Raw genomic sequence first — 66,978 nt, forward strand, 5'->3', positions numbered from 1 at the left:
ATTATAATTAATCTACATTTAACATTGATCAATTGGTTATAATATCAACTGTTGAAAATGATAACATTACTTATTATTAACAAATTCAAAGTGAACTTGGAACGTTTACATCCATATTAATAAGATGATTTTACTTTTGTTTACATTTAATGATGAAATAATATTGAAAAAGTTATATTATAATCAAAGTACATTTAACAATGTACAATTTGTTATAATTTCAACTGTTAATAATAAAAATTTAATTTGGTATAAGCAAATATAAAGTGAATTTGGAAGTTTTACATACATAATTATAAGAAGATTTAAAATTTTTACAATTAATGATAAAATAATGTTGAAAAGTTATATTATAATAAAACTACATTTAACAATGATCAATTGGTTATAATTTCAACTGTTAATAATAATAATTTAATTTGGTTTAAGCAAATATAAAGTGAATTTTGAATGTTACATACATAATAATGATATGATATAACTTTTTTATACATTTAATGATATAATAATGTTAAAATTTATATTATAATCAAACTACATTTACAATGTTCCATTGGTAATAATAATTTATAAAAAAAACAAAAACTAATTTTCAAGTTCTTATATGTGTGTAAATATGCCTTTATAAATATATTGTTAGTTTAAATATAAGATGTCATTTTGCTCATATAATATTATACCTATAACATTTATTTTTAAATTTAAAGAAAATAGAATATAATTTATTGAATCAAAGTATAATACTAAATAGATTACAAAATGATTTCTTGTTTTCAATTTTTAATTATAAATGTGTGTTCGGGGAACTATTGCACACATAAGTATTAAAAATATTATAGATTATTGCCTATATCCAACCCCTTGAAAACAGCCACACTCAACAGCCTTTATAATTAATATTTAAGTAAATATGCCTAATATTTTAATAATGAGCTAATTCAATATAATACAATTCTTGTCTCACATATGAACTCCTAACCATCAGACTCATTTTTAAATTTATTGAAAGTATACTTTAACCAATTGAATTAAGTGATAATTCTTAATCTATAAAAAACAAAAACTAATACTTAATTTTTTTTATGTGTGTAAATATGCCTTTTTTATAAATAACATGTTAGTTTAAAACATAAGTTGTCATTTTGCTCATATAATATTATACCTATAACATTTATTTTTAAATTTAAATTAAAAAATAGAATATAATTTATTGAATTAAAGTATAATACTAAATAGATTACAAAATGATTTCTTGTTTTCAATTTTTAATTATAAATGTGTGTTCGGGGAACTATTGCACACATAAGTATTAAAAATATTATAGATTATTGCCTATATCCAACCCCTTGAAAACAGCCACACTCAACAGCCTTTATAATTAATATTTAAGTAAATATGCCTAATATTTTAATAATGAGCTAATTCAAAATATAACAATTCTTGTCTCACATATGAACTCCTAACCATCAGACTCATTTTTAAATATATTGAAAGTATACTTTAACCAATTGAATTAAGTGATAATTCTTAATCTAAAGAAACAAAAACTAATACTTAATTTTTTTTATGTGTGTAAATATGCCTTTTTTATAAATATATTGTTAGTTTAAATATAAGTTGTCATTTCGCTCATATAATATTATACCTATAACATTTATTTTTAAATTTAAAGAAAATAAAATATAATTTATTGAATTAAAGTATAATACTAAATAGATTACAAAATGATTTCTTGTTTTCAATTTTTAATTATAAATGTGTGTTCGGGGAACTATTGCACACATAAGTATTAAAAATATTATAGATTATTGCCTATATCCAACCCCTTGAAAACAGCCACACTCAACAGCCTTTATAATTAATATTTAAGTAAATATGCCTAATATTTTAATAATGAGCTAATTCAAAATATAACAATTCTTGTCTCACATATGAACTCCTAACCATCAGACTCATTTTTAAATTTATTGAAAGTATACTTTAACCAATTGAATTAAGTGATAATTCTTAATCTATAAAAAACAAAAACTAATACTTAATTTTTTTTATGTGTGTAAATATGCCTTTTTTATAAATAACATGTTAGTTTAAAACATAAGTTGTCATTTTGCTCATATAATATTATACCTATAACATTTATTTTTAAATTTAAAGAAAATAGAATATAATTTATTGAATTAAAGTATAATACTAAATAGATTAAAAATGATTTCTTGTTTTGTTTCATTTTTAATTATAAATGTGTGTTCGGGGAACTATTGCACACATAAGTATTAAAAATATTATAGATTATTGCCTATATCCAACCCCTTGAAAACAGCCACACTCAACAGCCTTTATAATTAATATTTAAGTAAATATGCCTAATATTTTAATAATGAGCTAATTCAAAATATAACAATTCTTGTCTCACATATGAACTCCTAACCATCAGACTCATTTTTAAATATATTGAAAGTATACTTTAACCAATTGAATTAAGTGATAATTCTTAATCTAAAGAAACAAAAACTAATACTTAATTTTTTTTATGTGTGTAAATATGCCTTTTTTATAAATAACATGTTAGTTTAAAACATAAGTTGTCATTTTGCTCATATAATATTATACCTATAACATTTATTTTTAAATTTAAAGAAAATAGAATATAATTTATTGAATTAAAGTATAATACTAAATAGATTACAAAATGATTTCTTGTTTTCAATTTTTAATTATAAATGTGTGTTCGGGGAACTATTGCACACATAAGTATTAAAAATATTATAGATTATTGCCTATATCCAACCCCTTGAAAACAGCCACACTCAACAGCCTTTATAATTAATATTTAAGTAAATATGCCTATATTTTAATAATGAGCTAATTCAAAATAAACAATTCTTGTCTCACATATGAACTCCTAACCATCAGACTCATTTTTAAATTTTTTGAAAGTATACTTTAACCAATTGAATTAATGATAATTCTTAATCTATAAAAAACAAAAACTAATACTTAATTTTTTTATGTGTGTAAATATGCTTTTTTATAAATAACATGTTAGTTTAAAACATAAGTTGTCATTTTGCTCATATAATATTATACCTAAACATTTATTTTTAAATTTAAAGAAAATAGAATATAATTTATTGAATTAAAGTATAATACTAAATAGATTACAATGATTTCTTGTTTTCAATTTTTAATTATAAATGTGTGTTCGGGGAACTATTGCACACATAAGTATTAAAAATATTATAGATTATTGCCTATATCCAACCCCTTGAAAACAGCCACACTCACAGCCTTTATAATTAATATTTAAGTAAATATGCCTAATATTTTAATAATGAGCTAATTCAAATATAACAATTCTTGTCTCACATATGAACTCCTAACCATCAGACTCATTTTTAATTTATTGAAAGTATACTTTAACCAATTGAATTAAGTGATAATTCTTAATCTAATAAAAACAAAAACTAATACTTAATTTTTTTTATGTGTGTATATGCTTTTTTATAAATAACATGTTAGTTTAAACATAAGTTGTCATTTTGCTCATATAATATTATACCTATAACATTTATTTTTAAATTTAAAGAAAATAGAATATAATTTATTGAATTAAAGTATAATACTAAATAGATTACAAAATGATTTCTTGTTTTCAATTTTTAATTATAAATGTGTGTTCGGGGACTATTGCACACATAAGTATTAAAAATATTAAAATTATATTATTGCCTATATCCAACCCCTTGAAAACAGCCACACTCAACAGCCTTTATAATTAATATTTAAGTAAATATGCCTAATATTTTAATAATGAGCTAATTCAAAATATAACAATTCTTGTCTCACATATGAACTCCTAACCATCAGACTCATTTTTAAATTTATTGAAAGTATACTTTAACCAATTGAATTAAGTGATAATTCTTAATCTAAAAAAACAAAAACTAATACTTAATTTTTTTTATGTGTAAATATGCTTTTTTATAAATAACATGTTAGTTTAAAACATAAGTTGTCATTTTGCTCATATAATATTATACCTATAACATTTATTTTAAATTTAAAGAAAATAGAATATAATTTATTGAATTAAAGTATAATACTAAATAGATTACAAAATGATTTCTTGTTTTCAATTTTTTATAAATGTGTGTTCGGGGAACTATTGCACACATAAGTATTAAAAATATTTAGATTATTGCCTATATCCAACCCCTTGAAAACAGCCACACTCAACAGCCTTTATAATTAATATTTAAGTAAATATGCCTAATATTTTAATAATGAGCTAATTCAAAATATAACAATTCTTGTCTCACATATGAACTCCAAACCATCAGACTCATTTTTAAATTTATTGAAAGTATACTTTAACCAATTGAATTAAGTGATAATTCTTAATCTATAAAAAACAAAAACTAATACTTAATTTTTTTTATGTGTGTAAATATGCCTTTTTTATAAATATATTGTTAGTTTAAATATAAGATGTCATTTTGCTCATATAGTATTATACCTATAACATTTATTTTTAAATTTAAAGAAAATAGAATATAATTTATTGAATTAAAGTATAATACTAAATAGATTACAAAATGATTTCTTGTTTTCAATTTTTAATTATAAATGTGTGTTCGGAGAACTATTGCTTACATAAGTATTAAAAATATTATAGATTATCGCCTATATCCAACCCCTTGAAAACAGCCACACTCAACAGCATTTATAATTAATATTTAAGTAAATATGCCCAATATTTTAATAATGAGCTAATTCAAAATATAACAATTCTTGTCTCACATATGAACTCCTAACCATCAGACTCATTTTTAATATTAATGAAAGTATACTTTATCCAATTGAATTAAGTGATAATTCTTAATCTATAAAAAACAAAAACTAATACTTAATTTTTTTTATGTGTGTAAATATGCCTTTTTTATAAATAACATGTTAGTTTAAAACATAAGTTGTCATTTTGCTCATATAATATTATACCTATAACATTTATTTTTAAATTTAAAGAAAATAGAATATAATTTATTGAATTAAAGTATAATACTAAATAGATTACAAAATGATTTCTTGTTTTCAATTTTTAATTATAAATGTGTGTTCGGGGAACTATTGCTTACATAAGTATTAAAAATATTATAGATTATCGCCTATATCCAACCCCTTGAAAACAGCCACACTCAACAGCCTTTATAATTAATATTTAAGTAAATATGCCTAATATTTTAATAATGAGCTAATTCAAAATATAACAATTCTTGTCTCACATATGAACTCCTAACCATCAGACTCATTTTTAAATTTATTGAAAGTATACTTTAACCAATTGAATTAAGTGATAATTCTTAATCTATAAAAAACAAAAACTAATACTTAATTTTTTTTATGTGTGTAAATATGCCTTTTTTATAAATAACATGTTAGTTTAAAACATAAGTTGTCATTTTGCTCATATAATATTATACCTATAACATTTATTTTTAAATTTAAAGAAAATAGAATATAATTTATTGAATTAAAGTATAATACTAAATAGATTACAAAATGATTTCTTGTTTTCAATTTTTAATTATAAATGTGTGTTCGGGGAACTATTGCACACATAAGTATTAAAAATATTATAGATTATCGCCTATATCCAACCCCTTGAAAACAGCCACACTCAACAGCCTTTATAATTAATATTTAAGTAAATATGCCTAATATTTTAATAATGAGCTAATTCAAAATATAACAATTCTTGTCTCACATATGAACTCCTAACCATCAGACTCATTTTTATATTATTGAAAGTACACTTAACCAATTGAATTAAGTGATAATTTAATCTATAAAAAACAAAAACTAATTACTTAATTTTTTTATGTGTGTAAATATCCTTTTTATAAATAACATATAGTTTAAAACATAAGTTGTCATTTTGCTCATATAATATTACCAATACATTTATTTTTAAATTTAAAGAAAATAGAATAATTTATTGAATAAAAGTATAATACTAAATAGAATACAAATGATTTTCTTTTTCAATTTTAATTATAAATGTGTGTTCGGGGAACTATTGCACACATAAGTATTAAAAATATTATAGATTATTGCCTATATCCAACCCCTTGAAAACAGCCACACTCAACAGCCTTTATAATTAATATTTAAGTAAATATGCCTAATATTTTAATAATGAGCTAATTCAATATAATAAAATTCTTGTCTCACATATGAACTCCTAACCATCAGACTCATTTTTAATATTAATGAAAGTACACTTTAACCAATTGAATTAAGTGATAATTCTTAATCTATAAAAAACAAAAACTAATTTTCAAGTTATTATATGTGTGTAAATACTCATTTTTTATAAATAATATGGTAGTTTAAAACATAAGATGTCATTTTGCTCATATGATATGATAACAACTACATTTATTTTAAAATTTAAAGAAAATAGAATAAAATTTATTGAATAAAAGTATAGACTTCATCAAAAATAAAAATGTATTTCTTGTTCAATTTTTAAGTTAATATTTGTTTGTTGTGTCATTGATCTCACATCAGTCATTACATTATTATAGATTATTTTCCTATAACCAACCCCTTCAAACAATCCACAAACGCAACAGCCTTTATAAATAATATTTAAGTAAAATTGCCTAATTTTAATAATGAGCTAATTCAATAGAATAAAATTCTACTCACTATGAAATTATAATAATAAATTGAGACTCTTTTTAATATTAATGAAATCCATTTCCATAAACCTTTTCCGCAATGAGCTTCTTAATTTTAAAAATAAAAATAAATTTTCAAGTTGTTATATGTGTGTAAATACTCATTTTTTATAAATAATTGGTATTTTAATAAAATGGAAGATGTCATTTTTAGCATATGATTATAACAACTATTTATTTTTAAATTTAAAGAAAATAGAATAAAATTTAATTGAATAACATATGACTTCATCAAAAATAAAATATATTCTTATTTTCACTTTTACATATATTATATTTGTGTCTGATTGTGAGTCAGTTTAGTCATTACATTTATTCATCACATTTACATAAGCATCTTCTCCTGCGAACAATAAGAGCGAATCATCAGTATAAATGTTACAAATACGGGGAATAGAAATAATAATAATAAATTGTTACTATGGTTACCAAAATTAAAATATTAATACGAATAATAGTCTACGTAATAGGCCATTATTTATAATAATAATTGATAACTCTTAGTCACAATAGACCAAAATTTAAAATGGAAAGACAAAAAATTCATAGATAGACTTTTCATTATTGGAAAAAAAAAAATATATTAAAAACCTTATTAGAATTACATACTTTGCAATTCCGCAATCAATAATCAAATACGGTTTAATAGCTCGGGGATGATGCAATGCCAGTTTTAAAAACAAGTTACCATTTGTCAATACCAAAAATGCATCAAAATCTTTCTTACAGATTGGATTAAGGTCTCTTAATACAATTAAAAAGAAATTACTATTTTGTTATAATTATACAAATTTTAAATAAAAATTAAAAAATTGGTTCTACAATATTCTGCAAGTATCTATAATTCTAAAATGTGATTTTTTTCTTTATCTAATATATTAATGTGAAAATGAATATCTTTGAGTGATATATGTTCTCGGAAACTACTGAGCCGATTGTTATAATTTTTTTTTTTTTAATTGAAGAGCTCATTGCGGAGAAGGTTTATGGCATTTGATAGATCTTCTAACTTGATAAACAAAGGGATTATCAATTATTTTAAATAATGGCCAGTTACGTAGACTATTATTAGTATTATTATTTTATTTTCGGTAACCATAGTAACTGATGATTCGCTCCTATTGGTCGCAGGAGAAGATACTTATGTAAATACAATGAATGTAATGTAATGACGTTACTGTCCAGCAAGAAAATAAACTATATTAAGGTCGTTATTGGTTATGATTGAATATAATAGTTGTAAACCTGTTGTTATATTTTGTCAAAACCATAACAACAAAAATAAGAATTAGCGAAATAAGTTAATGTTCACAGTAAAATATCTCAAAATCACAGCAATAGTCTAACATGACAATATGAAAACCATGAGATGGTACATTATTGTATTTTATCCACTGTAGTAAAATAAAAATTGATATAATTTTGAAACTTAGGGTTAGATATTATAAACTTATGTATACATCTCGTGGAGTCCGCAATCAACCACGGGTGGATTGCCTACATACTTGAAATTTTCACCAAATGTTTATATTAGCGCTCTCCGTACACAGTTAAATTTTTAAAGAATTTTGAGTTTTTTTTTAACTATTTATAGACAATTGAAATTTTCAATTTTTCAAAGTATTTTTTTTTTAAATAACGATAAAAATTTTTTGCCTGACCAGAAAATCTTGAAAGTTACAAGGTTTCTTATGAGTTGTTCTTAAAGTGATAAAAAAAAATCCTAAATCGTTAGGCACAATTTTTTTTTATAAGTTCTTAAAGTTCGACTTTATACAAAATATGTCAAAATTGCGAAAATTTGCAAGTAATTTTGTGGTTGGAAAATTGTAAAAATGTTTACTTTTATAACTAAGTTTTGAAAATTTGGTACAAGGTTCTCCATAAATTTTTCTTCAAATATCTGTAAAAAAACTCTACAGGATTCAGACAAAAAATTTTTATGAGTGTTTGAAATTTAAATTTTTACAAAACCGCGTTAAATAACGGTTTAGCCTCAAACGGTTTTTGATATTTGTTGTTATTCAAATAGTATAAGTCGTAAATACTTGAAAATTTTACCAGTTATTTAGATTGTCATTTTCTTTACGTGATTTGATTTTCAAAATATTTTGACTTTTTTTGAGTTATTTATAGATAAATGAAATTTTCAATTTTCCTAAGAATTTTTTTTTTTGAAGTGTCGATAAAATGTTCTTGGTGGAGTCAAAATATTTGAAAAATTAATACAAAGTTCCTCATAAGCTATTCTAATAGCGATAAAAAAATTATAAGAATACTAAGGCACAATTTTTTTTTATTAGCATTTGAAGTTCAAATTTTGACAAAAACTTGTCAAAATCATGAATATTTGCAAATTATTTTGTAGTTCAAAATTCATAAATTTGTTTATATTTATATCTAACGTTAAATATTCTAGACTGACAAATCATCTCCGTTCAGAATCGTTTTTCGTATACAATGATACCTATCATTGCATTCAAATTTAACCTACCCTAGTCCGAGGTCCACCCCACCCCCTAATGTACAGCAGAGCGGTACCCACTTGCCGACTTTTTTTTCTTATTATTATTATTAATGGACTGTATTTGACACGAGGTTTTTACCTCAAATTTCTTATATACTGTACACTATATCTTCTTGTTACTCGAATAAAATATATTATTATTACTAAGAGAAATTGATCGTTAAAAAATTTAAAAAAATTTATCACAAGTTCAAAAAAAAAATTCACGCTTATAATGACTATCTTAAACATACACAAAATGCCAAACCTAACGATTATCTTTAATAAAATACTAAATTTTATCTAAAATGCTACGTTATACAAAATAACGGTTACACTAATTAGACGATTGACATTTTATACTTATAATTATTTAATCAATTACCAAGTAAATTTATATTTTTATCAGCATACGTAAAATCGATGTCAGATTTAATGAATTTGACGTATATGATTTGTGATTATTATTGTGTGCCATTATAGTAAAACGATTTATAAAGTTCATCGCGGACCGATTATCAAATTAAAATTTTGTATATAAATGTGACATTTCGACACGGTTATTGTTCATTTGAATTTTGAATTACTAGTGCGTCGGTCGTCGATAGTTGGGTATAGCACCTATACGGAAGGTAAATAAATATTCAAGAAGTTATTTGGTCAGACGGCATTTTTATTGTGAGTATAATAACAGTGCATAATATTATATTAATTGATGTAGGTATGGCAGATGTATTCAAACTTTGCGTTGCGGCAATCGGGGCCTCGGGTGCGTCGCGGGAGTTTTCGAAGGAAGCCGTGTTCTATAATTGAAAACTTATGTAAAATGTATTAATTTATTAAAAATCTTTACTATTGACATTTTACGTAAAACCTTTATTATTGATGATTAGTGATGCACAATGATATATTTTCCGTTATCGATATCATATTGTGATACCGAATATTAAACGATATTGATAGATGTCGACAAAATCATGATGTTTCGCGGTACACCGGTTGAGAAACGCTAAACTGTGATTTATAATCATTTGCTAAATCAAACTTTAATTTGTCATTATTATTTCCATAATGTAATAGCGATAAATATAATTTACATATAAAAATAATTATTAACATTAAAGACACTAAGGAGCCACGGGATGAAAAAGTTAAACGATTCGCACACAAAATTGCTTTATTAAAAAATATTTTAATTTGTTAAATAAGTTGCCTACTTATCATTTAACAATATATTATACTGTTATGTTTACGTCTACTACTTAGTTTTTACCAATATGTCTTAGGTAATATTCAGTTTCAAACATAACGAGTCGACTTAATTTACTTTATATATATTTAAATGTGGCTATTATTTTTCGTAGTTTCAGTATTAACAATATGTCTTGGAAACAAATCCCGCCTTCATCGTCAAAAAACCCACAACCGTCATCTGGACTCAAGCCTAAAGAGCAGCCACCAAAAATATATGTGGATTTGCGAAACGAAAGATTCGCTGAAAACAAGCAAATACTCAAAGATGGTCTGCCACCGGCGGAAAGAGTCAGATCGAAACAGCAGTATGGAATAAAACAAAAATTGGATCCAATAAATCCGTCGAACAAGCCATGATAACATTAAAAAAAATGTGCATCATCTTGCCGATAATAAATTTAACACGACAATCGCTTTTTGTTTCTCAATAGTCTATTGTATTGTAGAATATAGTAATACTACATAAACAATTTATTTAATAGATATTTCAACGCTTTAAAAAATAATTTAATATATACATACATTTTAATGTGTATTAAAAATTTCTATGTGACAAAATAAATAAATAAATAAATACATTAAAAATATCAACTTACCATAAATATTTTTTTTTAAGTAGCCACCATTATTCTATGTGTAAATATATAATTTACATTTCGTCAACAATTCAACTTAAAATGTCAATACAAAGTTCATATTATAGATATATTTTTAAAATTATTTGGTTCCATTTTATACTACTAATAAAAGGCTGAACCTTGTATTACATTTCCAGGCTTTACATATACAAATTGATCATTTTATAAATTTGAACTTAAAAATTAAAGTGATTTAAAAAATAATAACTTTTTAATGGCTATACATTTTAAATGATTTAAATTATTAAAGAACCACTTATATTGGATCTTGGATCATGTACCAATTAACGATTAACATTGTCAACCAAATTCTATACTACCATAATTTATATAGGTAGTATGTATTAAATGAAAAACATATAAGATCTGGTTTATTAGATAATAAAAAGTATTATTTATTTTAGTTTAATATTATTAAACCATGAATGTATACAATTATAACAAAACAAAAATTGAACTATATATAGCATATTTAAATATTTATAATATGTCGAAAATGCAATGATAATTTATTATACATGGAGATTATAAGAAAATAGGAAGGGCGGTATCGGAAATCCTTAAAAAAAACTTGTTAGCCCATTTCATCCACCAAGAAGTTAAAAAAAGAAACATAAAACAAATATCACCAAACAGAATACATATCAAAAATGAAAAAATTCTTTTAGACAAATGTTTAGCATGTATATTTAATACTAAAGTTACATTTAAAATTAATTTTGTAAATTTTCAATAATGTTGGAGATCCACTAGAGACCTACTGTACAGGCGTACAGTGGGTAGAGGTTTACCCACTTCATCACCCTTTTCTACAAATAAATACTTGAAAATAAAACAAGATATCACATGACGCGCGGATCGCATATCAGTCTGTGTGTGGAAATATTGTGTAACCCCGGAAATTTATCAAACTTCCCCATAACAAGTAACTTAGTAATATTAAATATACCAATATTTATAAGGCGTACTCTCGAAAATTAATGCAAATCATGTATTTGACAATACAAAGCATTTAGATAAAATAAGCATAGATCATATATCAACAATGATCGATATTATCTAATCGGCAGAATGGACTTTTATAGCAGACATTAACTTGGATCATAATTTGTCCGTAATATAGAATATTATTTATTTATATTAGATTATTTTAAATTGTATTTAAATAACAGATTTATATTTTATTTTAGTCTGCAGGTCATAGGATCAAATTAATATGGTTGATACTATATTATTTTATATGATATTTTAATGTCAGAGTACAGTTTAAAGGACCACACATTGTCTATATAACTCAAACCCATCGACAGAAAACAGTGCTTAGAAGTAATCTCAAGTATTATATATAATTAATATTTATATTACATGGTCGTATCTTATTATTATTAATAAATACAATTATATCATTATATCTCTTTTACTTATTCTTATATGATAATCACTTAAAATATCTGTAACATACAAAATATATTTAATATTTCTACGAATTAAAATATACGGCAATTTAAATATATTTAAAATGTCTACATGACATTTTGTAAATCAATAAAAAAAAATAAGTACATTATAAGTTTCAAATTATAATAGTTCAAAGCAATCATCTAAATGTCGATTGAATAATGGGTACTTTTTTAAAGTTCTAATCGATATTACGTATTATCAATATTTAACTATTTATCTTAAAATGGTATGGATTTCACAATTATCAATTCACATAATTCAATTAATTATGAGGATTTGAAAAAAGCCTCATAATTAATTCAAATGCAAACCCTACGAACATGTTTAATAAAATATAAAATGTTATCAAAAATGCTAAGTTATAGGTACGTCATAGTAATGCGAGTACTTATTGGACGTTTGATATTTTTTACTTATAGGTACTCATTTTATCAATTACCAAGTAAATTTATATTTTTATCACATGATATTAATGTCAAATTTAATGAATCTAACATATATGATTTGTAATTACAAATAGTGTTCCGTTATAGTAAAACTGTTTATAATGTTCATCGCGGTACGATTGACAACTTAAAATCTTGTATATAAATGTGACATTCCAGCACGGTTACAGTTCATCAACTTAGCATCTTAGGAGTATTTTGAAAGGAGAAAACTAACAGCGTTTGACATCTGTTTGAAAAAACATTATACTTCATGTTTGATCTAATCAAACTGGCCTTTAATTATAACTTATTATAGACATTTTAAGTTCAAATGTTGACAAAATTTAATTTAGTTATTTAAATAGGTTTAGTTATTTTGATGTACTTCAAAAATATGATTTGTGGTAAGTTAATACTTTTAATGTATTTATTTATTTATTTTTTTTTTTTACACAATATGTCACAGAAATTTTTAATACACATTAAAATGTACGTATATTTTAAATTATTTTTTAAAGCATTAAAATATAAAATAAATTGTTTATGTAGTATTACTATATTCTGTAATACAATAAAGAAACAAAAAACGATTGTCGTGTTAAATTAATTTTTGGCAAAATGATGCACATTTTTTTTATTATTATGGCTTGTTCGACGGGTTTATTGGGTCCAATTTTTGTTCTTTTCCATACTGCTGTTTCGAATGACTCTTTCTGCCGGTGGCAGACCATCTTTGATATTTGCTTGTTTTCAGAGAATCTTTCGTTTCGCAAATACTCATATACGGCTTCATATGGTTGCTCTTCTTTAGGCTTGAGCCCAGACTTCGGTTGTGGGTTTTTAGAAGATGAAGGCGAGATTTGTTTCCAAGACATTTTTAATACTGCAACTACCAAAAATAATAACCACATTTAGCTATAAAGTATAAGTAGTGTAAATTAAATCGACTCTTTACGTTTAAAACTATATATTGCCTACAAACATTGGTAAAAACGAAGCAGTAGACGTAAACATAACAGGATATATTACCTATAAAATTATATGTAGGAAACTTATTTGACAAAATAGAAATTTTTTAATAAAGCAATTTTGTGTGTGATTTGTTCAAACTTTTTAATCTCACGGCTCTTTAGTGTCTTTAATGTTAATAATTATAAATGTATGAAAATTATAGTGACACTTACGTGATAAATTAAAATTTGATTTAGCAAATGATTGTTGATTACAATTCAGCGTTTTCCAACCGGTGGGCCGCGAAACATCATGATTATCAATAATAAACGTTTTACGTAAAATGTCGATAGTTAAGATTTTTATTAAATTAAAATATAATTTTTACATAAGTATTCCTAATCTAGATTTTCAATTATAGGATGCGGCTCCCTTCGAAAACTCCCGCGATGCCCCAGGCAGCCGCGACGCAAAGTTTGAATACCTCTACCATACATCAATATATTGGCAATTAATATCATATTATGCACTGTTATACTCACAATGAAAACGCCGTCTGACCAAATCGCTTCTTGAATATTTATTTAACTTCTGTATAGGTAGTGTGCACAACTATCGACGACCGCAGCACTAGTATATAATTCAAAATTCAAATGAACAGTAACCGTGTCGAACTGTCGCAATTTATACATAAGATTTTAATTTGTTAATCGGTCCGTGATGAACTTTATAAATCGTTTGCTATAATGGCACAAAATTATAATTACAAATCATATATGTCAAATTCATTAAATCTGACATTAATATTATATTTGCTGATAAAAATAGAAATTTACTTTGGTAATTGATTAAATGATTATTAGTAGAACTAAACTAACTAAAACTAAAACTAACCACTGCATTGAAATTCTAATTCTTTTATCTATAGGAGCACAAAAAAAAAATCACGTGTTCATGGATAAATGACACTATTAAAATAAGAAATCACAAAATTCAGTTACGTAGAACTTCAGATATCAGTACGTAGTTATCCAAAGAAATTACCTTACATTTTAATATATACATATAAGATAAGCAGTGGTATAGACAGCTGTCATAGGGAGAGCCGATATATGTATCATGTATATCTAATGTACTCTAAAAAATCAGTTTATTTGTATTATATTTTTAGTTTATTTTCACACAACATATCTCATATCATCAATAATAATATTAAAAACACATTGATATTACAATTATATAACTGTACCATGTAGTCTACAATATACCTAATTTAAGGTTATCATTTAATTAATTAATTATATACATTATGTCATTACAATTTAAAATCGAAATGTACAATAACAAATTAGTAATAGGTATATGTAAATAAACAATAACAATCTAAAACGGAACAACAAGACCGAAGATCAAGATTATAATATGTAGAACCCTCCATTGATTTGGAACGCAGTCTGCTTCCATTAACAGAATCTACATCATACAACCAACACACCGTTATAGCTTTAATTTTACATTCTTATATTTGGTCTAATTCTTGTTATGAAGTGATAAATTAATATTAAAATATAAACCATCAAAAGGTATTCTTATTACAAAAATTAAGACTAAGAGGTTCTTACTATTCATTGGTCTTCAGGAAGTCAACAGGTAAGAAACATATTGATTCACATCCGAACACCCTAAACACTAACATTATCATCCATATAAAGTTAAAGTAAGACACGCAGACTCTGGTGTGCTAAGAAGAGAAAATAAAACAATCTATACTTATAAAATCTAAATTCACGATCCCGAATAAATCATAATAATATATAATTAATAAATAAAGAAGTCCCTAAAATTCATATATTGTTATAAGGTAATGTTTCTTAAATATTAAAACGCTAAACTTCATTTTTGATTCATTACAAAATGTATAAAAAAGATCATGGGGACCCATCCCCGATATTCTCCCCGTGTCTACAACCATGAAGATAAGATAGTATGGGTTATGACTCATGACTAATGGATGAACTAATTTAAAAATATGCTTGGTAATGTGACCTATTCAAGTTCAAAATATGAGCTGATGTATTGAATAATATACAACAATTAAAATTGTTAAACACATAAAATAAACATAAACATTTTCGCACTAAAACATAAAAATAATAATGTACATATTAACAGTTTATAATACAATGAAAAATAAATAAAAGGCACAGTGGCGCAATTAGCACTAAATCTTAGTAGGGCTATTCTTGTTTATAGCCCCACCTCAAAACTAAACCAAAGGTAAAATATTTTTTTTTTTTTGAAGGGGCTTCGAGTAGTTTGGGGGGCTTAGCCCCCCCCCTAGTTGTGCCTATGAAAAGGCATCACTTTTGTTTATCTTTTTTAGTATTATTTTGTGATGCTAAGGTATTTTCGTTTTTTGTAATTTCATCTCTATTCATGTTTGCAGCATCGTCTTTCTGCCTTTCCCATTCTGCAACATATCTATTCATCCGCCTCTGCATTAATGAATTCTCAGGCCATGGAAGCCTGAAGGGCTGATCATTTTCTGAAGATGATGGTTGATTTTTATCTGCCATTGATGCCTACAAATAAACTTCAATAAATAAAAAATAGGTATAAATACTTAGAATTTTGCATATTTTTCAAATTTTTATGGTACGTTTAATATATTATTTTACTACCAATAAATATTGACTTCTGTTTTTAAAATAACACGTAAATAATATATTTTATTCTAATTACATCCAAGATTAAAATAATTAATATATGTTCAAGAATTAAAATTAATTTTAATTGATTGTTAAATTAATTTGATCCATAATAAATTATTATTATTTTATAAAAAATTATAATAATTTCTTCTAATTTGTGTTAAATAGCATATTTATATATTTATAACAGCCTTTTACGTTGCTTAAACATTAGTAATAACTCATAAATTATCAATCATTATTACATAACTAGATAATTGTTAATGACAATTAATGTAAAAAGTGAAATGAGTTAGAACAGGCACAGGAACCCGAGGCCTGCTGAATTTTTTATGCGGCCCTACAAATATATATCAGAAGTAAAAAATTTTAATTGTATTTCTTAAATTAAAATAAATAATTCTGAAAGGTAAAGACAAATTATTGTACTAACATATTAATGAACAGCGCTTAGACCATTTCGTATGCTGTAAAATTATAATCCAAATCAACTTTATATCGGGAAACAATAAAAATCGATTTTTAAAATATAATTGAAAATCTACAAAATTAATTTTAAATGCAAATACGTACTAAATATTCTTTATAGTTATTTGAAGGAAAACTTTGTGTTGAATTATATATGAATACTAAATATTTTATGAACTTTTAACTACCAAATTACTTGCACATTTTCGCAGTATTGACATTCCTAAAAATTTAAATTTTAAACGCTTATAAAAAAAAACAATTGTGACTTACGATTGTAAGTCCCTGAGGACCCTATTGGCTATTATACATGGTATAATTTAATTTATGGTCTGTGGAGTCAATTAACCTTAACAATTTACAGTTATTTAATAGTGGTTTAAATTGAAACTTTTAGTGCTTAACTATATAGTGTACAAATAGATTCTATCACACGATAAAATAAAAGAGTAACATCAAAAAAACAACTCTCTCTTTAAAAAGCCTTACCTAAAAAATTTTAAATTGTAATATTAATTCATAAAACTATAGAATAACTTGCAAAGTGTCATGTTTTGACAAGGTTTGAACCTTCGTGCACTTACATAAAAATTGCGAATGTATTTTTAATATTTTAAATTTCTATAAGAACAACTTATATGGGATTATTCATTCCCATATTGTATTCATTTTTATGAGTTAACTACTTTAAAGATTATATTGACTCAAAAAAAAATTATGTACACACATAGTATGTTATTAGTATCACATATTCGTTCTATATTATCTAGGAGTACAAAATGTATAATAATAATTCTTCGGCTTAATACATATATGTTTGTTGAACTTATCTGGCTTGCTCCGAATAGTATTTGCTACTAAGTCATCGATAAAATAGAATGTATAATATTAAAATATTATTTTTCAACAATCAGTAGTCAAACAAATGCATTTAGATGATTTTGATAGTACTCGTAAATTGAATCTAGTTTGTATTTTGGAGTTATAAATTAAAAATGCTCAGTATTTTTCAATCTATATAAAAAAAAATACATTCTGGAAAATTAAATTAACTTTTTACTATCGTTTTAAATTCAAAATTTTACGAAATTCCACATTTGCCAATAAAATAACTATTTCTTCTTAAACAATTTTTGATATTTTGTTGTAATTAAAAAATGAATAATTATAGATACTTACGAGGTTCATTAAAAGTTATTTTAATAGATATGTAAAAATATTTAAAATACACGGTCACAATTTTTTTATAAGTATTTAAGATCAAATGTTGAAATATTGATCAAATTTGTCAAAATCATAAATATTTTCAAAATTGTTTAGAAAATTAGAAGAATGTTTAATTTTTATAGGTAAAACTTGAAAATTTAATATTAACGTTCTTCATAATTAGTTTACCTACTCGACACCTACCAAACAGCAGAGGGATCTAGGAAAAAAAAGCCCAGTACCAACTAAATACATGACACTTGTTTCAATATATTGAACTTGTTTCACTTCATTTCAATATAATATATAACACTTTTTTGACATAGGTATCTTTAATCAGGCGCGGATCTAGAACATATTTACAGGGGGGGGGGACATCTTGAATAAAATTTCGCTAAAAACGCTATCAGCAAACAATGCAGATATACAGTGTATACCAGAGTCTACGGGGGGGGGGGGGGGGGCAATGGGCCCCTCCCCCTTGGATCCGCGAATGTTTATTATCATAATAATATATAATATAAATTATATAAAATATTCATTTAATAATTTGTATACACTTTTATATCTTAATAACATTTAATAAAATAATAGATCAAATATTTTAAACTATATAGGTACCTATATATTAAGAGATTAAACTGATTAAATTATATAGTAATAAAAGTCATTGACATTTGACTTCATTTTAAAACTGGTGTTGGTATCTTAGTATCTAAAAAATTGTATTATTACAAATGTAGTTAAGGTATTCGTTTAATTTTTTCGTTTTTATTATGATTTACATATTTAAATATAAATTATAATATGAATAAAATAATTGTCATTTGTCATTTTTATATAATTTAAAAAATGTTTAAGAGTGGTAAAAATTTAAAATAATTGTCATAATAACTTGGTAACATTGTTTTCTAATGTAATGGTTAACTGTCATTAGACAATTTAATATGCTTATTTCATTATTTTTAATTTACAAATATAAACTTTTTTAAGCAATACAGATATAGATAGGTACCTATTTGTCAAAAAAAGTGTCATATAATTATATTGAGATATAGGTACATTGTACATTTTTTTTTTTAAGTTTTATGTATTTAGTTGGTACAGGGCTCTTCTCTTTTTTCTTATAGCGGGGGGTTTTTTTTTACCGTTTTTGATTTCGGGTCTTTTTTCAGCGGGCTTTTTTCCGTATATCCAGCAGAGCGATACCCACTTGCTCACCTTTTTTTTGTCCAAATAAGTATCTTTGTTTCTAAACAGACATATTTCTTTGTCCCTATTCTGTCAAATATAGGATCTAGATCTTAAGAATCCAGATGAATGAATGTATGTACTGTTAATCGATATATTTCTGATAGCATAATATTGTTTTCCAGCAGAAAAAAAACTTTACTTTGTTTTAAATATTATATTTATATCTACAATTCAAACTTAAATTATTTAAAAAATATTATACCTTTACGGTATAAAGCTATATTATGGTTTATTTTAATTTTAATTCTTGTTTGGTACCATACATTTCTGGAGTTAAATAATAAGTTGCTGTGAGTTTATTTTATATTCTGAGCTTTGTAAATATTAATCTATGAGGTTTTTATTCGTGTATCTTAGACTAACATGTTTATTTTTATTTAGTATTTCTTTCTTTATCATGTACAATTTCTTTACAATATTTCTAAACTATATTTGTTTATTTAGTGTTGTATGTAGATACTTACAACCTATACTCAATATTTGTAAATTTGTTTTAATTATATTAATTGTATCATATAAAATAACTTTCTTTCTCCAACACAAGCTTAGCTTAAAGGAGAAAGATTTTCAATAATAATGTATGTATTAGTGTTTATTCGATTTTAATAATAAAAAAAAAAAAAAATACCGTATGTGTACTAATTTGATTTTATCCTCAACAACAACGGAAAACCGTCTTTTAATATTTGATTGTTCTTGTTCTTGTTAAATCTATTATTTCATGTTTCAACATAATCCTTGACATTTGGGAAGTTGGTGCAAATATTTAAGCAGAAATGATGTATTGAGATTTTTCGAAGGCACTGGCGAACATTTTTGCAAAGATATTCTTTAATGTACTAGACAACCTGAAAAACATTAAATATTATATTATTATATATCATTATACTTAAATACAAGATACAAAAATAAAAAATAACAATATTAGAAACATAGAAATTAATAATACTATTTCTATAAGATGGAGCTCAATATATGCAATTTTTATACAATATATGACCATACAGTTATTAGCAACAATATTATCATACATATCGAGTTGTAAATAAAAATATAGTGGATTAATATTTTTAAAAATATATTGCTAGGTACTCTTATGGCTTATCTGCTCATCAAAACTTGAAATACTTATAACTACTTGTTTAAAAATCGATTTTTATGTATCGAAATACTCTGCTTCTGAACATAAAATAAACAATTGTCATGTATACCTATCTTATTTATTTGTTAAATTCGATTGATGATACCCTAACAACCATGTGTCACCAAATAATTTATTTAGAACATTTTTGGAAGTTTACGTTTTAAGAACATGTATACCCGCTGTGTTGCCTCTGTCTCCGTCTTAAAAACTTTAAAATAGCAAACCCAACCTTTGTTATTACTTTACTAATATTATAATGCATTGATCTATATTCTATAGCAGGGGTCTCCGAACTACGGCCCTCGAACAAATTTTAAGCGGCCCGCGGCCCCCATAGGATAGTAAGTATACGAGGAGATATCAAACATTTAAAAATTAAAAATTGTATGTATTATAATATATTATGTATAAGCTTTTGGCCCACTAAGAGATGATGATATTTTTCGTGGCCCTTGAATAAAAAAATTTGGAGACCTCTGTTCTATAGTAATTAAACTTAAAGTTTAAAATATTAATTGTGTTCATACGTCGATTTTTAAGAATTTATATTTTTTCAGCGAGATATCAGCATTACGAAATTGCAATATTTTATACACAGATTCGTCATTTTAAAATGTAAGTATCATAAAAACTTACGTATAAAATACTACAAACACAAATAATGTTCTTAACTTGGGAGATAGAGCATCGCATGTTTTAAGGAGTAATATTTAGGCAATTTATATAACATGTCTTCTGTACATAACGTAGAACTTCACTTAGTATAGTCGTATAGAAATTACAGAACGATTTTGTTGGGAATTTCTCAATTTGAAACTGTGTTGACTTCTATAAAACGAATTAAAATGTTTTAAAAACTAATAGTAGTTCTAAAAATGTTGTCTAAGAGATATCGTACACAAATGTAAAATGGCAGTTTTAAATTACAGTAGGGTTGATGTGTTTCATTGATCTAACATCTTATAGACGTCGATAGTAGAGCTCTATGCGAAATCGCAAATGTGTTTGAGTTGTGATTTTTCGTAGGAAAATACGAAATTTAATTTTAGAACATTTAAAATAAACTTCTCATATACTTACATCCCTCGAACGTATAATACGCTCGTCAATGGGAAATGGGCTTAATAATAGTATAAGTATATTTATTTATAATAAGTTATATTGATTTTTCCATATTACGATGTTTGCTCAGAACTTTATGGTACCCATACCGACGCGTGATATGCCGATACATGTAACTATTTGTAATATTATACTATTTCAGTGGCGTAGTTATGATTTTGTTCTGAGAGGGGATATATAATTTATTGGTTAAACATAAAATGGGGGGCTCAATAAGTCAATGATTTAAACGTTAAAAAAAAGGCTTTGGGGGGGGATCTATCCCCATATCCCCCCCATAACTACGCCACTGTACTATTTAGGTATTATTGTTGAATATTATATATTTTATTTCTTAATCGAATACCGACCGTCAAGCGCGTTTTGTACTCATAATTTTTTTAATAATAATTTGTCTTGTGATGTTATATGACATTTATGCATTTACTTTATGTTTATATTTTGACAATTTAATCTTTATAGGTATTTAAATTATTACTTGGTATATTTATCTACTTCTCTATTTTACGCCGTGTCGCTGCAACGAATAGTCACATAATATTATACTGTTCTAGATGGATAATCAAAAACAGGTAAAACAGTTTAATACTTAAATATTATTATCTAACTAATATTACGTAGTCACATAAAGCTATAAAACTAATATGATAATGTCTGGCTGTGAATATTTCAATATTATATTATACAATTTAATTGGAATTATTTAAAATGTAAATCATAAGATGTTTTATATAGACCAAATTCCAATCATTATTTGTTTGTTTGTACTTCATCAAATAGTTTTTTTTAGTGGTCAATAGGCTATTTTGAAAGTAAAAAAACTTTTTTGGTTGTACCAAGCAATTGGCTTGTTATACAACATGGTAAATATTATTGTAAGTGGCCAAAATGATAAAAAGTCACTTTCAAAATGATCATGAATACTGAAAATTCATTTGATAAATGGCTTCTTTACCCAATAAATATTATTGAAAATTCAACTTTCAGTAAGTGAAAATGTTAAATAGATAATATTATCTTACATATTTTAAAATATAATCATATGTACCTAATTAGTTATTTTCTATTTTATTTTATTTATAGATACTTATGAAGAAGTTGTAAAAAGAGAAAGACAGATTTTTATGTCAGCTTCTGAGTGTGAGAGTGGAGACCCTAACATAGAAAAAAGAAAACTATGTAATCTAAACTATGAAAGTGATAGTAAACAATGACACAAATTGAAACAATTTTCATGGCTCAATCCCCCAAAGCATTATTATTATGAATATAACATATTCTTAATATATTTATATATATTTGTGTTGAATTTCAGGTAGTAGTACATTAGATGATCCACTTTTTAAGCTGTACAAAAATAGTACTTCTGTATCAAACAGTTATTCTGATCAAATTAATGTTAATGTTAATCATAATTATAAAGATCAAAGAATACAGTAAAATTATGATAACCAAATTTTCCCTGTATCTTGTAAGTATAGTAAGAAGTAGGAACCTATTAAACAACATACAATTTAATTAAAAATATATTAGGTAGGTATTACAATTTTATATATTTTCTGAAGATATGAGTAGGATAAACCATTCATAATATAATCATTTATAATTTATTATTTAAACTTATTTAAAAATATATATATTACTACTTAATAATTTTTAATAATAGCTTATATGTTTTTTTATCAGTTACCTAATACTAAGTATTAGTTAATTAAAAATTATTTATATTTTATATAAACTAATTTATTTTATTAACAGATTCTTTGACAGAATTGTATGACATGGACACTAGTATTATGAGGAGTTAAAATAATGTAATGAGCTCTTCAGTTTATCAAACAGCTAACCTTAATGAAGATCCAAATCACGAAATTAGCACTATGAATCAAACAACACCAAAAAATCGAACACCAAATTTTGTTGCAGATCCAATTCATGAAACTAGCTTTATAAATCAGACAACACACAGGTCTTTGTCAATTAATATACTGTCAAATTTATCTGATACAGCTTTAGCAAGCCTTCTGTCTTCAATTTCTAAGAACTTAAGTAGCTTTTTTATAACAAGTGATAAAGTACTACATTTTAAATTAATGTTCCTACATTATTTACATACTTAACATGTTCTCATTATTTTAATTTATTTTAATTTTATACAATTTGTAAAAAAGGTAATTATTATGATGTTATGTTAAAAATTCATTTCAATCAATTCATTGTAGGAATTAAAATATTTACATGTATGAAAAATTAAATAAATTAGATTAATTATAATGTATTATAGTGAAAATCTAATATTAGCTATTATATAGAAATTATGATTTTTGTTATTAAGTTATTCAAAATAGTTCTACTACAGACTTATTTCAACAGATTTTGAAATAAGGCAATACTACTTATATATTTTTAAAACGATTAGATGGAAAGGTTGATTGTTTGGAACTTAAAATTATGGATATTTCTAAAAATCAAAACAATAATATTCAAACTTAAAATGATGATTTTTTATCATATTTTCTCATAAAAGATACAACTGCAATTTATAATATTGAAGTCCTTATTACCAATGATATTGATTTAAAAAAAAATGTGGGTGGTATATTCATCTATATAGTTATTTATAAATTTATAATATACCTATGCCTAATATATAAAGATATATTCTATGAATAATCAACAATCATTATCAAAAAGGTATTATTTAAGATGTAACTGCAAGTCTGCAAATAATACGATTAAGTTAACTACCTAACATTTTTTTTCCATATTTGTTACTAAGATTGTTTTACAGTTTTTTTTTTTTTTTTTTAAGAAAATTGTATGATTCAAATAAGATGTAAAAAAATTTGTCAAGTGTATACTACAAAAATTATTCAGTTTAACAGTTCTCAAATAAATTGTAGGCCAAGTACTCGTGGACTGGTTTCCGAAACAATTTTAGACTTGAAAATCTTATAATTGTTGGGCATAATAAAAGGTATATTTTATATGATTTTTGTAAATCATTATTATTGTTAAAATAGTTTCTAGGTGTATGCAGAGAAAATTTTAAAACTTCTGATATAGTTTGAAACTCTTGTTAAACATTGGTTTCGCCATGGAGCTCAATGTTTGGCTCAGGATCAATTATTGAGCACAAATAAATAGTTTACAAATAGTAAGTATCAATATTGTAATGGGTTAATTTCCACTTATTTTTTTATTTTTTAAATCTAACTAGTTAAATTAATGTTTAAGTGTTTTACCTTCTCATTTATATTGATCTTTCAATTTGGGCATTACTAATTACTATAATTTGGTAAACATTACATTTATTTATTGAGTATATTTATATATGTAATATGAATATTAAATCATGATTTACATATTAATCTTTGGATTTATTGTAGTAGGCAATCGATGTTAATTTATAATAATACATTTACTATAATAATTACTTTATTTTTTTCAGGTTGGTATCTTTACTAAGTATTAAATTATTAAGTTAAATTTAAATTATGTCTTTAATTGTATAATTATTTAAATATTTTATAGATAAAAAAAAAGAAGCCTTTTCACTGCATGTCCAAGAGGAACTTTCAACGTTATTTAGAAACTGAAAAGAAATCAGTCAATACAACTTGTATAAAGAATCCAATATTAAGTAAAATTCAAATGTTATACATACAATATACATAAACTGTAGAAGAATAAATCTAATTTAATGAATTATCAAACAGTATCAAATAAATTAATTGCAATAAAAAAAGTAAGTTTAAAAGTAACTACCTATTTTTTTGGTTATCTTGTTACATTTATTATAAATTTACTTGTAAACAAACTAATTATAGTATAATATTCTTTATTAAATTAATTATGGTTTTGAAACTTTGGATAGCCCCACTGCTTAAATGTGTGTTATCCTAAAAATAACAAGTATGAATAATACATATCATGAATGCCTTTATGAGCATTTTTTAGAGAATAGGCATCAATAAAGAGATATTATTTAAGTAATACACATAATCATTGTAATAGATATACTAAATGTTTTTATGTTAAATAAACAAAATAAAATATGTTATACAGAAAGAAAGAAAAATAAATGATTATTAGTTTGGGTCTATGTATTTTTACTGAGCATCATTCCTTTTTTTTACATAAAATGTACACACATTTCTCATCATAGTTCAGATATAAATATGATTTTAATAAAAAGATAAGTTTACATACAATTTTGAATATTTAAAATTGGTGATGTGCATACATTTAAATTAACACTAAAAGAGTAGACAAGTTATCATAGCATAAATATAAATTATTCTGTTTCCTTTCCCTACTTCTTCTACACAAATAAATTAATTTTTATTAAATTATATTAGGTACCTAAATTATTGTTATTAATTTTTTTTTTTTTGAATGTATTTATTATTATAAGATAACAATATTATGATCACAATATTTTAATACATTTTAGAGATTTGAATTTAACAAATATTATTAATTTTCAAAATGTGTTGATAGAGGTTGATAGAGTACCTAGGTAGGTAGTAGGTACTTACTAGAAGTGTTTCTTAGACATAAGTTATAATCGATAAGTAGACATTATCTATGTCTTACTTCAGTCAATTGTAAATCCAGTGGCGATGCCAATGAGAGGACCATAGAGAAAAAAGTTCAGGCCAGGGAGGAAAATGTTTAAGGGCCCCTATTAGTGGTGGTTCCAGGAGCCACAATCACCCTCCCAAGACCAAATAAATTTCAAATATTTATACCTTTATTATTTTAAATAACACAGTAAAAGCACAAATTTGTAAACAATATTACCTATATAATTTTCGGGCCCGGGAGGAATCCTACCTTTCCTCCCCCATCCCTATCGACACACCTGAGTGGCGTAACTGAGGGCCTGCAGACACAGCGTTGCGGGGGGCCCACGGTAATTTGGGAACTTTGGTTGAATGGTTATATTTGAATTATTTGATATAACAATATATTAGGGGTTCATTTTTAACATTTTTTATTTTTACAGAGATCCAAATGTTTTTTGTTACGCTACTGTGTGTAAATCCTAGTGTTTTATATAGATCAGTTCTAGACATATATGCCACATATTTAGGTGAAATAATATACACCAAAGATATAAATGATTTACATTACTATTAGACTATAAGTATAGACATTTCAGAGATTGCAGAGTACCTCACTTAGATAATTCAAATGTTGAGAATTTTTCACAGAAATTACTCAGAATTTAAAAAAATACAAATGAAATTTTAATATTTTAAGTGAACTTATTTAATACATTTAAAAAAAGAAACATTCTGATTTTTTTTTTATCAAATAACTCGCATGAATAACATAATATTATTTATTCTTATTCTAATAGTAAAAACTTCAGTTCTTGTTCCCGTCAGAATTTTAAATTTTTATAAACACAATGTGTTACATAAGCATATGTTACATGCTCCTATTCTATACAGTGATAGATTTTGATTGTAATAAATAAAAGCACCTACTTGGTTTTGACTCGAGAAGTACGCGGCCCCAATATTCTACAGTTAAAAACTAGCAGATGAACACATAATAATATACTTCATATTGAACGCTTTGCCACACTTATTATTATAGAAGATTCGTGTTTTACGATTTAGTTGTCTGAGAAATAATGAATGAATCTTCGCGTCTCTTCGAGACCTAATATCGACTGATCGGGAGCGTGGTTCGTGCAATGAAATTCGGTCGTTCGCTAACGGCACATTTTCTAACCGACTTTACCGACGCGCACTACTACGCAAGAGCACACCGAGCAGTGACGACGACGTCTAGTGGCCCAGTCGAGCGTCTTGTACTCTTGTATCGGTCCGATAAGGCTCGTGTAGTCGTGTCTCAGTGTGCGTATAGACACACGATCGGTATTTCGGTTTGAATTGTCGTTTTTTCGGCCGCAAACACATTTAAACCGCGCGCCGCGCTGCCACCAACGATGCCGCAACGGTGGTAAACGCATAGATATAATATTATTCGACCATTATCTAACAGGTGAACACAACAAACCGTCAAACGAATATGATAATAACCGCGAACTAAGAACATAGATATTAATGATATTGTTTATCTTCCGTATACGTGATAATAACTAAGAAAATAGATTATCATCCGACGTCAGAATAATAAAAGAAAAACGCGTCATAACGAAAAATCTCGATGACGCTATACGCAATTCACTTTTTGCTTATTAGTGTTGTTACCATTTTCCTCCTACCTAGTGTGTGGACTCACAGCAGCAACTATACAGTATACGAACGTTTTTCGATATTACAGTACAATTATATCAAAGTACATACCTACCGTCAATAATTGAATAATCTTTGTAATTTATGTACGCTATATAGATTGCGCGTTGGATAAACGTTTAGTAATTGCATTAGAGGTAAATATTTATGACAAACATTCCAAATAATAACTAAGTAGTATTCATGTTTATTTGAAATAAAATTACTCGAGCAATTGACGTCGAAACTGTGACGAGATTGACTTTATATTTTTTAGTTGTAACACAAACTCCATCTTATTGTTAATGCATAGGCGTGTTCAGACCTTTGACGCAGAAGGTGCAACCTGGTTCATACCCAAGGTACTAAGGGCAAGGGGTCAGACTCTGTGTATGCATTATAATATTATATATATCAGTGTCTGGGGGGTCCAGACCCCATGGACCCCCCCCCATAAATCCACCACTGTTGGTGTATTCAAGCCACTTAAACATAAACCATCTTTTTCACTTATCACTGGAAATTATATCTTAGGCTGACAAATCATCTTTGTTCAGAATCGTTTTTCGTATACAATGACACCTACCATTGGATTCAAATTTAACACTCCTATAATATATAATAGTGATCCACATGTTACCTAATGTACAGCAGAACGGTACCCACTTACCCGCTTTTTTAAATAATTAGATAGTTTTTAATTTATTTATACTAAAAATAAATGTATTAATATGGTCTAATACATTTTTTCAGCCTGAAATTATATTCCAAGCCGACCCTGGACACTATACCTGTGTGTGTTCATCTTAGAGACTTAAAACATAGTAAATTTGTGTTCCATTGAACACATTTTGTGTTGTTAACATTTCCATCATTTTAAAGTATGCATATTATTTAGAGTAACTCACTGGTTTTTATTGGTATTTTAATTTTAAAGTAAATTATAACAATGTTTTATATTACAATTTTAAAATACCAATTATTCGCTTCAAAAATAAAATACAATCTAGTTCAATTGACCCGAACACGGGTTAACCTGAAATGTATAATTTAAACGGGCTTGAGAATTATAACATTACTATGTATATGTAATTTTTTTATTTAAAAGAATATTAACAATCTATATTATTATTTATTACATTATTATGAAATATTTTTCTATAGATCCATACAATTATAATAATTTAAGAATAAATATAAATAAAAATATTTTAAATTAACCCATGTAATTTAATATAATAATAATGATTGTAATTGTAATTTCATTTAATATCTTTTTCGATCATAGATAAAAATTAATTTTTAAGTTTAAGTTGTAAGAAAATGGATTGTTCTTAAAGTCATGTATGCGAACAACAGAAGGGTCCTCAAGTCTATTTAGATTTATTAGGCTCTACTATATCATTAAAAGCCTATGAAATGCCTTGTATAATAATCTTACCTTCAAGTTATATAATACCTAGGTTGTTGCAAGCTATTATTAAAGATAGTAACATTAAAATATTGAATCAAATTCTTTTTCAACATTTGCATTAGCCTCTTAAGAAAATTGTGTGTGATACCTTAATTTGCCATATGTTTTCAAAATTATTTTATCTTATCCATTACAGCATATTGTCAACATTTATGTTTTTTCAATATGTAGATAGACATTTTAATTGTAATGCTTCTGAAATTTTATTTCTGAGAAGTCTACTTAGATCACATTAGTGCAGGTCATTTTAATTCTATAAACTTATTGATTCCTTAATATATATATATATTTATTTATCGTCCTTTATTATATTATTACACTTACAAATTGACAATTCTATGTATTCTTAACATTGGCGCCCATAGGTAACATTTTAGGGAGGGTCAAAATAAAAAAAATTTTTAATGTAAGATAATGAAGATACTAATGATATTATGCTAATATTTATTGAGTTACAAGTTCATAATATTTTTTGTCCAGGTAGAGGTAAGTGCCCTTTATTGCCCTCCCAATGGCCGCCCATGATTCCTAGCAAAGTATAACTTTTGATTACATTTTCCATTAAAATTGAGTAGTTTACAAAATGTCCTAACAAAGTACACAATGCTCATAACATAAACTTAAGTTTACCACAATTGAAGGTAATTAATAAACTAAAAATGTTACATTTTTAATGTCATATATTATTGAAATAAAAATATTTTAAATTATTAATCATATATTTTTATATATTTGTCTTAAGTGTTTATAAAAATAATTTTTATTATGTTTTTATTAATATGTATTTTGTATTTGTTTGCAGATTATACATTTATTATAAACAATTGATGATTTCATTAAACAAAATTGATTCATGACAACTTTTAGGTAAACCACCATTATCTACTCAGGTTAGAGCTCGCTCCTAGACTTCCAACATAATAGCCGTGGCGAAGTGGCAACATAGGTCAACTAATAGCGCTAGTAGTAGTTGGCCCACAGTTATGCAAGCGGCGTACCTGCGTACCGCGTATGCAATAGGTATTGTTTTGTTTTTGATGTTTTTGTAGTTTAATACCTATTACTTTTCCAGTTTTAAGTATTATAAATTAATGATTAATTTATTATGGTAAAATGTGTAATTGTGGGTTGTACTTCGGGGTACACTAGCAATAAAGAAAAAATTCATAAATTTTGTGCCCCCAAAGATCTCAGGAAAAATTGGCAGTCGAAGATTCATGTCATTTCAAGTCATGCGCGCTATAGAAAAGATAAAATGTGTGTAGGTACTGAATATAGGGCCAACTACTACTAGTGCTAATAGTTCGCCTACGTCGCCATTTGAACATGTGATAATGATTCGAGCTCCATCCTGAGTAAATAACCGTGAGATAAACTTAAATCATACGTTGTTTATAATATAACTTAAAGATATTTTTCAATATTCATTTGTTATTTTAAATTTAGGTAAACTTAGAAACTTAAGAGTATTTTTAAAGGAGAAAACTAACAACGTTTGACCTTTCTCAAACAAACAGAATATATCATGTTTAATCTAATCAAACTAGCCTATATGGCTTGTAATGATGATGAAAAAGAATGGTATGACACCATCTCCAAAAGCATTGTTAAAGTTGATGTGCAACGTTGTTGTTTGGAACTAAAAAAAACTATAATAAAAAACAGTATAGATCCATCAAGTACTGAATTGTGTACGTTAGCTGCATGCAACGGGCATTTGGATTGTTTAGCATTTGCTCTTAAAATAGGATATGTATGGAATATGTCTACATGTGCCTTTTTTATACGATTAATCCATTCAGGGTATGACCTAAGGGGTCATCCATTGCAAAGGTCAAGGCTTTTCAACATCTGATAATCAGAATTTGATAATGATTAAACCGTACCAACAGTAGTTCTCAACCTTTCTCTATTCATGTCACCTTTAACCGCTAGAATCTAACACTGCTTCCCTAACATCAAAATAATAAACAATCTTAGCTGTATAATGTATATAGGTACTATATTTAAAAATTATTCTGTTATTAAAAAAATAGTACTGTACACAGAAATAAACGTTAAAATAAATTAATTATCTTTGGGGAAATAAAACTAGTTAGAGCTATAATATATATTTATATTGTTATTATAAAAATTTATTTTACTGAGGCGGTTGAATTTAGATTAATTTGAATTTTTGAAAATGTCATTATTTTTAATCAAATCTAATAATTAATTTACTTAAATCATACAAGTCTACATTTTTTTTTAAATTACAACAAAATAATTAAATTGTTATTCTACATAAAATTATTTGATTTTATAAGATTCTAATTTTAAAGTTATAATGCTGTATACTTAATCTGACTAGTATATTTTTCATATTCACTAATTAAATTGCAATAATAACATGCTTGTATTACATTTTTAAACTTTTTGACCAAACCAAAAACTGTTTAAATCTAAAATACTAAAAGAACCGACATTTTTACATGCTTCTATCATATAAAAAAAAGTGGTTTCTTCTAAAATAGAAAGCTTAAATTTTTACTCCTACCTCTTTATTAATAAAAAGTATTGTGAATTAAGAATAATAATATTTTAAACAAAATTTTATTGAAAAGAAAAGTATATATTTTAGGATCACAAAGTAAAAATTATATTTCATCAAAGATATTATATTTTAACACATTACATAACTCATACGAATAATATTGTAGCACTTATATTACAATAAATATATAATTCATAAAATTTTAAAGTTAAAAATTAATTCAAGTTTTATTATAAATATAATTATAAGATAAATACAATGAATCATTTTTTTTAAATTATATAAGTATACGTAATAATATATATTGATAGTATTATTATTTTATAATAAAGTGAGACTAAATACTAATATTTATAAATTCACATAATTGTAATTCATAATTATTGTGTAAATTACGAGTATCGAAATAGTATAATATCGTAGTAGTGAAATGATACAATCGTGGTAGCACTATAGCAAACAGAAACTAGCAGGCACTGAGATATATACATATTCTTATCTATCGGTAGACGGAAAAGAAAGTCCCAGAAAAAATTTTAGTGAAAAATTTTCCGAAATACGCTTTCTTGTATAGTTCTATAGTAGTACTTTGAATTTTAATGTGTAATGAATAAAATGCTTGTTCATATAACATATTTGTTATCTACCATAATAATTAGGGCTGGGGTTTTGATGCAAAGGCATTTTTTTTCTGGTGTTTTGAAACGTTGATCCGTAAGTAAAATATGTTTTGCGTGATTAAATATACTATTATAATAATACTTCATTTATTATGTATATTTTCTTAGTTTTTGGAGTATTTTTCTTAATTCGTTCATAAAATGAACGAAAATTGTTGCGATTGACAAGAGACTTTCTGCAAACTGCTGACGGTACAAACAATAAATGGTATAGAACCACAAGTTATCGTCGATAACAATTTTACCATACCTTGGCCTTTCCGCTCAAATTATCCATAATTATCTATTGGCTATTGTGTATTATTATTTTTATTACACCACACATACATGCATAGGTACAAGTTATTGTCCATAACAATTTTATCATAGCTACTAGCTAGACCTCGATAAGAATTATTACTGAATTAGTAATCAATCAGTACGTATTGTACGTAATTTTTTTTTCTAATTTTTAATTTTTTAAGGTATAATAACTATAATTAAAATGCATTTTTTGAGTTTTTAAAGTCAGTTTTGTATTTTTCTAAGGGAATTTTTGAGATTTTTTTTAAGTCTTAAAAATCTCAGTCCTAACTATCATTACCCATATGCATACGTATCTTTTTATCCTATATTTGGTAAGCTGGAAAGTTCCCTAATTCCAAATATCCGACACATTCATGCTATAGGACATAGGCAATGAGAGTAATGAGACTGTTGCTTGTCTTTGGATTACATCGAATGAGTACGCGTCTATAATCTATACGTTTGTATACGAGTTTTATTTTTTTAGCATTTAAAAATGGAATTAATTAATTTAAACAAATAATACCCTCAGGTTGCGTACTTGGGATTTTTGTTAAATTTCCATAAGAAAAGTTCTAATTTTATTTGTTGGAAGTGTTCAAAAAATAGCTCTATGAAGTTACCGTGTTTTTTAAAAACTAGTTTAAACATCAATAATCCAATTTTTATTTCTGTACGTAAATACGTAATGATCATGTACATCAAGGAAATGAAAATCTTATTTCTGCAACAAAAATAAAAAATTTAATTGTGGAAAAAGCAAAATTAATCACTAGTAATTCGCCTGCTCAAATTTTCGCGGAAGTAGTATCAAACATTCCCCAAAGTGTACTCGCTGAATTATTATTTTCCAAGAGAAAAATATTCAAAAAGAACAATTAGAAACCACAGGGCATTTAATGATTAAATGATCCACCTAAGCCTACTAATGTAAATGAACTAATTATTCGAGGTAAATAATACTGTAAAAGTTTAAAAATAATTTTTAATTTATTTTTATTTAAATGAAATAGGTACCATCATTATTCATTCGACGGTTCCTAAACTTTTTTAGTTTACGCCACCCTAAAAATAGAAAAATGAATTGCGTCTCCCATGAATAAATAAAGAACAAATTAATAGTATTTAAATTTTAAATATACAAATATTTTTATAGTTATGACTAAATAAATCAACAATGAATATTATTAAATTCCAATAAAAGTATTATAAAATTTTTAATTTTTATGAAAAAAAAAACAACTATTAATATTAATATTTAATATATTATATATTTTAATATGGGCGCCCATTGGGGAGGGCAAGATAGGGCACTTGCCCCTACCTGGACAAAAAATATTATGAACTTGTAACTCAATAAATATTAGCATAATATCATTAGTATCTTCATTATCTTACATTTGAAAATTGTTTTATTTTGACTCCCTAAAATGTTACCTATGGGCGCCTCTGTATTTTAATATTTATATTTATGTAACACAGTATGAATTAATGTTAATTTAAAAATATAATAGTTTGGGAACCGCTAATTTAATGTATAAAATAACCTAAGTGCTCATCAGGTGATTATTTAATCAAAAACATATATATTTTTTTAATTTACTATAGGAGAGTATCGGGAATATGGAAATGAAAGATTTTTGCTGTATGAAAATAGGCCGAATGCTAATAATAAAATTTTAATGTTTGCCACAGATAACTATTTGTCGATATTGGCCAAATCTGATACTTGGTTTGTCCATGGAAATTTTGGCCTCGCCAAATCAATTATATTGAAACGATTATCAGTATATGTTCCTGTGTTCGACTGTCAATCGTTACATAAATAAAAGGTAACACCTTAAACCATAAGTCTATATCAGTGGTTCTTAACCTTTTTGAATGAGAGAACACTTAACATTTTATGAGGTTTTCGCGGAACATAGCCGTAAAATAAAACAGTAATTATATTAATTTTTTAATTGTTTAATACATTAAACAATAAATGTATAGCATAAAACAGTTCGTAAATATGTTAGTAAAACGTCTTACTTATATCATTGTATTTTGTTTTAAAAGACAAAATGTTAAGAGGATGAAAATAGAAATACTAAATAAAAATTTTTTCACTGATTTTAAAATTTTGTCGGAACACTTATATTAAGTCCACGGAACACCGGTTAAGAACCACTGGTCTATATTATTAAAGGTGGGATGTATTACGTCGGGACTTTTTTTTACTTAGCGTGGGACTTTTTTTCCCGCGATTCTATCTATCTCAGTGCTAGCAAGCAATTATAACTCGTTAATCGTTGTAGTCGATTTTCGTAGAAATTGGCATTTATAGTAATTGTTTAGTTATGTGTAAGGCCCGGAATTATATGCACTAAAATATGTACGAAGTACGAAATACGCATGCATTTATGCACTGATTTTCATTCAAATATGCAAAAATATGTAAACAAAGATGCATAATATTAATTAAATTTATTTAGTTTAAAAATGTATATAATTCAATAAATAATTAATATGGAACAAAAAAATGAATTATATGATTTAAATGCCTAGTGGCTAGTTGAAATATTTTAACTGTATTTTGTATAATGTATGTTGCATTTTGAACATTCACTCATCTAAATAAAAAGTGGGCCATCAGTTCATTATACTATTTATACTATATAGTTTTTCTTTATCGAGATCATTATCGACAATAAATTATCGTAGTGGTACCTTCCTAAATTAAACTTTATTTATTTACAGTGAATTATTCAATTATAGCGTAAGCCGTAAGTAGTTGTTCAGGTAGGTACCTAATTGTAAATTGTTATGGTTCATGGTTGTATTATTATATAATACGATTCGTGGGATTTACCATTTACGTAGGATATAGCGTTAAGTAATAAATATTAGTATTGATAACTCAATATTATTTTTTTTGTAAATATGCATTTTGTATTAGAAAAATGCTAAAATATGCATACAAATTTAAAATGGTCCAAATATGCAAAAACTTGTAAAATTTAATTTTGCATACCAACACATTAGCTTAAGATTCAAATTTGTAGCTTATCTAACCACTTTTTGGACTGTTAAAAAAAAACATGCAAATGCATATAGATCCGGGCCTTAGTTATGTGTATTTGGGTATGCCATAATAATAATAAAATCGAATCGTGATAATTGATTTTCGGAGCTGTGGCACGACCCCGCTCGAAGTCGCGAGTTTGCGACCAATCTAAATAGTAAATACAATGGAACCTCGATAACTAGAACCTCTATAAATCAAATTTTCGATAACTCGATGGAATGCCTTAGCCCTTAATTCCTTACAATATATATTTTATGTATTTTCTGTAGGTCGAATTTTTTTCCCCCCCCGACCGATTAGGAGTTATCGAGGTTCCATTGTTATGATAATATTATCAGCGCATTATCAATCTCGTTACGTTGTTTATCATTCGTTGTCACTACGCCGAAGACACGTTCGACATTTAAAAATCATCAGTAAACTAAGCTACGTAAGTTTTTGTCGTAAAACAGCTAATTTGTAATATTTTCAAGTTGTCGAGTGCCTACGAGTGGGGCCTCTCATTACAACGCGGTTGACTTTGCGTTCGTTGGCCCCGTCGATTATGTCGTCGGCATCGCGATCGATAATCGTTCGTACGGTTTGTAGGGTCCTCGCATAGATATTCTGATGGCCGTACCGAAGGCGGCTCGACGTGCACAAAAATCACCGGCTCAGTACTCCAAGACGACGATCGACAGTGGCTCGATCCTGCCCGCCGTCGTTCTGTCTACCGTCACTTGGTATTTGTTACAGTACGTAGTGCAACCGTTGTTCGGTCCCGACGAGTATTATATTGACGAAGAATTTCACGTGCCTCAAGCACGACACTATTGCCGAGCAGAGTTTCACAAAGTCAGTAGTTGTTTTTATTGTTTTGTCGTGCTTAGATAAAACATTTGCTCAAGTATATATTTTCCTAATAAGACTCTGTATTCCACGAGGGGCCGGGCTGTGAAAAAGATTACTAGTTTAGACACCATCTTAGTGTATCCAAATATAGTATTGTCTTTAATATAAAATGTATATAATATGTTAATGCAAAATACATAAATGGGAGCATTATTAGTTATGATTGTAATTTAATATACACTCGATGGTAGTAGGTAAGGATGTTGACGTAATAAGATTAAAATTAACATAATATGTATATAATACCTATTAGGTTTTTCACAATATTTTCAGTATGACCAAAGTTTGAAATCCAATCAATATTTTTACGTTTAACTACAAACTACTTAAATTAATCTTATCACTGATACTGGTAGGGCAATAATTTAAATTATTCATCATGTGGGTATTTATAATTTATTTATTTATGAACATTATGATATATTAAAAATTTTCATGTTCAATTTGTCAATTTTTAAGTACCCTATATAATAACAACTAAACACCTTTTAAATTTTTAAGCAAAGTGGAAATTACTGATTTTGCAATGATGTGAATTTCTTATTTTTATATCTGAAGACACTTTTTTCAATTAAAAAAATACTTTGATTGTCAACTTTGGTAGCTATTTAGATCTAGTTGGTACTTTTGAGAGGTAAAAGTTAAAAATGCTTAATATTTCTTAAAATAATTAGGAGGCAAAATTTAAACATTTAAATATTATAATTAAAATAATTGTAAGGTAGTGAATCTTAGTTTCCAAAAAGTATGACTGTATTGGCTCAGAATTGTTTTTTATTGTATATCATTATCATAAAATTCAAATTTAATACATGCAAGGTGCACTAGATTTTGCACTTAATACTTTATAGTTTTAGCGGTTACTTATTTACTTCTTTTTTATTGTACTACTTTGTTTTCTCATTTGTTTTGACATTGATCACATACATTTTAAAACATCATTAGTCTTTATTGTTATATTTTTTTAGGTACTTCAAATTTAGTTCATATTCCTAATAGACATATGGTTTTTATCTTTATTTACTCATATAGATAAGTAGGTATAATTCAATATGAATTTGAAGTAATTGTTTAATAGAGCTACCATCAGGGCATTAAATATTTTTACTATTATTTGTCTATCACCAATATAATCATATCATTGTATTTTTTACTCAATTACTCGATGCTTTCATTTTTGTTTTTTCCTCTTTAAAAATTGAAACACTATATTTGTCTTTATTTAAAAATACACTATTTTTAATGTAATGTTTTGAATGTTTTAGAATACTCAAACTAATAAGAAACTTGCATAAAATAACATACTGCTATAATGCCTATGGAAATTAAATGGTCTGGATTTCCTACCTTGCATATAACATTAATATTATTCGGATTTAAGAGTGTGTAATATTTTATTATACTATCTTTTATCCATAATTTGATCATTCCACAATTAATTTTCAAATCTTTATAAGTAAATGTGTCCATAATTTATTTTTATATGAATACAATTTACATAATTTTACGTTTTATAAAAACAATTGTTTACCAAAATTAGGTTTTTAATAGTGTTGTACACACTATATCATACTAATACTAGTACAATCTATTATTTTTTTACATGGAATAATTTGTGAAAATAATAAATAATAATAATAATTACCATAAATAAATATTATTGTATTTGTATTTGTATTTTTTATAATAAGAGTGTGAACATATAGGTCAAACTACAATAAAAATAACTTAAGAGCATGTCAGCGCACTATTTATTTTTTCTATCTGGCCCATGCTCAATATAGAAAATTATAAAATAAAATAAAATAAGTTTTTTAATGCTTTTTTGTAGTCTTAAAGTAAAATTACTCATTACAAAAACAATAGATAACAATATTTTTGAGGGTATGACATCGATTTGTCTAAATATTGTCTCAAAACAATTTACCTAAACATTATAAAATAAAATTTTTTTTTGGAAGTCAAATTTGAAAACCAAATAATAAATTATAAAACCAATATCATTTCCTGAAAAAATTAATTTAATTTTTGTAGTATGTGATTTTACTCTAAGATTACTCAAAAATCATATAAAACTGATTTTAATCAAAAGCATTTAATCTATGTTGCACGTGGGTCAAAGAGAGAAAACAATTATTGTGTTGACATCCTCTTAACAGTAATCCTTTAACAATATTGTCTTACTATACTTATAAATTCAAAAATGATCTTTTGATTAGTATTATTGTATTATATTCGTTATTTCATCGGTTTAATCATTTATAAAACCATACATACTTAAATAATATTACTATAAACTTCTATTTTTATTTTCAGTGGGATCCAAAAATAACTACACTACCTGGACTTTATTTGTTGTCAAGTATCGTGTTAGTACCTTTTATGAAGGTGTATGACACAATACTCTCACTATTTGGTATATTGGATAATGATGTCCTTCGAATCAATGATCCATGTTCTTTGGTTGCATTGCGGGCTGTAAATGCAATTGGAGCTCCAGCATGCTTATATTATGCATACTACTGTTGTCAAAAACATTTTTTTCAAGTTAGTTTGTAAATTTTAATTACTATAAATATTGCTAAAAGCTTAGATTCATTTCTTAAAGTTATTATTTAGTTATTTTTAATAAATAATTTCCAAAGTGTATACAATGTCAGAAATATGTAATTCTTTTAATATGTGCACTATTATCTAAAATATGAGAATTAATATCATACTACTTATTCTAATTATTGATTACAGAATGATAATAAGAAAACAAAGACTGAAAAATGGACTTGTATGTTCTTGGCACTGAATGTAGCAACATTCCCGGTTATCTATGCCCCATATTCGATGCTTTATTATACAGATGCATGGGCTACAGCATCTGTCTTCTTATGGTACTCCAGTCATTTGAACAATGAGACTCATTTCTTGGTCAAAATTATATTTGGTGGATTTTCTGTCCTGTGTCGTCAAACAAACGTTGCATGGTTAGTGTTTGTATCCATTATAGATGTGTGTCACTGTGCTGAGCAATGTTTTCCTCGCATAAAAAATAATGTTTCAATATTTTCTTATATCAAAGTAAGTAAAATGCAATTAATAATAAAAAATAATTTTTTTAAATGTCATTTATTTTTTTATTTTTTGCAGGCTTCTATCATTGAACTCTACTATTGCTGTTCAATTACAAAAAATAAGTCTAAGAAATTAATAGAATTTTTTCATAAATGTTTACGTGTCACTTGCCCAAGTGTTATAGTTATTGTATCTTTTGTTTTATTTGTGATTTTTTTGAACAACGGTGACATTGTTGTTGGTGATCGATATGCACATATTCCTCGTTTTCATCCAATGCAATTGTGCTACTTTGTAATATTTGTATTAGCGTTTTCATTACCATGGTTGCTATCTCAGGCCTATTATAAAAGACATATTTCTAATTCTATTAACAAACATTTTAACTTAGCTAAATCTTTAAGTGAAATTTACAATAATACATCCAAAGTACTTGTTGTAATCCTATTAATAATAATATCTGGATTAGTATATTTTAACACTATAGCCCACCCATACTTGTTGGCAGACAACAGGCATTATACATTTTATGTTTGGCGGCTATTGTTCAGTCCTGGTAAACCAGTCTTTTTGAGATATCTACCAGTACCATTTTATGCATTTGGTCTATGGTTAATGGATAGAACATTGATGCAATCGTCAATTGCTTATAGATTGGCATATTGGATAGTAACACCCCTTATTCTTTGTGCTCAATTTTTATTGGAGCCTCGTTATTTTGTCGTGCCATATCTTATGTATAGGTTACATAGCAATACACATTTTATAAACAATCATGCTTTTAAGGCAGCATTCATTGAATTTATAGCATACCAAGTTTTTAATTTTTTTATTATGAGGGTATTTTTGTATAGTCCTTTTATTTCAACCATGGATAACACGGGTCGATTGGATCGCTTTACATGGTGATGTTTATTGTTAATTATTACTAAATGTTAATCCAAACATATATTTAATTAAAAATTCTACATTATTTATTTGTGTTAATTTTGTTATTTGCTAAAGAAACTAGACTCATAATGAGTCTGGATTCTATTTTACAAAAAATAAATTGTTCTATTGAGTAAGATAATTTATAAGACATGTTATATCACAAAAATAGGTTTTTGAATAAATTTCATATTTATATCATTGTAATAATGAACATTAAAATGGGAAAATTATATTGATACTCTAATAACAATTTTCATTTGTCGAATTATGTAACTAATAAACAAATAATAGATGAATATTTTTGTGAAAATTGTGGATACACATTTTTATTATTCCTGTTGATAAAGTAAAAATGTCTCCTGAATTTATTGTATGTATAATGTTGACTTGTTAGTATTATTTTTTATTGGTTAATTAAACTAAATAATATTGAAATTTGTAACTAAAATTAAAGAAAGAAAGCTCACACAACTATTATATTAAATATAAGTTTTCTGATCATTATGTTATATTTTAATATTATAATTTTAATTATGTTTATAGAAGAGTAAAGACCATGATTATTGTATTGAATTATCTATTGATAATACAAAATATTTATTTTCTTAAATTTTCTTTTTGTTTTAACTACCTAGGGTTCTACTAAAAAAAAATAACAAATTTTATGTTTTATAATTGTTTCTAAAAATAAAAAAAATGTATAGATTTAAATAAATTATATTTACATTCTGTATTTTCAAACATAAAATGAATAAACATATAGCAAGACTGTCACAAAGTTTTTTAGTATAAATATACTTAAATGCTTAACAAGACTGACACATTTTTTGTTTATTTATTAAAAAAAATGATAAGATTGTCAATATTATAAATACATTCATAATGATTATTTGTTAATTAACAAAAAAATTAAAATCTTGAAGTTTCTTTTTCAGTAATTCATCAGTAGAGTGCGCCAAAGCAAATGTCAATAAATCACTTAACTCAGAAAATTGTATACTACATATTATTTTAGTTGTTTTTATTATTTTTCTCTATTTAGCTATTTACTACACAATTTAAAATATTATTACTATTATTTTTTCTTATACCCATTTTACCATATATTTATACCTAAATTGAACGGAATTTCATCTAATAATAAGCAAGTAGTGAGAACGATTGTAATACCTGTGTGTTATATACAATGACTAAACATAATAAATTAATAAACTATGAAGATTTACTATACATGAAATAATTATTAAATGTCTATTGACTCAATTTTTTTTTTCAAATTAGACAAATCATAAACTAAATACTAATGTATATTATACATATATTTTTTTTTTGTACCTATAGATTATACTTTAATATACCTATGTATTGTTATTAACTGAGTATTCATGTTTCTTAATAATGAATGTTTAGTCTTACAATTTGTAGATAAAAATTATAAATTAATAATGTATTATATTATATTTGAAATATTTTTTTTTCATAAATTAGATTTAAGTGACTTAGTGTATACTAACCACGCTAGATTATAATATAATAATAATAATTATAATTATTATTATTATAGTAGACTATAATCTACTGTGATACTTATGTACTGTGACACATAAAGGAATAATTTAGAGATTTTAAGCAGATCACAAGAATTTTCTTTGTATAAAGTTTAATTATAAACTCAATTGTTTGGTGATCGCATTAAGTCAATGGTTTTCATAAAACGGACCAATATGAGTATAGATGAATAGGGGTCACTAAAGAGTAAATTAATGGTTTTTAAAAATCTGAAAACTTAAAACCGTGAGTTATCATATGTAAAAATTCAAAATGTTTAAGAACTTAAAAACATATTTCCTGGGTATCAAATCCAGGACTTAATGTACGACATAAGTAGAAACTAATATGACAAATTGATTTATTAAAAAATTGGTTTGATGAACCATGGTTCAATCAAACCAATGGTTCATTTATTGTTTTAATTACTTTAGTGACATTTTTAGTATACGTGATATTTATTACAAATTCATTTAAAAAATATGTTTGTATGCAGCTTCTTTATTTATTTTTTCATACTGTATCAATTTGTTTGAAAAATTTGTATAAAAATAAATTATGAATACCTTTTTTTTATAAGTTAATTAAATAGGTACATCTCATAAAAGTTTAGTGAATTCAATTTACAATCCAACTTATGACCAAGATACATTGGGTAAAAATACCTAAGGTTTAAATATAGTGATTGGAGGTAGGTTCCTTAAGTGGTAATAACTATAAGAGTTTAGAAATATATTATTATCTATTTACTCAAAAATTGCTCATTAATATTCAAATCAGATTCTTTAGTGATATTATATCATAATTGTGCAGCTATTGGATAGTAAACTTAAGCAATAGTCTTACAATCAGAGGTTATAACAACTACGACCCTTACGGAAAATATTTGGTTGGTACAAAGTACATATTTAAAAAACATCAATCTAAGGCTTACTTAGAATAACTGATAAATGCAAAATGTTTTTCATTTGGACTGAACAACAAGAACTAGCATGTCGATAAGACATCAGAAGGAAATATAGAAACTGTATAATATGGGGATTCGCTCTGATACGGGGTAAAACCATAATTGGATTTTCAGACATATTGTATAATTTTAAAGTTTTACAGTTTACACGGATCCGATACAACATTCACAAATTCATAACTATGTTTAAATAAAAATTAAAAATAGCAGATTAGAATGACAATATGTTATTAAATAACAGCCTCATATAATGATAATATTTTTGTTGTGGGCACACACTGAGATAGATAAGATATACTGGAGCGCGGACTCGGCCGTAAAAACGAGCCGTCGTGTTTGACGTTATCCCCACCACCGAAGGGCAAAACATTTCATTTTTACATCTTATCTATCACAGTGCGGGAACATGACATCAGAATGGGAGATCAGCAGTTGTTCGAAAAACGATAAGGACCCGAGAAGCGATAATCAATAAATCTTACCAACCGTTGAAAGCAAAAATATGGGCATCGTTTTTAACTCTGAGACCTACCATAGGTGGTGCTGTTAAGCAAATCGAGAGATAATTTTGTTTTGAATATATGTTATTCAGTGCTTATCTAACTATCTTTATCATTTTTCGAACAACTACCCTACACACAATGCCAGAATCATGCGTATCAGAGCTACGACACACTACCTCATTATTTCTATCATGAAATTGTAATATTGCGGTGTTTACAAAATTTAAGCTGTGACTGGAGACTGACTGTATTTAACATTCGATATTACCTTAATTGAATTCAATCAAACGAAAATGACAACGAGGGTAAGTTAAATATTAATTATTGAAACCTTTCCAGCTACTTTACTTCCACTGGGCAAAGAATAATTATGCACTATCTACTATTTGACTTTTACATCAATGTCTGATTGATTTCTTATGCAATGCTTCAGTATTATTATATTCAGTAGGACATACCTTAGATTTTATACATATAATATACTTTCTTTTTTTTTTTTGAGGTTATGTCGACGACCGGGAAGAGACCACTTTCGCATTGCTTCCTCCCGGCCACCATAATATACTTATTACTTATGATACATGTTTTATTTGTCTTTTAATAGTGAAAACTATACAATATTAGGAAGTTGTTGTTATTAATTCTGCGTAAATTCAACAGATAACTTAAATTTTAATTTAGCTTGAATTAGTATTTGAGTTCAAAGCAATAGGTATTATAGTGATTATTTGTTTTTTTTTTTTTTTTTTTTGTTAATATTGTGTCTATTTGTATACCTAAAAAACGTTTGTAGCATTAAATGTAGTGAATTAAATTTAAAATATTCATTTATTTTCTATATATTTAATCTTTTACTTATACAAATTTGATGTAACGTAAACGAAAATATAAACATCAACTTGTATTTGCTTTTCTAGGCTGGAACTGCACTATCATTTGAAAACCCGACCACACTGAAAAATTGCATTAGCTATTCGAAATTTGATAACTATGGATGGCAGACATTATATATAAATTATATGTCAAATGTTATGAAAATAATTAATATTCATGGTGATATACGAGTAAGCCGTTTGTATTTGCTTATACAACTTGATGTAAAAAAAAATAACTTAGATGATACTCTTAAAACACTGGAAAGAGAAGAAATATTAATACAACCGCCAGAATCAATACAATTAACATATAACATAAAAGAAATTATAAAAGATGCCGATCCCATTTACTTAGATCTAGTTGGAGAATATTATGCCTATGATAATGAAAAACTACACGAATTCATTGATCAAATTACTACAAATAAGAAAAACTATCCAAGACTTAAGGAGTACAATGAACGTGTTAATCATTTAGCTACTATAAAAAGATTAAGAGATGATTTCAAAGTTCAAGAGTTTTTAAAGATGTGCCCTGATCCAGTTAATTACTTCACAAATATTAAATTGAATTCAATTACTACACATTACAATGAATCACTGTCTTATTTAAGTAACAGGTGAGTTTTACTTGTAGCAATTTTTAATGTATTCAATATTAATCTTGAAATCTTTTTAATTAATTTATTTTTATCAGGTTCAATTTTCTTCCATTGGACAAGATACGTGATGATCTGTCTAGATGTGGTTATAATTTATCAAAGACTGTGGACTCTTTAGTAGCTTCTGATAAATTTTTTTATTTAAAAGGTAAAAGAACATGGTTTGGTAGTCGTCATCAGATTAATTATAAGACAACAGAAAATATTGAATTTTTAAAAGAAGTAATTATAACATTTAATTTATTGATGTTCTATGTACGCTGTAATTAATCAATTACCTAATAATTATTTTAGATTGCATACCTCGATCATAAAGATGAAATTCTGAATTATATAGAGTCTGTAAAAACTGAACATAGAATTCAAGTGGAACAAGTAAAATATTTAAAGCAATATATCGTTAATGTGATATTTAATTGATGTTAATTATCATTTTTATAGGCTAAGTGTATTGGCAATCTAAACGCTTGTGAATGCTGTCTCGATAATGAACTATTAACTACTGAAGTGTTTTCATGTCCAGCTGGACATACATTTTGTTCTTCTTGTATAAAAAAGTAAAGTATTTAACAGTCAAGTATTGTAGGTTATTTTTTCATTATTATTTATTTTATTTATACATATATATTTATAGAGGTACAGAAGTTGCAGTTGGTGGAGGTAAGGTGGATATTAAGTGCTTTGCTAATTGTGATGAAGAATTCAATCTAACAATGATAAAAGTAAGTATTTATTTTTTATTACTTAGTTGTTTGTCAATCGACTAATAATTTGTGTATTTTCAGAGTATTGTTGATGACAAACTATATCAACGTATTATGAGTTTGAAGCAAGCACAAGAAATTAAAGCAGCTGGCATTGAAGGACTTGAAACTTGTGCATTTTGTGATTATTCTGTTATTTTATCCCCCGATCTCAAGATTATTAACTGTTTGAATCCTGAATGCAAAAAAGAAACTTGCAGGTAAGAAAATTGTAGTTTTTTTTTTTTTTTTTTCATTGAACATTATTACATCAGCTACTATGGTCATTAGTTATTAGTTGATGTTATATTTACATGTAAACTTAAGTTAGAATAAATTCATGTTTATATTAAGTTATATTTGTGTATTGTATATATTAAATCAGGAGTGGACTAAACAATTATATAGTGAACCAGTGTTATATTATGTTCAAAACAATCTAAATTGCTGGAAGATTTATTTTGTAGACACTAATTTTTTTTTATGTCACAACAGTGAGCATGTAAATGAATTCGGCCTACATTGTTTAGACATAAATCTTACTCTGATTATTCTCGGCCTTTAGACACAAAGTTACAGCACCTATTCTATTTTGTGTTAAATCATCAATTTATTACAATCATTTATTATTTTATTGGTATATTGTATTGAAATAAATTATTAAGTATTATGCTCTATATTAAAAAGCCATTTGGCGTTAATTCTAATAAAATAAAATAATCAAATAACTTATTATTTGTGTATTCTAAGATTTTTTTTTTATTATTAATATTGTTTTCTTTTGTTCGTCGTGTGTAAATAAAATAATATGTATTGAAATCTTTAGGAAATGTCGAGAAGAAAGTCATTTGCCATACAGATGTGATCAAATAGAAAGAGCACCAGAAGTAGAAGTCAGAACTATGATTGAAAACAAAATGACTGAAGTACTCATAAGGTATCTAACCAAGTTAGATTTATAGTTGACATTTTGATAATTATAGTAACATTATTTTATACATCTATAATTTCTTTTGCTTATTCAATATAGAATTTGTTATTATTGTAAACGTAAGTTTGTCAAGGGAGATGGATGCAACAAAATGACTTGCAGTTGTGGTAAACAAATGTGTTACATATGTAGACAGCCAGTTGATTCTAAAAATTATGCTCATTTTTACAACGAGAAAGTGATAAAAAATAGGTAGGTTTTATTGACAACTAATAAATTATATAATATTGAAAAATGTATACGTTTGTTATTGATTATTAGGTGCCCAATGTTCACGGATGAAAATATTGTACATGCTACTGCTGTAGAAGCAGCTGCTAGATTGATAATCAATGAACTGAAAATTACGAAACCAGAATTGTTGAGGAATATTGATATCAACAAGATTTTGCCGGCATTAAAAAATCCAAATAAGATTCCAACTACTCAGCAATCTGCTTTAGCTATAAATAAACTAGTCGCTACAATTATTGGTGAAAACGTTGAAGATATTAATAATCTCAAAGATATGAGTGAGTTGTTGTCCTATTTTAATGTTTTTAAAGCATATTATTGATATATTTTAATTTAATTGTTTTCTAGGATCATTGGGACCGCAAGTTAAAAAACCTAAGCATTGAATTGCCTTACCATCAGCAGATTTGTTAATATTGCAAATGTTTATAAATGTGACTAGTTATAAAGTACAATTTTCAGACCAGTGTTCTTAATTTTTATTTGCATACTTTCAAGTTGATATTTTTTAATTAAATCTTGGCCATTCTTTATTATATTATTTAATTTAAAGAATTAATATTTATATATAATTTAATCAACTTGAAATTGGATGTGTCATCAGAATAAAAATTATCTTACATTTCCAAATTATTTATTATTATTATTTTTTTTCCACTTTTACCTTTGTTTTAGATTTAAAAAAAGTTTATTTATAAACCTAATCATTAAGTTATAACCAAAACAGTATCACTTGAATAATGTATTACATACAAGTTGATATATGACGGTCAATTGATTTATATTACAATCATGAAGAATCTTTTAGACTTGAAGAGATTTAAGTGAATAATAATTTCATTCAGACTGTATCGGTGTAGGTGATAAATTATTTACATTGTCAAAGTAAAAAATTATAGTCATCAAAAATTAAAAATAAATCAAATACAACCAATTTGATTGTTTTTTTAGGACTACCATCTTGTAAATATTCCTTTGCGCCTACAATAAAACTATTTAACTATACTATAACTCATCTAAGTAAAGTTTTTAAAACAATTGTTTACTATAAGCCATAAATTATTAGTAAAGGTTTGTAAATGTTTTACTGAATCTTATAAATTACATTCTTTATCAATATTTAAAAAATTAATTTCTTATGTCATTGTGTATTAATTTAATACTTGACTAATACTTATTATAAATTAAATTATGTTTTAATTATATTAACTGATATAATTGTTCTAATATACTTTGTTGTCACAACACTAATATCAATAATATTTTAATATCTATGATTGTATAATATCGTAACAAAAAAAAAAATATACGTATTCATGTACTAATTTTATTTTATTATATTGATATAAAATTAATTTAATTTATTTTAAAACGTTTAATAGAATAGCATAAGTTCAAATATTCATATTGTAAAAATTATATCAAAAATATAGTGGAAATAATTAATTCATAGTATTTTTATTTCGGTTTAGAAGTTGTAATTTGTAGGTACATTGTTTTATAGTATGCCGAACTAGAAATCTAAACTATTGAATGGTGTTAAATAATCAAAAATTTAAATTGCAGATCTGGTCAATTTTAGGGAAAATGTACATAATATTTTTATATTTATTTTCAAATGCATATCAAGCATATATTATTATTATATAACAAAACTGATTTTTTGTTCTTTACCTATGTATTTTAAATAATATTGAATATAAAACTCAATATTATTTTTTGCAAGTATTTATTATCATGTATTGATTAAGTCAAATGCTAACGGTGTGATGTCCATTTAAAATAAGATACAATATTATTGTATTGTCAATAAGTTATAAATTAAATTTATCTTTAATCTATTTATAGTTTATTTGTTAGGAAATGCTTTGTACACAATTGACAATTTATAGTATTCTTCATGATGTTTTTTTGGAATTTTGATCATATTTTTGAATACTAAAATTCTTTCATGCACATTTTGCCTAACTCTCTACCCATGAAGTATGAACCTTATTCAAAAGTTATAATAATATGAATCAACACGATCGAAAGATTTTCAGAGATATTGAAAACTGGATGAGAAACTTCAGCATTATCGCCATTTTACAAGAGAGTAATGTATGAGCTTCAGTTAGAATCTGAATAGTTAAATACATTTTAGTTATTTTAACAAATCATCATTTAAAATATATTAACATAATGTAGATACAGACAATAAATAATTTTTAAATATTTGGTTTTCAGTTATCCTGATATGAAAAAATAATATCAAGTAACGTTAAACAGTAGGTAATAGGGTTTAAATTTTTAAAACTTGTTATCAATTTTTATGGTTAATTACTTATGAAATACCTAAACGGCTAAACAATATTACCAGTAAGTAGAATAATGGAAATTACAAATAAAAAAGAAAATTTACATCAAAATTGTGAGAAGTAAATAGGTAAATAACTATTGTAAAGATATATAATTAATATTGAATTTGGCAAAGTAAAAAGGACCATTCTTTCTATGGTTTTTCATAGAGCATCTAAACCATTATCAATATTTAAAATTGTTCCAAAAATTTTTAGTATTTATTTTATTATAATTTATTCAGATTTACATTTTTATCATTAATAAATTAATAGAGTACATAGTATATTTCAATACTAGACCATTATTGAAATAACTTAGGTATGTTACTTATGTGCACTTTAAAATAACATTTGTAAATAAACGTACCTTTTATTCTTTTTTAAGATATCCTGTAGACAGTTTATTAATCATTTATTTTTATATATATTTAATATTGTGAAGAAAGAAACAATTGTTTTTTTAATCAAATATTCATGTCAATATTTTATGAAAATGTATTAAAGTATTGGTAATGTATCATGTTACTTAAATTAAAAAAAATTTCTGGCAACGTTTATAACTTATAATTAAGTTCATGTTTAACATTATTTTGATTCATATTAACATGGATAAGTTATTAAAAAATTAAAACTTTTTACAGTTAATCAGTAATCATACGGAACATAAAATTGGCATTTACAACATTGACGACATTGAATTTAAACATTCGAAAGTGATTTTTGATGTATTTATTACTTTACTAGATTATGTTTTTTAAAAAACTTATTTTTTTTTTTTTTTCTCATTTATAACATTAGTAATATTTAAGTTAAATAAATATGGTCAACTTTGAAGTTTAATGATATCAAAAATTTTTCAAATTTAATAGTTATATTTGTGTTTTGTCTAAAATATTATTTTTTATTAGTTATTATTTTAAGTTGATTTATATTAATCAATCTTCTTACTGACATTGATAATTCCTAATTTTTTTCATAAAGTTACAGTTCCTTATTATTCATCAGACAACATTAATTAGTCCTTCAGACATATTGAGTAAAATGTAAAATATTACAGAAGTTATGTAAATGAAAAATACACAATTTTTTACTGTTGAGCATCTTTCCACAATCTTATATAATTAAATGTTTAAAATACTTGGTACTGCTATTTTGTTTTTTCTTCACCTACAAAATCAAGCCTTTAGTATTGACTTAGGTTCTGTACAACTAATATCACTAGATAATGGTTTTTAAAATAATTTACACGACCATTTCTAATCGATTAATACAACTGTTTTTATTGTTTAAATTATTGTTTTTTATTCAAATGTATGGAATTCCATTTCTTTTATTGTTGTCTTCCAACTCTATATTATTTTGATATTAATAAAAAACAATTATTCTAATGCCGCTGCTCCAGAAATAATTTCAATCAATTCTCTGGTGATCACAGCCTGTCTGGTTCGGTTGAATGTCAAAGTCAGCTTGCCAATCATTTCAGCTAAATAAAATGCATTGACAATGAGTATTTTTTAAATATGAAAAAATATTATATAAATAATACATCAGTAATAGAATTTAAGTTACCTGCGTTCTTGCTGGCATTGTCCATAGCTGTCATTCTTGATGATTGTTCACTGCAAGCAGACTCTTTCATTGTGTAGTATAATAAAGCAGCAACTGTAAATTCTTGGTATGATTCCATAACACCTTGATCAATACTGTCATACAACTGTAACTTTGGTGCAGCTAACATTGTTTTAGCGCTCAACAATGGTACTTCTTCGGTTTGATAAGACACAACAGTTCTTTAAACAAATGATTTACAATTAAAAATATAATTTGTTATTGACATCAGTAATAAAGGTAATTAAATAATTTTTAAGATAATATACTTGAATCGGTTGTAAACAATTTTTCCACTGTTGAAATCCAACTGGATCAATTCATTGGCCACTTTGGATGCGTCCAAAAATGTGGGTGGTTTGCGGCCAACTTCATTAGCCACCACAGCAATATTTTGAGCATACAGTCTGTTTACATTAATCATGTATTAAATAATTTTCTAAATTTAAAATAACGATTAAAAAAGGCAAATTTTTTATCAGATAATACATGACATTATCTAGACAGTTAAACCTTTAGTTTAACTTATAATTTATACAATTCGTGTATTCTGTGCATTATTATTTTTAATATCACTTTTTGATTAGTAAAATTATTTCAAGTCATATTCTATAAAATTTAAATTTAAAATACTTTTAAGTTTTCGTTTATTTTACAATCAAAATTCATCAATCAAGTTGTAATTAAATAAATAAAAAAAATATAATTCAAATAAAGCTCTACGTTAATAACAATTTTTAGCAATAAATTTATTATACATAAAATGTTGCACTAGTACAGACCCATGAGTAAAAAATGCATTTATTTGAGTAATTGATGGATCAATAATTACATGTTTCATAAACTGAATTCAACAAAATATATTAATTAAAAGGTTATGTAAATATATTAAATATAGCAAGCCAATTTTTTTTTATAAAATAATATGAATAAAAACAAAATTGAGGTATTAAACTATTATTTTAATGAATTTTCGTTTATCTTAACCCTAGAACACACGCTACAAGTCAAAAAGACCGGGCTTTTATAATTTTGTTCATTGCTTCAAAAATATGAAATATTAATCTAACACAACCTAGGTACCTTCTAATTAGGTGATAAACTAAAATTAGATACAACTCCCAATTGTATAAAATTTGATGCCTGTACTATAGAAGGGTTCAAAGTTCATTATTTATTGAAAAAACTGTGAGTGGTATACTACAATATAACCTTATATATATTTGATATATTTATATCTTATATGAAAGTTGAATTTGTTTAAATTAAGTATCAATAGAAACATTTGACAATTTTTATTTATTTAAAAGCAATATAATAATGATTATTTCAATTTATCGAGTTGAAAAAGACCAAGTGCGTAGAATCTCGTGGATATTTTTAACGCGTGTAATCTAGGATTAAAAATACAAAATATTTAAGTATAAAATAATACTAATGATTTAAATACGCTTAACTGGATTTAATTTTAATAATAACCAACCTATCGTTTGAATTTATTTAAAAGAAATACAATAATACATTTTCAATTTATCTTATGTATACTATGATGTATACCTATCTGTTTCTTTTGTATTTTACAGTAAAAAAAAAAGATGATAATATACCTACTTATACTTCATTATAAAGATATTATCAGTATATATTAAAGTTATATCATTAAATACTGAAAAAAATTACAAATCAAATAATGTTTATACACATCAATATTAATACTAACAGTTAAATTACTAAAATAATTTTAAACATTTAATGTTAATTCATTTTTTTGTTTTTAGTAATAATAAAAATGTTACTATAGAGGGGTAAATTTTAATTAAATAGTATTTAATAGATGAAAATTAAAAATGTATAAAGAACTAAATTTTTGTCAGCTCTATCAACATAATTTATTTTTATACCAAATGTTAAAAATCATATGACTTATGATTTATAAATGTAATTCTACATTAAGTCAAGTGAGAAATAATTGTATGACTAAAATCAATAATGTGTACAAATAGTAATACACAAATAAAGCAGATTAATATTAAATTTTAATTATTTGATTCTATCGTAATACCTCTGCAAAAGTGCACGAGACTTGTCACCCACACAGAATACTTTTGATTGAGGAGACTCAACAGCTTCTGCACCCAATTCGTTACGAATGGTTTTCGCAACGTTTGTGTGGACTGCGCCACAAAGACCACGATCAGATGTTATAGCAACAATTAATTTATTGTTGTTACCATCATCCACTGCTTCGGTGGCACCAGACTTTTCATAAAATGCCTAAGAAAAGATAATACACATTAAATAGATATATGACTTTTTGACTCTTAGCATATATAGTAATTTGGTACTTTTCGGTTATCCCTGCTACCGGCCAATGCCGCTAATGACTACCACTGGTCTAATTCTGTTTCTAGACTACATATACATCCACTGTCTTCAGTCAATCACAACTATCTAACCAAATAACTATTATTTTAATAATTACTAACAGTTTTTGACAAAATTATGGGCATTGTTTTTTAACCCAGTGACCATGGATTGATTAATTTGTACCTGTGACCTACCTTAAGTGCTGTTGCATAGCAAATCGAGGGAAATTTTAGTTTGCGAGTGGCAACGCTGGCATCTAATTCTCAGACGGTTATTTGGTTAAATTCATGTGGTGTCAAAAAGCACAATAATCCATTTAAAAGTGTTTTAAATTGAATGGCTGAACATTTTCCTCCTCGAAGTTAGTTATTAGTTGTTTATTAAGTTAGTTATAAATTTAGAATCCATTTTTTTAAATTATGTCATATAAAGAAAGGTAGTAGCAATTATGTGATAATAAGTCACACTATAATATACATTATATTAGATACATAAATGACAAATTCATGTTGATCGTGACTTTGAGGAGGTAGTCGGGATAATGAAATTGTGACTTGTCGTAGTCGGGATAAACGAAAAGTACCAGTAATTTGATACATTGTAAAGACTATATTTTTATTTATATTATTATCATTACGATTTACCTTAACACCTTCACCGTACGGACGAGCTTGACGTAGTTCACGTTCAGCTCTAGCGTACTTGGCGGCGGACACCATCTTCATGGACTGCGTGATTTTTTGAATATTCGTCACAGATTTTAAGCGCATCGAAATTTGTTTCAGAGTGGCCATGTTACGGTTTTGCTGTTGACCGGCGGCGGCGCCCTTCCTGCAGACGCATAGGAAACAATAAGCGCAATATTAATAAGATGCATCGAGAACGCAAGCGAATTTTTTCGGTCGTTGGCATTGCAAAAAAAATAAAAATGGAAAATGGAGAAACGACAAAAGCCCAAAAACAACAATTTCGATGACCACGTTATAGCGCGCGCGTGCGGGCGGCGTTATTAGAACGCCATCGCCATTTTAATACTTACAGGCAGACCACCATAGTAGTCGGTTTCGAGATCATCATCATCGTGGCGGAGAGTTTGGTCGGACGACAGTAAAAAATGAAAAATTTCGTGCGAGTTTCGACAGAGCGATAGCTAAGCTGATGTCGAAGTGGATAGTGTCCGTAAAATCTAATAACTGTACCGTACTACGGCGGGGTCAAATAAAGGGTACGCGTACTGCAATCTGGTTATCGTGTTACGCCGCCTTATCAGCGCCAGGCGTTGTCGCATGACAGCTGTTTGTTCTGGCGTGGAGGCATAGTTTGCCGTTGCGTACCGTTCGCCACTTGCGATGCGCGTCATCTCCGTGGAGGCGTTTCGTGGAGGCACCGTGAGCGCACGCCGGTCGAAAAAGTAATGGGAAAACAGTTTTTTTTCTTCTGTAGTCGACATTAAAATATTTATAATTAAATATCGTCATTAGTTGATAGTTTCTTATTGTTATTACATCGTCTGTGGTCTGTCGATTTAATATTATTTTAACGCCACGAAAAAACTGTGAAACCTATTTAGAAGACATTTTTGTTCCATTAGGTAGGTATATAAAATAAGTCAACAACTTTTGTTATACTACTTTGACCGAAATAAATTATTATTATTAAGTTCTATGACTATGGAACATTTTTCTAAAAAATTATATTATTATAGTTAGGTAGTACCCATAAGAAAAAAATTATATTACTTAACACAATATTGTTTTCTTTTAACAAACCTACTTTGACAATAATCTTGTTATCTAATGAATACTAAATTATAACTCTATATGCCTACTGATAGAAAATAACCAACTTAACATACATGTTTTCTTTAGCAAATTAATTTATATTATAAATGCCAACTTTCTATTAACAAATTTATTAAACTATAAACTTAGGATATAGGTAGGTAGGTATTTTTCTTATTCTTAATCCGTGTTTCATATACCTACTTAACTTTAAATACCTATCGAATTTAACGTAGAGAAATAAAATGAAAAATGCAATAACTCCTTATTTAACCTTAGTTAACAATAAAATATACTATTTAATGAATGGTAGTCAATAGTCGTTTTAGACGTTTGTAGGAGGTTAACAAAAAATTTAATTAAAAACATTTTTATTCCATATGATAAAATGTATTTTAAATACATAATTGATAAACAAAATTATTTTAATTTCCATGTACTTAAATATATTACTTGGGTAACACTGATTTTTGTTTTTAATTATACGTTACGACTTACGAGACGTTTTTTTTTCGTTATAAACAATTAATTTGATATAGCTATAAAGACCAAAAAATATGTCTCGAAAAAAATCTTGTACAATGTTTGAAACAATGTTTATAAATGAGTAGTTATAGATGGAGATAGGGCAATATTAGTTTAATAATTAATACACATATTTTAATAGGAAAATAATTTTAAATCAATTTAAATTGTATTTTATTAATTAAAAATAATGTTGCTGAAAATAATTAAAGACAAATATTTTTTTAAAAGTATACAGTTATATTAATATTAAAATATTCCACTGTAAAAATTAATTTTATGATTTAAGAACATTTAGTTATTTTTAGTAACTTGTATGTTTAAAATGCGTTTATAGATAGTTTAAAAGTTTAAATTACCTCCCTGTTTACATATACACATACATTATGTCATTATATATTAATTATTCGTGGAAGCAAAGTTTCAAAGACAACGTTTCATGTTAGTTAGCCTCTATTATATTGAATCTGTTTGAATATAGTTTGAAAAGCTAATATTATGTTAACAAATAATTTGTTTAGGGTTTATAACGACAAATGTGTGTATAATGAAGATAATTGTATTAAAAGTTTTTACAGTTTACCAGGATAAGTGTCTTGGTGAAAAGCCCATAATAAACAAATCAATCAAAATTTTAATATTTTTGTTCGTGACGATAGATTATTTAATAAAAACTGTGGTAAAGATATTATACAGGAACTTACTCTCTCCGTAATATTTACTTGAAGATTTAATTTATTTTTTCGAAAATGTGTTATTTCGAGTGCAGATCCTTAAGTATAGAAAAAAGTATCTTAGACATGATGTAATATTATGATTGAAGAACGATTATCAGGATTAGCATTTATTTGTAGTTAAAATAAATCTAAGTAGATACATCAACTTATCAATACGAAACAACATAATGAATATGTTTTCAAATGATAATTAAAATATGATCTTTTTATGTAGAAGTCCGTAATGTAGGACAGTTAGAGATGTTGTCAAACTAAAAATTAAAACATTACGCTTAAGCACGTTAAATCTTTAATTTAAAGAGTCAATTTATTAAAGAGTTTACGTACACGTTTCTCAACCTTTGTCAGTGTTATGGTCTTTTTTGTGGTTAGGGATGACAGTATGACAGCTACGGTTGCGTAATTTGTTAAACTTGCATAAATTATATTAAAAAAAATAATGGAGAATGGAGATAATATACACTTAAATATGAGTATTACCTAAATTTTAAGTTTGTTAACCAATTTTAGTTTTAAAATAAATGGTAGTACAACCCAAAATCTAGACAAGTCTTAGTTTAATACGCGGTCATATTTTTATTAGATTAATTAGAGTAAAAACATAATTTGGTTCGATTTTTAACGTTAATCTATTTTATATTTTAGTGAAATGCGAATGCCTAAATCTAAAAAAAATAGCCTATGCAGCGTCGTAAAACGTCTAAAACTCAAAAAAAATTTGGGTTTTCAATTATTCCAGTATATAGGACTACTATAGGTAAATGTGATACGTATATTATTATTATTTTATTATATTTTTATAAAATTATTTATATTAATAAATCTTATTGTAAAATCCATTTTATTTTTGGTTTGTTAATAGGACATACTACACACTTTAGGTACAAAAAAAACCATACAAAATAAAACCAATGCATTTATCTTTCTACTCAGAATCTACGACGAAGAAAAAAATGTTTGAACGATAATGAAGAACAAGGGAAAATTAGAATTTTAAAACGAGAAATAATTGTTTTCGAATTGTTATAAAAAAAAGGCATAGGTACAATGCAAGAATAAAATAAAATATTGTTTTCAGAATATTCAACTGCACGTCGGCACTCTGAACAAAATCAAATGAAGAGTTCTGATCGCATGCTAACGACATAAAAGTTTATTCATCGTCATTCACTTTCTTCTAAAAACTCAGTTTAGTCAGACTTGAAACAATTTGTAATTTTATTTAATATAACCGTTGTTATTTTGCGTGTTGCAGTACATTGGGTTGTATTTAATAATAATAAAACATGTTTTTTTCTTCGTATAATATTTATAAAGAGTAGGTAACGCGGTCGAAACGATTTTGGGGATCTAAAATCCTCGAAAATAAGAGGTTTTCAAAGTTTAAGTAATCCTCGTGACATTGATTCGTAGAGAGATTGATCCTGGATTCGAGAGCGCATTAAAGTATCCAGGGGAGGAGATTAAGCTCATCGCCGTGCCGAACACCGCATGCAACGCTCGGGACGTGTGCACCCCCCGACGTGTGCGCTATCGCCAGAATCATTTGTTCTGACCTCCACAACGTACATCCTACACGCCAGTCCGATAAACAGCGGGTAGTACGTGACCTACAAAAACTACGGTATTTCTCTACATACACGCGGCTATCAAACGATTGAACTTGTTTTGGCCATTTTACCTGTAATTTAATAGACTATTTGCATGCAAAATTGTAAAACGGTCGTAGTACGTCGCAGTACACACTTTAAAACTGCTATTGGAAACTGGAAAGTCGATATATCTATCATTTGCGCAGCACAGTCATCAAACAAACCGTTTGTACATACAAAATAATAATAATAATAATAATATCATACGATTATTGGTTTTAAATGTTTTAATTTCCAGTCATGATTTTGACGTTAAATTATATTGTTAACGATGCCAAAGATACCTATGTTATTATTACGCACAATACGCTTCGACATTTGATTTCAAACGTAATTATTTTGCAGTTTTAGTTTACAATCGTAAATTAATATTCTGTACTTGTGAACTTTGTAATCTAATTGTAATTGGATTACCTACGTTTAAACATCAAACGATTCTAAATGTAAACGGTGATTTGTACAAAACTTTTGATAAAATTTCCGAAATACTCTCAAACAATAGTCGCACCTTGACACGACGATGCGTATATATGTATATATACGTATAGGTATGCATATAATTCTCCGCGAGTCCGTATTTTACGATTATTATTGTGTACCGTTTATAAAACGGTTTCGTTGTATTGTTCCCGTCGTGTGTTATTGGTCAATAATGGGACGATATTACAACGTTGACGTCCGTCGCTTATAATAATATAATATATTATAATATTCCAAGTGCACGCATACGTCGCATTCGCGCACGCACGCACAGACACGCACGCGCACGCACGTTACGATAACTTTAAAGTCACACGTTTTCCCTTCGGAATAACATAATGTAAAACTATACGACCGTAAGTATTACTATAGTATATACGCATTGACTATACGTATGCGGTGACCTCCTATATATAAAAGTCCGTACGCGTTTTTTACTCGCGATCTCGTCAGCATATTAATATTTTTTAGACAGCTCACGAATCGGTGATGTGTGGGTGGGTGGGTGTAGGGGGTTAACTATTTTTTTTATTATTATTAGAACGACGGGGACGGCACGAGCCATGTCGTAATGACCGAATTCGTTTTTCTTCTAACGCAGATTTACCTACATTTTTGCCGTCCGCCGTACTACTGTCGATAAATTATTTGAAAAATGCAATCGATCAGTACCTACCTAGGTCGCGATGGTGATGGTCCATTCTGTCCGTCCAACGAGATCAATCTCTCTATTGCCGCAGTCGTTCTGTGTCATATTTTTATCGCTCGCGTTCACAGTTTTAGGTATCTTTTATTGATCGTTTTTTTTTTTTTTAATTGTTACTTTTTAATTGACACTAATTATAAAAACTGTATCGGGCAGCCATAAATGTGGATAATAATTTGTATTCATAAATATACGGAAGAAAATATTCAGTATTAAAAAAAATGTATATATATAGATGTCTCGTGGTGTCATAGTGACGTCATTGTATAATCACTCGACATGACCGATTTTACGAGAGTAAAAAAAAAAAAATCTATACTCATATTTTATGTCTGTGTGTATATATATATATATATATACACATTCAAAGGGCGCGCACACTGGTATAATATATATATACATAAATATATAGCGTGGTCCGAAACCATATAAACCGCGAGACGGGCGTGACTCACTCCGATTCTTCAATATTATTATTAATATAATACACTTTATCATATCGTATACGCATTCCTTTATACCGTATTCTATTAACGATAGTGCTATATACAGTGCTATTAAAAATATAATAATATTATTATATATTATACGGTTTGAACTTTACGTCGCCGGCTAGCCGGCCGCCGCCCGGGCGACGGCAATTATAGTGCCTATAATAATATATAATAATATATATTCGGTAGGTATATTACACGTTATTATGGTGTATACGATTGGGTTTTTATTAGATATAGTAAGTCTGTTTATCGAAATTGTCCACCGATAACTCGGTTATGACATAATAATATTTTGTCGACGCTCTGTCGAAGAGGTGCGGACGAACGCCGCGGCGGCATTTGATGCGGACGGTGTACTTACGATGGCCGCGTTTGATGTATACTTACCTACAATAATATGACGTATAATAATATTATTTTACCGCCTACCTCTACGGCACATCTACATATTAAGTAATATCGAAAAGTGCATCACCGTGATGGTATTTATCGGAAACTAAAAACAGCAGCAGCAACCCGACGGACGATATTGCAGCTCGTGCGAAGGGACGATTGGAGTGATGCGGAATGGTAGGAGAGGAAAGTCGTCCGAAATCATTAAAATCGCTTACAAATATTATATATATTATATATATATAAAGGTTTATGTATACGATTTACCTATCTCTCGATTGTCGTTACGATGACAACGACGACGATAATGACATTATCGTAAGACTATTTATAAATATACATACATAGGTATAATACATTTATATATGTCAAGAGAAGAGACGGTGGCGAGGGAGCGGTTCGACCCTTGTATCACTGCAGTATTATGTATATAGGTAGGTATACTATATATATAAAACGGGGTGACCTTGGTCCTACCGCACTACGACCCGGATCGACGGAGGGATACGCGCGCGCCGCAGCTGTACATAATAAAATAATAGTAATAATAATCGTAACCCCGTAAGTATAAAATATAATATACCTACATGGGTGTACTTTATCCAACTATATATATACTTATATATATATGTGATGTGCGTGTGTGTGTGTGTTTGTGTGTGTGTGTGTGTGTGTGTATAATACGAGTGTGTCGGCGTTGGCCGATCGATAGACTTTGTCAGCGGCGGCGGAGGCGCGAACGCACTCGGAGGGGTCGGCGCGTAAAAAAAACTTAAATGAAAAAAATTTACACATACACCCATCCACCCACACACACGCACATTTATATAATATCGTTTAATGTATATATATATATATATATTGTACAGTGTATACATTGCAGTGTGTGCGTGTGTTCATAAAGGATATCGTCATCATCGTAGCAAAGGCCGCCGTATAGCAGTTCTTTGCGGCGGTCGGTCGCCCGGGCGTGCGCGCCACACGCATTATATACGCCGACGCATCGCTCGGGCGTTGGGAAAACCCAAACGGGCGAACTACTGGTTTTAGGGGCTGAGGATCATGAGCGTTGCCCGTCGTCCCTGTGCCGCCACCGTCGCCCCCGCCTCGGGAGGCACACCCCATTCGCGCGCCCGCGCACTTTCGTTCGCCGGTCCCGCACGTACATAGGTATATACCTATATATTATATGTATACCATATAACATGTTATTTTATGTAGGTATATATAAAACCGTATTGTACGTATTATACATGCTAGGTACATAATAACACGTATTACTGTACACCGCGTACACGTATACATATATATACTATCACCCACACCGAGGGTTATAAGGGGTGGGTGCGCGGGTGCAGCGTGTAGGTGCGCGCGGTGCGCGTAATATTTGTCGTGCACATTATAATGTTTATGCGGCGAATTACAGCGCTGCCGGGGTCTCGTGTACATAGTAGATTTATGTTTGTGTACCTATGTAATATATAATATTAACGTGTACGGCGATAGTCGCAGGATACTTTGGTATGTACAGGTACCCATTACACCCACGCACCTATGCACCCGCCGTCGGGACGAGAGCACATACGCCGGCGCAGAGTACCTGTACAATAATAATAATATATTATTGTTTTTACACAGGACGATCGTTTGATTGTCTTCTTATCGTACTGCAGCGTATGGGATATAGGTATACGATTATATGACGACGATTTGCAATCCTAACAGAAATATCGTAACGGTAGGCGTTAACGCGGTTTTCCGAATCGTTCGTCGAGGCGATTTTCCGTCGCCGCCGTTTCAACGATTTCCCGGCGTGCGAACGACGCGCGCCGGAGCCGGGCGGGTTTTCGTCTAAAAGTTCAAACATCGGACGTCGAACCCGCAACGCGGTTACTGCGGTTACTCGGCTGCGGTGTACAGAAGCGTTTAAAGTATATAATATATTAGGTATACACAACATATACGTATGTGTGTGTGTGTGTGTGTGTGTGTGTGTGTGTGTGTGGAGTAGCGCGTCGACATTTAGCGGGACATTTCCCACGCGGTCGTACGTGCTTCCGCCTCAATCCACCGCTTAATACTGAACTTTGACCTCTAACGGCCAACAATAGAAGTTATAACTGTATATACATATGTAGGTTCGTCGATAATCGATATTTCCGACGCCAAATAAGTTTTTTGGGGTATAAGACCGGAATAAAATATTTTATGTTACGCGCGCGGATTCTCCAGATACGGTTTAATTGTAATCGCCATACGCGACACGGGAAACACTCTGTTTAATCTATTGTATATTATATACATGCATGCGTAATAACTATAAGTGTTTGAATATTTTTTTATCGTCTCTCCGCCTCCTCCCCCCCCTCATTCACACCGCACCCCTCTTTTAACTCGACGACCCTATTTTTTTTTTATTCCGTTCCTCCGTCACATTCCGAGAAAACTTTTATTATACTTCCCATTCCTATCACTGTCGTGTACCCCGCCTACGAGCGTCACAGTATTACATATATTATTATTATTTATTCTATGTACAATGTACATATATACGTAAACACAAAAGTATATAGTACGCACACAAACAAACAGCTTCCACCTTAATCTCGTAATTGAAAACGGCGAGGATTTTTTTATGGTTTTCGATAATTTCTTTATTGTCACTTTTATAGAGCCTTTGTAGTCGGCTTTATAATATAAACGTATATAGAAAAACAATACACTCTAAAGTTCAATAAAACAATTTTCTGAGGGTATTGTGTTCGAAAATATGATATATATATATTTATAATACATAACGTACATAGACACTTTAAAAGAGCAAACATTTTATCGTTGTCTTTTATTTTTATTTTTTATTCTTTCCCTCTGTCTTTACGTTTAATATTCTTCTGTCGGGGTGGATTTATTTGTAACTGTTGAAATAATGATTAAAATATAATATTGGTTAGCTATAACTTCTGTCGGAATAACGTATTCAACCGCATCTGTATAAATCATTATTATTATTATGTTTATATTTTTATTAGAATGAGAAAAAAAATATAATTATTAATTGCAATGCCTCATAAGTCATAAGATATTTACATAATCGAGTGATTAAATTCGCCCTGTTTGAATTTAATTGTGATAAACTCACATTTATAAAAATCCAAACTATAATTATTATTACTAATTAATATTTTGTAATCTGTGTAATATATTATAATATTTAAGCTTAAAATAGGCCACAGATTAGGGCGGGGCTGCAATTTGGACAGGTGAGTGGTCGTTTTAATTAAATTTCAAAATTGCAAATCATCACATTTGATGAGCAATTATTAGGAAGAGACATTGTTGAAAATTTTATCATTGATGGATAAATTACGATTTACGTTAAGGAATACGATATGAATTTAACGAAACTTATCTAAATAAATATATATTTATATTAAATTTTTAATATACAATTTAAAATAGTTATAGGCAGAATTTAAAAGTTGACATTTTTTTTTTTAGTAGACCATAACAGTTAAGAACAAACAATAATAATTATTGAACGTTATATAAAGGGTTTTTAAGTTTATCCTCGTAATTATTTGGAAAAAGCTTTATAGTTGATTAACAACTCTAAAAGTTACAATGTTGTAGCAATTAGTTTATTAACTTCTGCAGATTACTTATTAGTTATTCGTGTTCGCAAGTTACAATTACATTCTCTGTAAATGTGACGTTCGTATATTAGTTATTGGAGAGAGAAATCAATATCGTGAATAACTCGTAGAACAATCAAACGTGGGCGATGGTGGCTATACATAGCTTTTTCAATTTTACCTCTATTAAAAAACGATGAATAATGACTAAGCTACGTATTACCATATAAAATATAAATCGTATCAATTTATTCGGCTTATTAAGTAAAAGAGGGAGAAGTGTAGACAATGTAATAGTACAATGATGTTTTTTTATGAACAGTTTTTCGGGTAGAAGAGGAGTTCTCGAATAAGTGCTTTGTGTGACCCTACCTATCGATTGGAAATCCAGTCTAGATGGTATTTGTGAGAGGTCATTTTTCGATTTTCCATGCGCAGTGTACTCTCACTGTAATCGTAAGAAAAAACTACAACAGTATAACCATCAAAAATTGTGGACAAATGTCGTTAACAACTTTGGGTTAATTCAGCCAAGAATCATTTTTTAAATGTTATATGTTTTAATAAAAAGCAATAAGTTAACTTATCACCATTGTACAAGTGAACAACATAAAATATGAATAATCCATACCCGAGGTGTCTTTCACGGTTCCATTATAGATATTTATTTTCTTACAACTTCCTCAAAATTTTATGAATATATAATTTCTATAAATTATTGAAATTTTTGAGCATAAAAATATTATTAATTTATATGTATATTAATATATTTATACATTATGTTTATGTATATTGTACATTGTATAAACTATAAAGTATAGTAAAATAAGTTTTACGTAGTTTGAATTCTATAATTGAACACATTTTACCAAATATTTGAAGTAACTACCAAAAATTACTCTTAGTCAAAACTTAACATAAATGAGTTAGTAAGTTGAAATTAAGTTTATTTTAAGTTTTCAACCAAACTAGTTATTTTTAGTAGGTATTCACTATCAATTTAATTTGATAGATATTAACTTAAATCATAATTAAGTTAACTAAGAATTGAACCCTATTAATATAGCTAATGCTTTTTATAAATTCTACTAAAAGTATTTAATTTTAATTTTATAGTTTTAGATTCATGAATAATAACCTATTATCAACCCATCACATACAATTAAGCTTAATTATTTTAATTTTATTATTGTTTTAGAAATATTAATTTATGTTGACATCCCTAACAAATTTGTTTGCCGGAAGTCAAACCCCTGCATTCGTTAGGAGAAATGGTGTGTAAACAATTTTTACTAAGCTTAAACGTTATTACGTTAATTAATTATTATTTTTTTAAACTTAACTGAGTTGAAATTATTAATTAACTTACCCAACCTTGCTTTTCTCCGGTATTTATCAAAGGGCGGAAACCTTTTCGACCATTACACTATTATGATTAACAATATAAAATTGAATAAACTTTTAATATTCTAAAATATCGGTGTTTATGAATCCAATGTATACATACATATTACATTTACATAAATTGTTAATATTACACATTTAAATGTCATCCTCTTTTTTAAATTGGGAATTTTCAGAAAAAATAATAAATTACATTTTTACCTAATAATATTAATCGATGCGCAAATGCTATAGGTTTCATATAACTTGTCTGGTAATGTATAAAAAACAAGAAATCATGTATTATGCACGTATGTACTCTTATTTAAGTATAACAAGATGGATATTTTTAATTGGATGAATTTTTGAGAAAAATCGTAGAGAGTAGGTTTATATTTTTAAAATTTCCATTCGTCTAATCAAATGAATGGTATAATATTTTCTTTAAAAGAATATTAGGTACATATGTTTGGCATAAGTGAATGGTTTTGTGAATTATTTAATACGTATTAAAAGTCAGAAAATTCATTATGCTGTGGTATGCATGTATTGTAGGTTTCTAATGTATCTCCTGGTTGAGGAGGAAACTATTTGTACATCAGCACAATGTATGTTTCTTCTGAGACCCATATACTTTATCAGTGGCGATCTTGATCTAATTTCAAAGATGGAGGTTGTCAAAATGTCAACCCCCCACTATAAAAATTACTGAAATTACTATCTAGGTATTAAGATACGGGTTACATTAATACATAATATAAAAAAATCACCCATGGGCGGAGGCGATCGCCCCCATCGCCACCCCTAAAAACTGCAACTGTGCTTTATTATTATAAAATACTCACAAGTAAATTTTTTTTTATGATTTATGATTAATTTCAAGTTAAAATCACTTATTACAAAAAATACAAAAGATAATATTTTCATTAAGTATAATATTAATAATATTAATTTTTATGAAAATTTCAACTTAAAGTAGGTATCTATTAGAATTTTTCTCATAGCATAGGTATGTGAATGTAGTAAAGTATTAACTCTTGACTAGTTAAATTTCATTTTAATAATGATTTGCATACTATTATTATACGCTTGTAACTTGTTTACTTGTACTATAAAAATATGAAATCATTTTAAAAATGTTAGGTTTATACTTATCCTATACAGATAAAAATTAAATCATTTCTTAAATTATGTAATAAATATTAATAATTGATTACTTCTCAATACATTTTCTGAAATAGTTTATCAATAACAAGTAATAAAAATATATGCATATTAGATACATA

General features: G+C 26.9%; 3 protein-coding genes and 2 long non-coding RNA genes across 5 annotated transcripts; 3 read left to right on the forward strand and 2 right to left on the reverse strand.

Moving 5' to 3' along the window:
• Positions 1 to 15,794: 15,794 nt before the first annotated feature.
• On the reverse strand, positions 15,795 to 27,935 carry LOC114125416 (uncharacterized). Its single transcript, XR_003592516.2, has 3 exons — positions 27,385 to 27,935; positions 20,249 to 20,468; positions 15,795 to 16,563 (listed from the first exon to the last, which is right to left on the reverse strand). It is a non-coding gene; the product is annotated as an uncharacterized LOC114125416 (long non-coding RNA).
• An 8,657-nt stretch (positions 27,936 to 36,592) lies between these two features.
• LOC126553539 (uncharacterized) lies at positions 36,593 to 41,113 on the forward strand. Its single transcript, XM_050208687.1, has 4 exons — positions 36,593 to 37,013; positions 39,387 to 39,617; positions 39,816 to 40,142; positions 40,212 to 41,113. Exons 1-4 carry the CDS (start codon positions 36,789 to 36,791, stop codon positions 41,043 to 41,045), a joined length of 1,617 nt encoding a protein of 538 aa, XP_050064644.1. The 5' UTR covers positions 36,593 to 36,788; the 3' UTR covers positions 41,046 to 41,113.
• Positions 41,114 to 43,177: 2,064 nt separating this feature from the next.
• LOC114125422 (uncharacterized) lies at positions 43,178 to 48,206 on the forward strand. Its single transcript, XM_050208688.1, has 11 exons — positions 43,178 to 44,392; positions 45,005 to 45,582; positions 45,660 to 45,846; positions 45,919 to 45,999; positions 46,066 to 46,181; positions 46,259 to 46,346; positions 46,410 to 46,588; positions 47,194 to 47,304; positions 47,398 to 47,550; positions 47,620 to 47,870; positions 47,941 to 48,206. The coding sequence occupies exons 1-11, from the start codon at positions 44,381 to 44,383 to the stop codon at positions 47,976 to 47,978; spliced, it is 1,794 nt and encodes a 597-aa protein (XP_050064645.1). The 5' UTR covers positions 43,178 to 44,380; the 3' UTR covers positions 47,979 to 48,206.
• Positions 48,207 to 51,184: 2,978 nt separating this feature from the next.
• LOC114125419 (ATP synthase subunit gamma, mitochondrial) lies at positions 51,185 to 55,132 on the reverse strand. The gene is made up of 6 exons (XM_027989055.2): positions 54,946 to 55,132; positions 54,551 to 54,737; positions 53,602 to 53,813; positions 51,809 to 51,946; positions 51,501 to 51,721; positions 51,185 to 51,414 (listed from the first exon to the last, which is right to left on the reverse strand). Exons 1-6 carry the CDS (start codon positions 54,984 to 54,986, stop codon positions 51,311 to 51,313), a joined length of 903 nt encoding a protein of 300 aa, XP_027844856.2. The 5' UTR covers positions 54,987 to 55,132; the 3' UTR covers positions 51,185 to 51,310.
• Positions 55,133 to 55,266: 134 nt separating this feature from the next.
• On the forward strand, positions 55,267 to 58,738 carry LOC126553538 (uncharacterized). The gene is made up of 3 exons (XR_007606559.1): positions 55,267 to 55,497; positions 57,595 to 57,706; positions 57,812 to 58,738. It is a non-coding gene; the product is annotated as an uncharacterized LOC126553538 (long non-coding RNA).
• The last annotated feature ends 8,240 nt before the right edge of the window (positions 58,739 to 66,978 follow it).

The sequence above is a fragment of the Aphis gossypii genome, unplaced genomic scaffold (genome assembly GCF_020184175.1).
Source record: "Aphis gossypii isolate Hap1 unplaced genomic scaffold, ASM2018417v2 Contig00255, whole genome shotgun sequence".
Lineage (NCBI taxonomy): Eukaryota > Metazoa > Arthropoda > Insecta > Hemiptera > Aphididae > Aphis > Aphis gossypii.

Bases quoted from the DNA above. Each gene is read 5' to 3' on its own strand.
- LOC126553539 (XM_050208687.1), top strand. From the start codon at position 36,789: ATGGCCGTACCGAAGGCGGCTCGACGTGCACAAAAATCACCGGCTCAG. The intron at 37,014-39,386 runs GTCAGTAGTTGT...TTTTATTTTCAG, and splicing joins GCCGAGCAGAGTTTCACAAA to TGGGATCCAAAAATAACTAC. The intron at 39,618-39,815 runs GTTAGTTTGTAA...TATTGATTACAG, and splicing joins GTCAAAAACATTTTTTTCAA to AATGATAATAAGAAAACAAA.
- LOC114125422 (XM_050208688.1), top strand. The intron at 46,000-46,065 runs GTAAAATATTTA...TCATTTTTATAG, and splicing joins ATAGAATTCAAGTGGAACAA to GCTAAGTGTATTGGCAATCT. The intron at 46,182-46,258 runs GTAAAGTATTTA...ATATATTTATAG, and splicing joins TGTTCTTCTTGTATAAAAAA to AGGTACAGAAGTTGCAGTTG.
- LOC114125419 (XM_027989055.2), bottom strand. From the start codon at position 54,986: ATGATGATGATCTCGAAACCGACTACTATGGTGGTCTGCCT. The intron at 54,738-54,945 runs GTAAGTATTAAA...ATGCGTCTGCAG, and splicing joins ACTACTATGGTGGTCTGCCT to GAAGGGCGCCGCCGCCGGTC. The intron at 51,947-53,601 runs GTATTACGATAG...TAATGTAAACAG, and splicing joins TCTCGTGCACTTTTGCAGAG to ACTGTATGCTCAAAATATTG.